This window comes from Amborella trichopoda, chromosome 5 (assembly GCF_054954075.1).
Source record: "Amborella trichopoda isolate Santa Cruz 75 chromosome 5, AtrichopodaSantaCruz75HAP2 v2.0, whole genome shotgun sequence".
In the NCBI taxonomy this organism is placed as follows: domain Eukaryota; kingdom Viridiplantae; phylum Streptophyta; class Magnoliopsida; order Amborellales; family Amborellaceae; genus Amborella; species Amborella trichopoda.
The window spans coordinates 22781440-22853528 of NC_142340.1; the positions used below are offsets into that span (position 1 = coordinate 22781440).

General features: G+C 37.6%; 1 protein-coding gene across 4 annotated transcripts; it reads right to left on the bottom strand.

Annotated features, from left to right (window-relative positions):
• Positions 1-5355: 5355 nt before the first annotated feature.
• Positions 5356-40246, bottom strand: VPS35B (VPS35 homolog B). Of its 4 annotated transcripts, none has more exons than XR_016056085.1 (22): positions 39926-40246; positions 39669-39765; positions 39426-39549; positions 36638-36823; positions 26649-26736; positions 23175-23231; positions 22982-23071; positions 22762-22884; positions 22114-22188; positions 21981-22040; positions 19000-19116; positions 18688-18927; positions 18548-18613; positions 18218-18307; positions 8321-8410; positions 7423-7512; positions 6953-7021; positions 6790-6870; positions 6477-6603; positions 6287-6390; positions 6006-6119; positions 5356-5761 (listed from the first exon to the last, which is right to left on the bottom strand). XR_016056085.1 is itself a non-coding variant. In XM_006854910.4 (22 exons), exons 1-22 carry the CDS (start codon positions 40016-40018, stop codon positions 5551-5553), a joined length of 2373 nt encoding a protein of 790 aa, XP_006854972.1. In that variant the 5' UTR covers positions 40019-40246; the 3' UTR covers positions 5356-5550. The 4 variants fall into 4 exon arrangements, 2 of the variants coding, with proteins under 2 accessions (XP_006854972.1, XP_020529557.1); XR_016056084.1 differs by having other exon boundaries at positions 39669-39843; XM_006854910.4 differs by having other exon boundaries at positions 6477-6584.
• Between the last annotated feature and the right edge of the window lie 31843 nt (positions 40247-72089).

The following is a 72089-nucleotide window of genomic DNA, read 5'->3' on the forward strand; positions in this document are numbered from 1 at the left end:
TTTTATAGCTTGTAACTTGGCATATTAAAAAACATAAAAATAATAATAATAAAATAAAGTCCATATATAATATGATATCTACTTTTATCGCTATTACTCGAATAGTATATTGGTAAAAGTATATGCCCTTGGGCTTTTTTCTTTTTGTTTTTTAATAAAATAAAAAACATTCAATTTTTATTGAAAAAATTAGATTGCATATGGGGGAATTCAGACCCCTGACGTGAAAGTGTAGAGGCATGCATAAAAACCAAAAGGCCACTTCAAGCCCAAGTTTTAATAATTGGGCATAGATAATATTGATAAAAATTTGATACATAGGCCGAGTCTGCAAACAGTGAAATTCGGCTTTTCAAAAACTAAAATTTAAAAAATTTTGGTTTTTACAAAACCAAAAATTAAAAAAAAAATTGTTTATTCAAAAACTGAAAATGGGTAGTTTTGTCTTTTTTAAAATAAAAAAAATGTTATAAAGTTGAAAAACCGGACATGTGGGTAATAACTTAAAGTTTCAGGTAGTTTCATAATAACGAATAATATAATAGATATTTTTGTAATTTTTCCTTTATTTTATAGGAATTTTAAAAGGTGGTTAGACTTGTGTATTTATTATTTTATAATTATTAGGGTTTAAATTGAGGGATTTATAATATGAGGGGCAAAAGGGAAGTTTGATGCAACGTGTTGGGTATGATGGAGACTTACGAGAGGGAACAAATATAGCGAGAGAAACATGGGGGGTAGAGAGTTTTTCTTTTAGGTCTTTTATTACTTAAAAGAGATTTCGTAAGAAAATAGACTTAGTATTTTTTCTAAGAGTTTTATTTTTTTTTCCTGAGAAAGAAAGAAGAGAGTGCTTCTTCTCATCCTTGATTTGATTTACAGTCTTACGTTTCCTCTATTGTTGTTGAGTTCTTGTTTATTCTGATATCAAAAGGTCGAATTTAATTTCTTGGACTCCTTTCGTATCATTTGGTATCAGAGTTGGTTGAAGACGATTACTGACTACAATGGCCAATTCCGAAGGTCGCCACCATAGCCATGCCGATATGGATCAAGTATATGAAAAAATCGACAACTTGATGGAATGGTTAAAATGTTGTGGCAAAAGAAAGATTGCAAAACGACACATCGAAAAAAGATGAGATCTATGGTATTAGATCTATATTGTGTGAGTTTTTGTAGAGATCAATATCAATCAGAGCATGTGTTTGAGTGGGTACGGCTTGATGTTATGCTTAATCACACTTATAGGTGCGATGTACGACGGCATTGACGGAAGCATGAATGCAAATAATAGTTGGGTAACCGACTACCCCAAAACCGATGTGATTGGCGTAGGAGTACCAAAATAAATATAGACATAAGCAAATAAGGAGTTTACTTGGAGAACCGAAGTAAGTTTAGATATGAGCAAAGAAGGATTTTACTACATACAGATCCACCCTTAGAGAAGGATCATCTCAAGCTAGAAGACCGACACCTCCAACCTGAGGAGTTGTCGTTCCTACAAAAATTGTGGCATGAGCAACACACAGCTATATAGACAAAGGTAGGTGATTCTTGATAAGAAAAAAAATCCTAAGTTTGTCACTATAAAGGTTGATGCATTGAAAGATACGAAAAACCCTAAATCTAATAAGAAAGAAATAGACATATTTATTGATCAACCTACTAAAAAAAGGAGACATAATTGGAGATATATGTGATATTTTTACTGATCGAAAGATATATAATTCTAAAACTAATATTGAATAAATTCAGCATTGTATCAAACAAATGGAAAATTTAACTTTTTGAGTTTATTTTTGTTGAAGACAATATTGAATTTACAAGTATTCATTCTTGGTGAACAAGGAAGAACAACCAACAATCAGATTGGACGATAAAATAGAGGTAGTTGTTTCTGATTAAAAGCAAAGTAATACTGGTCAAACATCAACTATCTTTGTTGCCATTGAGTGAGGAGACTCCACTTGAATCTTTCAATGAGGAGGTGTGGCTCAATTCTCCATCCGAGTGCTTATAAAGAAAAAGTTGTTGACATTCAAAATGTAGATGATGATGTTAATGTTGGTGCAGATGGTAATAATTGTGTATGCGCAATGGATTTGTCTAATAGAGGTGATGAGAATGATGGTATGAGTATGGAGAGTTGTGGTTGGTTGTCTGTTTCAAAAAAAGCCTAATCATGACATGTGAAATGGTTATGATGAATTTGAATGGTTTGGTTATTTATTGGAATCATCCCATAATTAATATAGCAACTTTGAAGTGTGGATCCAGCAACATCATAGTGTGTGGAACTAAGGGTTACTAAAATATGCTAAGACAATAATTTGTTGGATGAATGTATTGATGATTGGCACTATTGTCTCCTCGTTAAAGGAAGGCAATCCATTTACATTAGCAATACTTGAAATCAACCTGCCTTCCTCACCCGACCTTTAGTTGTCGACACGTTCCTTTCTTCTTTGCAATAAAGACGTTCACTCAAATCGATGTTGAAGTTGTATTTTCCTGCCTATTGGGAATGGCTTAATTTGGTCATTGGTGTCCCTCATTCCAATCCATATGCTTGCAGTTTTAGTGCTGGATGACAATCAATTTTGTTCAACCCTATGTTGCAGCATTACTAGCTAGGCTCGATTAATGCTCTCTACAGGAGGGTACACATGCGAGAGAAGAAACAAATCTCTGGATAAAATTGAGGAGGCCCTGTATTATGAGAATACCCTTGTTGATTTTTTTGAGAATACCCTTGTTGATTTTTTTTACAAGAATACGTAGTTGCTCTACTTGATGACTTTGTTTTTATTCATGCAGGTGACCATTGTTCTTGGTGCTGGTTTGAAACCATAGTACTTCTTTGGGAAGGTTGCCTAACGGTCATTGCTATTAGCCAAATTTGTTTTAGAGTAGGTCCCTTTAGTGCAAACAACGTTACAAGCCTTTCATGGTCTGTTAAGGCTCTTCTTGTTTCTCTCGAAAGTCTTAGAGAAGTTGAAGTTTTTCGTTTGGCTAAAGCTTCAACAAAAATGTGCAAAACCGGGTTTGATTCCAATAAGCAAACACTTGCAGTTCTAATTACCTCAATGGGCTTATTTATGGGAAGCAATTTATGCAGGGATGCTAAAGTTGGAACATGATTTTGGCCTAATTTCGGTGACTTCCCTTCTTATTGTGCATTCTAACGGTGATATAAAAAGTAATGACTTAATGGGTTTTAAGAGAACTGGCCACAGAGGTTCAATTACATGTAAGCAAGTGGTATCATATTTAGAGCAAAAGGACCTTATGAAAGTGGTGCTCTTCTACGGTGGATTGGGGTTTCACTTGGGAGAATACTACCCTAATGCAAAGTAAAACTCCTTCGCCACGAAGTGATGCTTTTTGTTTAGCGAGTCATTCGACTTCGAACTCTCAGTTAGCAATGTTCTACCCACAGTATATGCCAAATGGATGACCAATGAAGGTGCATCCCAATTGTTCAGCCTCATGCCCTACAAAGAACAATTGTGTGGAGATGTAGGGCTTCACCATCAACTAAAGGAAGATAATGATGCAATAGCAAAAACTCGATGGCGAGTTCTTTTCCAACCTGTGAAGTATGATGCAAACCACGTCCAGGACATAAGGAATAAGGCTAAATTGAATTTTATTTCATTTTATTTGTTATACTTTATTTTATAGGAATTTTAAGGGTGTGGTTGGACTTGTTTATTTATTTTTTAAATGATTGTTAAGGTTAAAATTGAGGAATTTATAATGTGAGGGCAAAAGAGAAATTTGATGTAATGTGTTGGATAAGATGGAGGTCAACATGGCTCTTTACCTTTAGGTGGCTAGGAGTTTATTTATGGTAAAAAGAGATATACTCCTTTTTCTAAAATTATTATCTCAAATAACCGCCTAGCCCAATAGAAAGCCCATGAAACCCACCAAGTTAAATCAAAAAGGACGTTTTAACCCACCTCCTTATCTTTTTTATCATCCAAGTTACAGAATTACTATTCTTCTTCTTTCTAATAACCACACAAGTTTAAGATGCCTCTTTTGATTTATTCGTGAGGTTCACAAGATGAGAGAGAGATAAGTATTCAAAGAAGGTTGCTAGAGACAGAGGGAGAAAGAAGTTCACAGGTAAGAAGAAAGAGAACTAGGAGAACTTTGCTGAGATTTAAAAAACATGGTGATTAAGAAACAAAAAGAAAGGTAAATTCTGTAATTTAGATAATAGAAAAAGCTAAGGAGATGATTAAAGGCTTGATTCATTTAACTTGAGGGTTCCATAAGGTATTTATAGGATCAAGGGCTTATTTGAGATTATAGTTTTAGAGAAGGGGATTTATATCTTTTTCCCTTCATGTATTTGGTTTTAGTTTTTTAGTTGTTAAGAAAGAGGAATCCCATGCTTTAGATGACCATCTATTAGTGATAAGTCTCTTTTTTTTAGGTAGTTATTGGTGATAAGCCTTAATGGAAGGGGATTGATGAGGTTAACGTGAGTTGAAGGACGATTCCGTTTGGGTTTTTTTTGCTTAAGAGGATCTTACTTTGAAAGGAAAATTGATTTCGTATTTTTTGGAAAGAGCTTTTTTCCTGAGAAATGAAGAAGAGTGTTTTTTCTCGCCCTTTGCTTGATTTACAACCGCCCGCATTTTAAAATCAAAATAATATGGTTTAATTTCCTAAACTCCTTTCACATCAACGGCCCAGCCTTTTTTTTTTTTTTCATGTCTTTGGCCGGGCCTGACCCTAACACGGACAAGGCGAGAGCCAAGGCTGGCCTAGCCCAAACCCAGCCCATTGGCAAAGGGCTTTGCAACTAATCAATACATTTTGTTTTACGTACCCAATACCGTGCCTGTCTCATAAATACTTGGCAGTTAAAAAGGTCACAAAAGGTCGTTAAGCACGTTTTGCATCGTTTTGTATCAAGCGCAACTAACCAGGGTTATATACTTGGGAACCATGTAATGGGCCAGGCAGCCCAGCCCTAAAACGCTTAGGTGCAAAGTGTGGCCCGAGGATAAGGCCAGGACCACAGCAGAGTCGGCACAGCCCCACTCCATTTTTATTTTTTTTTTATTAATTTTATTTGGCCGAGCCCAGCACAGCCCTAACAGGTCTAAGGCCAGGCTTGTACCAGCCCTATGGGAACAAGGGCTGGGCTAGGGCCAAGGCTGACCCAGCCTGTTGCCAGCCCTGTGTACTTAGAAGAAACTAATAACGAGGTCCAGAAAATCATTCACCTTGAATATGAAATTGGAATTCTTTCCTGGGCAAGTACTTAAATCTCCCACCGTTCCCCAATGAAGAGCAAACGATGGAAACCAAATTGGCAACAGCCACTTGAAAACAATGCTTGCATTCTTTTTGGAACTCAACTTGAAGCCAAAGAAGCTTCACACATTCCTATAATTACAATGTTCAGAAGATCTATGGCAAGCAATGACATGTACATATCAGATGAAGAACCACTTCACTTCTGAACAGCGAGCAAAGGTGGCAAACAGGCTCAAGCAAAAATAAATGATCAGAGACCTCTCACACTTTGATGGGCTCGTATTTTTCACCCATTAGACCGCCTTTTTGCTTTTGGAACTGGATATATCGCATTGTGCTTGCAAGAAATGCATCGGCCAGAGGATCGTGGGTCGAGCTATCACTTTGCATCTCCGTTGCGATCAACTCAATCAGCCCCTGGATTATATTGCTGGTGATATGGGGGTTTCCCTTTTCGAAGAAATAGAGGTACCTGTACTCATGCCACAAACTACAATGACTAACGGGATCCGCAGCAATTATCTAAAGCTCTGTTTCTAAATCTGAGTGTGTGTGTGTGTGAGAGAGAGAGAGAGAGAGTGACCCCATGCGTTCTTCATGCATGTAGAGAGAGATGCAGAGAACAGAAAGAGAGACCCCATGCATTCCATGCATTTAGTGTAAGGCAGAGAACAGAAAGAGAGACCTCACGCATTCTTCATGCATAACATGCTTACTTGTTCAGTATCTCAACAAACAGTGTGACAGGCCCACCACTCCCTCGCATTACATTGGCCATTTGTTGAGCAGCATTTGCAATCCGCAGTGCACGCTTCAGGCAGAGCAAAACCCTAGATAATAGATAGTAGGATGCTTGAGAAGCAGGAAAGTAATGGTAAAAGAATAAAAACTTTCCAAACCGATTCATCTTTTCTCCTAATGTCATTCAAAATTTCAAATGCATGTATGGGCACACAAATACAACAGTTTTGGAGTGTGCATGCACATCACAACAAACCTTTCCCCATCTTTGATGCCATCCTGCTCATCAACCCAAAATAGATGTGAACATGCATAAACAGCCCTGCACTGGTCTGGCTTCTTCAATAGCTTTGCTGAATACTTCACATGGAAATGTAAAATGATAAGGAAGAATGGTTATATGGATATGAAAAAAGAAAATTTGCAGTATAGAAGTTGTCCAGTACCCCAGTAGCCTTATGTGTCAATGTGTCCCTGTTCTCCACACCGAAAACAGTCATCCTCTGAAGTGTGCCAATAATTAGGTGAATTGCAGTCACCTGTGCCTTTGAATCCTGACCAAATTATAATGTTCTGCGTGAGAATACATCACACTTTAATTTGCGAGAGAAAGGACCACTAAAAACTTCCCAAGGCACAAAACACTTGTAGTATAAATGAATATTAAGGCAGCCTATAGCAACGAGTTCCATAGGTGGCAAAGGGTAAAACCCAAAGTTTTGTACATTAAAGAACAAATTAGGCCATGTGGTCAATTACCGCAACTTCTTCCTCATAAAGAATAAAAGCTTGAGTGAAAAATTCATAAGCCACTGGTTCAAGATCACAATCATTGGCAGCCTGAAAATTCAAGAAGTTAGGAATCCAAAGTGAAGTCAAAATTGTGATAAAAGTGCATTATTTAGTCTAAAACGATGTATACCTCAGCACATTGCAGGAACAACCTCAATGCCAGTTCTGGGGAAGAAACTGAAGATAATGTCTCTATAGTCTGAAAACAGAAGAAATATATTATTGCTGCAATACATTAACTACTCATTTTTATAATAACACAGAATGGGTGGGGAGCCAAAACCCTGAGCTAACTTAGCCCCTGAGAGGGGGGGAATAAAAACTATTTTGTTCCAAAAGTATATGAAAGATGTAGGTCATGAGACTAGATAAATGGGACATTCTTCTTCCACAGCACAAAGACAACAATAATAATTGATATTGCTTGAGACAAAATGAACATGTCAGTATGAACACTTAAACTACTCTGTAATGCATTCCATGTGTCAATACGTACAAGAAGTATCAGTTCAAAGCAAACAGATTGTGAAACATCATGGCTTTATAATGGTCAAACATTTTGCACGACTCTGACTTCACAAGCACAACACAAAGTTGTACCTGATGCAAAAGCTGGAAAATTTTCTTAGATGTCACAGGCCCTTCTTCTCCAACTCCATCTCCTTCCTGGCCTTGCAATCCTCGAACCAGCTGCACGGTATACAAGGATTATTATGTCTTTCCAGTTTCTTTTGTAACATACAGCAGCATTTAATTCAAGGCATAGAAGAACTTATACAATTTGCATGACAGCCAAGCCATGGGCTTTATGGGGATTTAGTTTGCATCAAACAAATCTACTCAAGTTCACCAAGTCATGCTGATTTGCCATGAAAAATTTCTAAAAAGCAACTTTACAATTCATCTTGTCAATCGGATGACACAAAGGTGGAACGCAACAAAACAACTCACCTTTTGAAAAGCAGTTTGTATGAAATCAACTATTGTTCACTAAATACAATAAAGTAAAGCATCAACTAGTCCAAAGGAAGAAAGGTGGTACAATGGTTACCATAACAAACAGAAAATCAAAACCTGTGTGCTATGAATTGTACGATCCTACTGTATGAAAAAACAGCTTAGGACCTATTGGAGCTCCAATTTGGCAAAAAGGTGACATTTGCATTAGGACTGGCTTTGCTCATCTTTCACAACCAGAAGACAACCGTAACGAGAGCCACAAAAGAACTTTGTTCAGTTTACCGATACTCTCAATATGCATCATGCCATCAGAAATGCACCATGTAATACATTTATAGGATGTAATAGGATGTACAAAATACATCACGTCTTCATTTGATTTACACTATTAGGGCTTTGACGCTGAACTCCTCTAAGCATATTTTTGAAATTTGCTAGCAAATAGAGGCACCAGTTGTTGCCGTAAGGTTGACATGAACATTTTTATATAGACTAGCATACTAAAACACTGTAGGAGCGAAAAGGTGAAGGATCATACCTTTAGGGCTGAAAATATGAGAGGGGGGATAGTAAAAGGAAGACGTTTTGGACCCCCTTGAAGAATATGTCGTCTCACAGTGGTTATGATCTGAAAACAATTATAGTATATGATTATTTTATGAGACTAGCAGGAAAATCGCAAGGACCTCAAGGACCATAAAGTTGCAAAAAGAAAAGTGCTATAAAAAGAACATGACATGAAAGTCTATGGGAAATGTGAGAATTTATTACAACAGAAATCTCCAAAAGCAAATGTGTTTACTACACATGAAAAAGCAGGCGAAAACAACTATTTAGGAAGCATCTGGTCATCTAACACGGAATGAACTTCAGATATACTGTGACTGAAGCATAAATCCAGAAAAATCCTTTGTAGAATTCTAAAGCATTATACAGGTTATGGACACCAATATCAAATGTCAAATATTTGTGTATAAGTATAAATGCATATATCATAGGTTGGATCATTATATAGGTGATAGCATAAATACTGAGCACATTAGTGCTGCAATGGAACTCAATGAACATCGAATTAAACATGACAAATTGTATTGTTTTAGTGAATAGTTTTGCATAAAAGAGAACCACACCTTACTGGAATAGAAGTAATGATATTCCTTCCAACATATGGAAGATGTCATGCCAATTGAGTATTTGAGAATCATGACTAGACTTACAAAATCTAGGTATACACTATAGCACTTAAGAAGCCTAAAATTAGTTTCAAACCTAGATGGTGGGGTACCAAACTGATGTGAGGTTCCCCAATACTAAAACAATAATCTAAGAACTAAATAACTAGAGATGCATGTCTAGTAGTGGATAATACGCATAAAGAAAAATATCTATATCTATGGCATTCTCTTTCAACAAGATTGCATGAAAGTAGGATATGATGATGATATAAATTGAACCATTGACTTGTTGATTGCCAGCATGTTGAGCAGGATGGTAACATTTAACAGTCATGGATATGCGTGAAGCTTGGTTGTTTTTGCCGCTTGAGAAAGGGAACATATACTTGATGAAGTGGACTATCATATTATACGCATTATTTAAATGTGGTTCCCTGACTCCATCTTTAAGGGGAGGATCTAGATGTACCCATAAGCACATTCGTTTCAAAACACGATACATATGAGCTTATGATGTTTATGGTAACCACGATATGGCATGCTTGACAACTACTTTGCCATCCAATGGTTTTACCATTGGTGAGTGTGTTTGAAATGCATATTGTCAAGCTGATGCTGGTATTATTGAATTTTCATGCCTTGTGCAATGTATGAGTGACATGATATAAATGTGGTTAACGTAGACAATGTTGCCACTTGCATTTAATATGAAGGCCATAGGGATGTTGATGTGATTCATAGAATCATGGCTATGATAAGCCAATGCAAAACATTACACTGAACTATGTGAAATCAATGCAGCCTTTTGCATTGATGAAAAACTTATTGATGTGAGCTCGCAAGAGGTTAACTCCTCTCGCATACAGATGATAGAAATACAAAATTAATGCTGACATTGGTAATAACTTATCTATGTTGAGTATATATGTTGATTGCTTGATAGCCATACAAGTGATACGATCTACAGATATTTTGCGCGTAGGCAAACTTCATCAATTTACCGATAATCTACATCATGAAAACACATATACTTTGGTAAACCAAATCCTATTTGATGAGGTATCATATAGGTACCATGGATTATGGAACCCACAATATGGGTGATCCTTGTATATTAAAAAGTATATTGATGCGAATTGGATTTTGGATTCTGATGAATCCAAGAGTACTGGTGATTATACTTTCATGCAAGTTGAGACAGCAAAAGGATGGGGAACCTAGTCTGGTAGGATATCCATGGTAGTTGGGGGTGAAAAGGCATGAGGATCTAGATTACTAGTGGTTGGGGATCCTAGTCAGGTAGGATATTCGTGCTAGTAGGGGGTGCAAAGGCATGAGGATCCTAGATTACTAGTGGTTGCATTTTGATGTTTGGTAGGGTTACAATAGCATAAAATCTAAGATGCAAATGTATATATCTTGATCCATGATGTATTCAGGGTCAATAGCCTTCAAGGCCACTAGCAAAGAAGATAGCCAAGGAACAAGGTGGTAGACATACCACTAGTTTAAGAGGATATTCGTGCTAGTTGGGAGTGAATAGCCACGAGGATCCTAGATTACTAGTGGCTGTATTTTGACATTGGGTGGGGTTGCAACAGCATAAGATCCAAGAAGCAAATGTTATTTCTTGACCCATGATGGATTTAGCGTCAATAGCCTTGAAAGCCACTAGCAAAGAAGATAGCCAAGGAACAAGGTGGTAGATGTACCACTAGTTTAAGAGGCCTACACGTGAAATTCTGACTTTTGAAACTATATTGCCACTCTCAATAGCGATGCTTGTGATTGATGTGGATGAACCAAGATAATATCACAATTACGGTCTTATTGATAGATTAGAAGTACTAAACAAAGTTTAAGTACACTGCTTGGGCTTCGGACATGGCCCATGCCCTTGCCAAGTAACTTGTGCAAGTCTGAGTGCACACCTGCCGGAGCCCCAAAAGGGGCCAAAACAAAGAAAAATTTAACAAAAATGTGAAAATCCAAAAAATAGAAAAATCATATAAAACCAAAAATATACTAAACCACAAAATATTTATAAGACGTGAATAAGAAAACGGAATTTTATCAAAATACCCATAAGAGATGAACCACTTAACATTTTGCCCATTTGCAACTATTTCAACTCAAGACCATGTGTTTTTTTGCAGGTATTTCAAAATTACAGCAGAAGATATGGGTAAAGTGTTAAATTGTTCATCTCTTAATGGTTTCAATTTGATATCCCAACAAGAAATTTATTATGTTATTGGCATGTAAAAAAATGAAAATAAAAAAAAAAAGAGAAAAGAGAACAAATCATAAAAACTATAAAAAACCATAAATTTATATATAAAGAAAATTATATATCATTTATTTATAATTGAATTTGTAAAAAAACCACTTTTATTTATTCAAATAAAAAATAAAATTTGAGGCCGATTTTATGATCTTCGTGCTATGTGTGAATCGAGGCATTCTAATCCTTACCAAAGTTTCATGGAGCCCCAATCAAAACCCCCAAAATCGGGTTCCCATTTTGGGCCTAGGAGATCCAAGCCTTTGAAAAATTCAAATAATAGTAAATCTGAAATTCGAAACCACTATTTCAAAAAGCGGACCGCTCTGCGCCTGGGCGGCCGTCGAGGCGGATATCCCTGGGTGCCTGCCTGAACCCGCCTAGGCAGCCGCCCAGGGGCGGAAATGTGGCTCCCTGAGGGTAATTTTTGGTCATTTTTTTAATACAAAAGGGGTAAAATTGTGGGTTTTAGGTTCATTTGAAACCTAAAACCCATTAAGGCTATTTTAGAGAGAGAAAACACAAAAAAAAAAATTTCTACTGGGCTGCCCAGGTTCTGGGTGCCCACCTAGGCACTGGGCAGCCTGGACTCCCCCAACCGCCTAGGTGCTGCATAGCGCTTTTTGAAACACTTCGAAACTATAAAATCGTAATCTTTTTTCGTATAATAAATAGCCTAAGTTGGATAAAAAACATAAGGTCAGTCCTAATGTTCGATTATCATCAAAGATTGAGCATCAAATTCAAAGAAATCAAAGTTTTTTAAAACATGGAACAAATTATCCAAATTTTTTATCTACAAAATGTGAGAAATCTAAGGGTTTTCTCTTGAATTTAAGGCATCAAATAGGTCATCTAGTGATATTCTAACTAATACTAAAAATTTGAAAGGAATAATGGGGTTTTGGGGCCCTATGCTCAAGAAAAATGAAAAACAGGGAATGGATTTCCACCCCCGTGATATGTTCGGTTGCAGTATAGTACTGAGGTGAGTACTTTAGCGACTCATCTAAGTACTGCAGAACTCGGGCGAGTCTGCCCTAGTTCTACAATATCCAAGCAATTTTGTATAGTATTTACCCAAGTAATGTATAGGCTCCCGCATCCCCGATCTTGTACACTACTATCTTGCCTCAGAACCCTGTCACTGCCAAGTAACTTGGCCAAGCTCGAGTCAACTCCACCGAGCTATTAAATACTAACATTAACTGATGTCATACTAGACAGTCTAAAGGACATTATGATGCAGTTGTGCAATATGAAGCAATTAAACAATATGAAGCAACTGACGAAGAGTTGAGCGTGTACCATATATTGACAGATCCATCACATAAATCATCTATATATACCAAGTTTGAAGAACATCTCTATGGATTGAGAGGCCTGCCAAAGACCCAGCCACAAAGTGATGGGAACCCCTACTGGGTAGATGAGGAGATCCTAAACGCTAGGTTCAAAGGAAGAACCAGTCACTTGTGTGGCACTCAGGAGCACCACAATCATGTCAGAAGAAATTAAACCTTCCTAACTCACCCTGCATATGTGGTGCATTGACCTGCAACCAATAAACGAGTGTGATCTTTGTCCTTAATAAGTCTGTCTAGGTTAGGGTGTAGTTGCAAGGGTACATAATAACTCATCTACATAGTCTGGAGGTGACGTCAATTCCTCTGAGAAATTGGCCTTCTCTAGAGAGCCAGTGAAACCAGGATATTAAGTGTGGCCCTAAACATGATATGTTTTAGTGGAGACATAACATTTTAAAGATTGTGGCACGTGAGAGGGATAATGATATACAAACAAGTTCAAGGTTCATTCACTCAAGGTCCTAATAAGCATTCTGTAAAATACTACATGAAAATATATGTAGGGCACCTTCATCTATGCACCATGACTACTGATTACCCATGCATTCAAAATAGACAAAACTAAACAATTGTTGCCATTTTTGAAGCTTGCTAAGGTGTCTTAGGACAAAAGAAGGCATATGTCTTTTGTTAACTTTTTTGGGGCATTTATTTGAACCTTCCTCTCAGTGAGCCAATGGATAGCCACTTGTAGATGCGCTAACAGTCACCCACCTCCATGAGAACCAATAAGAGAGAGCCCACGTCCTTAAGGCCGATAAATGTACTCTATACATCACTGCCTTTTGGAGGTACTATATAAACCTCAAAACTTAGAGAGAGAGAGAGAGAAGGGTTTTCTTCATTTATCTCTTTTTACTGGAGTTTCAATCTACTAGTTCATCTGTCATCTTTGAAGGTCAAACAGTCATTAAAGCTTTCTTTGGTCCAAATCTGATTTGTTGTTTTTGTAGAAGGAAAATCAGTTAGTTGTTCACAAATCTTGCCATATTTGTGCCGTACAAGGCAAAGAGAGCTTTACAATGCTTCACCAGGCTAGGCCATATATTGGGGGTATTCTCACCATAATTTGATTGATCTTGACAAATAGACACACCACGTCACAGGGGCATCAGTTTTCACCCAGATGTCAGTTCAGGATGACCCAAGCTTAAATTGAAGAACTTTTTGAGGTCTGCGGACCTGGGTTTTCAGGCATTTGGACACTTTGTGCTTAAAATTATGGTTGAAATCCTACTGGAAATGGGTGACTTATTTTATTTTCTCAAGTGTGGTAGATTTCTCAAGGTTTCGAAAAATAGTATGTATACATATATTTGTGTCAATTTAGAATTTATTAAATTTGAAATTATTGTAACATATATTTTTATGTACAAAAATATGACATATCGCATGTTGAGAATAAATTTGTTTAAAATTTTAAAATTCAAACCATACAAAATTTAAAAGTTTAATAGGATATGTATTAGTAATAGTTTCCAACTCATATTTCATAATAAGTGAAAAGGTTTAAGAAGGTTCTTCAAACCACAAAAAATAGAGATTGAGGGTTTTTCTTTTAACTTTGGGGGTTGAAAATAACCCCTATAACATATTTAAACCTCAAAATTACCCCATTTTCCTTTTGGGTATTTAAAAAAAATAAAAAATAAAAAAGCCATGTCCTTGGGCACCCACCTGGGTGCCCGCCCAAGTACATCCGCCCGTGTAGGGCTACCTCGGTCTGGAAGTGGGATGTTTTACTCTAGGCCACCTAGGAGGGCGCCTAGGCGCCGGGCGGATCATTTCTTAAAACATTGAGGTTTCGTTTTTTTCAATATTGAGATCTTTAATTGGGTTTCAAATGTTAGTTCCTTAACTTATTAGGTTTCTCAAAAGTAAGGTTTTTATCCTGATTGGTTCGAATACTGGAGTAGCATAGTTTCCAAGAATCTTTAAAAGCTTGATTCCTTTCTTTCAACCGCCAAGTATAGAACAAATAACCTTGGACCTCCCTATAACTACCCATGTAGGCCTATAGCCAATATATATATTTCAAGTTGACTAACAATGTTTGGGTTTTAGTAGTAATGAAAAGCCACTATGGAGGAGAGATTCCTCAACTCTTTTTGTAGAAAAAGTGATTCTACAACTCTACCCTAGGTTTGGGAGAGTCTCCCCCATTTTCTTCTTTTGGTTGAGATATTTTCCAAAACCCTAGCTTTTGAATTGGAAGTTCTCCTTATGTAAGCTCGGGCCCCATTTTTATACCCTTCTTGTGCGATACATCCCCTCTAAGATTCCACAAGACCAAATTCGTCACCTATTCAAACCCTTCCACAAGAACCTGGTCATAACTCTCAACCACCTAAGTAAATTAGCTCAATAGTTGCCCTGACTAATATCTACCTCCCTTAGCCTTCAATCCCAAGTTTACAACCTAGATTTTCTTTTGCAACCATTACCTTATCTTGTCGGACTATTAATTTACAGCAAGGGACTCCTACCCTTAAATCAATCTTAATTATTGACCTAATCACACAAACCTTCTCCATCACATTATCCTCAATCCTAATCCATTAAGATTTTATACACCTTAATCCTATTGGAATTACGAGATCTCCATACCCCGAAACCTTGTTGTCTTAAGCCTTGGAGGAAACATCAAGGTACTAGGGATTCCCATTTCCCCATAACCCTAACCCTACTAGGACTCATAACTCACTAGTAAACCCAAAAGTTTAGAATTCCTAAATTCCAACCTAAACGTCAACCCACTTGGATAGAATTTGATGTCTTGAGGACCATCTTTCGTCAAAAGGGGTTCGACAACTGCTACTTGATGCTTCATCAAATCATATCAGAGTGAGGCCTCATATGCCTTTCATCCAAGAATTATACACATTGGACACCATTCGACACATCTCCCAATTCACGAGTCGCCGGGATATACCTTGACCATTAGTCTAGCCCCCCATGATACATGGGGATTGATCTGGAATCCATGGGAAAATTCTATTTGAGGTGTGATAACCCTCCTCCCAGAGTTTTAGCACAGTTGGAGATGATTTGACCCCTCAACGATAGCCAAGGCCCATACCCATCTCTGGTCACTAAAATCAAGATATCTCGCAATATATAAGAAGTTTTATCATGGGACCTGGACCACTAGAATCCTGACTCAATGGCCTATCCACCATGGGAGGCCGGCACTCTATGGACCTCTAATGTGGAAGCAGTTGGACTTACAACAATAGTCATAAAATTGTCCAAAAGTTTGGCCGCAGGTCTGTGATATTTCCTAAGTTATTAAGGAGTCTCAGAACCAAATTTTGTGAAGGCATGAGCCCCTCTACAAGATTATCCAATCCCAAGGTCTATAATCCCCTAAGGTGAAAAAGGTTAAACACCTAGCGGTCTGATTTTCTGTCGAAATCTGCAGCAGAAATGGATCGACTCTAACGAGGCATATCTCCCTCGCAATTTATCGATTTGAGTGAGAATGATTTCTTTTTGAGTCCTCAATCAGCATGCAAAATCCCAAATCCCAGGTCAAAAACATTCACCATCAGAAAGAGGCATCCGTTGGAGGCAAATATGTTCAAACTGTGGTTTGACTTGACCACAGGTGACTGCGGATAACCGCTTGGATCAGTGCAAATTGAGGTTGTTTGATGTTCAAATTCAAATATTGAGGTGGTTTAGCAACAAAATGGATTGAAACCTATCACTAAAGCCACTTGAGCACATTTAAATTTAAATTAAAAAGTAAAGTTTATACCATGCTACTAATCCATGAGTAGTTTTAACTATTCGATTTGGATAAATCCCAAAGATATTCAAACTTATCATCTACAAACCTCTATATACTCCATTACTGAAATGGTGTGGGGAATGATCATAGACAGATGGTTAGGGACTTATAACAAAGTGGCATAAAGAGCATAACGTCCTATCTTATTTTGAGATTCTTACACGTCATAAGTAAGGAAGAGACACACGATATTGTCCCAGCCTTTGCTGCAGCATGTTAAAATCATCTGTAGAGAGAACACTTGACATTTTCAGACTCAATTGACAAGAGTAGAACGTAGTAACATCCCCAATATAGTCAGGTCTACAGGGCTTCATATATCCCCTTGGTGTTGATATTTTTCCATTCTCTTTGTGTATTTCTTTCTAAGGTCAGTAATATGCTGCAAGTCTCGAATCAAGGGTGTTCAAATCTGTATACTGTTTTGATGCAAAATGCAAACAGAAACCGAGTATTTGGACCTCATCACGAACCCAATTCATATATAAAAAACCCTTTTTTCCATTATATGGAAATGAAAGCGAATTTGTCCTCTTGATGTGTTAGTTCTCTTATTATTTCAGAAATCTAGGGTCATAATTATAATTTGCACTAGCACATCTGGAGTGAGACACAGATTGTGCATTATCACTTTGTTACTAAGCAACTTAACATTACTTACTCCAATTGAATTATCCTAGTTGCTAGGATCGCCCAACTTAGGTAGGGATCTTGCTATGGATCTAGATCCTTACTATTAGGGATCGCATACCCACTATTAGTCCTATACTATACATGCTCAAGGATAGGAACAAGATCCCCAAATGTTTGGGATTGAGATCCCAAAACATCGGGATGGAGATCCCGGAAGGTTGGGATCGAGAACCTAATACAATCTACAAAGAACGGTCCCAACCATAAGGATCTTCTGGCCTTTCACGGTTCCCCTGCTCCTGATCCCTATCATGCTCCAGATTCACTCCCGATCCCAACAACTATGGCCCATAAAGGGGGTATTGGCATTATTCTCATTATGGACGACAATAAATTATCACAAAAACATTTTCTGGATAAAAATCGACAACATATACCTATAGTGTTATTCCAGATCTTATTGAATTGCGTAAACATCAAAGTAGAAGGCCACGACACTCAAACTATGACTAAGGAACAATAGACTTTAAATGTTCAGCAAGTATGTTACACAAAATTATCCAAATGAAGAAGGATGAACTTGTCAGTGCAAGGTTGTCACATTGTTTATAAGAAACAGACTCAATTAAGACCAGAATTATTATAGTTTTTATTGCTTCTTCAAAATTATTAGAGGCCCCAACAATGGAATCCAGTAAGCTGAGGATAAATAAATGAATCCAGCGAGGGAAAACTATAATACTACTTAGGAGTTTTGTAGCGATACAAAGGCTCAACAAAACACCCCACTGATGGACATTCAAATGGCACCAGCACATCTATAAGCATGTTGTTTTATCTTGCTCAACCAGAAATCTTGCCTGACCTGACCTTTCTAGTGAAGCTCATGCACAGAATAATATGCAAGCAGAACGGCGACAGGGTATCATAGGGCTATTGCCCATAGTAAGTGGAGTAAGATAGCACTAATTCATAGATGTCAACTTTTAAGAGTAAAGTGGAGTAAGATAACACTAATTTAAGAGTAAAGACATAACAACAACATGTCAACTTTTACAAGGATAAGCGAATTTTATAATTTAGAATTTCATTTGGCATCACTAGGAAAACTTTTGGGGTAGGCATAAGGGACATGCATTAGCCTAGACATGCACACTCATAGTAAGCATACCCACATTCGTACCTTCATCATCTCCTCATGATCTTCATTTACTAGCATGTGAATGAGGCGAGCAACAGAATTCTGCTCCTCCTTGAAGTCTTCTTCATCAAGCTATGTAAAAAACAATAAAACAAAAAAGGCCAAACATTTTAAATTTTCATAGCAAATATAATATTGAGAAAGCGCAAACATTCCATCTTATGATAAAAAAGGATGATAATGGAACTTTTCTAATCAGAAAGCATAGGATGAAAAATATTATGAGCTAGATTTTCAAGTTAAAACTTCATTGATCTAGTAGTTATTCATCCAGGACAAAAAAAAAAAAAAAAAAATTATTCTAAGCTCCACCTCTTCAATAGGAGTTCCATCCATATCCTTAATAAGCCCCTTTATTAATTCAAATAGTGCCTCCACCTGAAATGAAAGAGAACTTCATCAATGCCCAGGACACAATCCAAGAGGTAGAATAACAGGGGAAGGAAATATACTCTGTTTGCAGTCGTTATGTAGGTATTATTCTTCATAATGCTTTGAATAATAACCACTGCCATGACTTTATTGGTCACATGGTCAAGATGATCCATGACACGAGGATAATTTGTCAGTTTCAGTGCCGTCACAATATCATTGTACTTCTCCAGGGGAGCACTCAGAAGTGCAACAACTTGTTTTGTTGCTTTGCTATCTTCAGCCTTTGCTTTTCCTGAAAGTTTCTTCACGCAAGCACCCTGTAGACATTATCTGTCAGGGAACATTTCTGATCTAAAAGTAGACTGCATCAATAGACAAACAGCACGTACCAGCACTTGGTCCACATAATCTAGTCGATCAGGATGAACTCGTAGAGTGAAGGTAAGAAGTGAAACATATAGACTTATAGCTCCAACAACAGGCATCTCTGGCTGTGCTTCTATAACCTGGCAACATGAATGTAAAACATGCATTCAATAAGAACATTGTCAAAGGGTATGATATTACCTCATTTGTTCATGATAATAAAAACCCAAGAAGTTGGCACTACAATAAGAAAATAGCACATTGACCCGCTTTGCAATGTAACTTTGAAAAGCACCGAGTAATCTTGAATTAAAAAGACGCAAAACGGTGCATGGGATTTTAACTAATATATCATGTGATAATTGAGGGATTGTATACAGGAAAGAAAGCATGCAACTAAGGTCATTCAGCAGTGTAAATCTAGCAGGTCAAACAATTTTCTGATAGAGTCCCTTGTATAAGTGAAAGTGATGCACACAATGCAACTCAGATGTGCTCAAATGGTGTAATTCTTGCTAGTGTACAGCATTTGTCAGGAACTGGGCCCAAGAAAAGACATACTCTATCTTCTCGCTGAAGTGTTGAACATACAAAGAGGTCTTGAAAAAAAAACTAATGGGAAGTGCAACCTCATTCTCTTAGGAAATCATATGCCTTACGTCCTTATTCTATAATTTTAATGAAGCAGTTTCATTTGTTAGTCATCAAGCACTATATATGAAACACCCATATGAAGGAAAACTGCACCCATATGCATGACAGAATCGAAATTTGAGAGCATGACTACCTCAGAACAGATCTTTGTACATCCGTCAGCTCTCAAAACTATGCAAGCCAAATACCACAACTAGCATATGGTTTCACAAGCGAGTTGCTGATCCACAACCTAATGTGCAAACTTGTTCACCTATATTCATCATATTCAACCAACTCATAGTCCAAGAGAAAATGATCCACAAAGAGCTTAAATTTGGCCTTTATACAGAATCCCAGGCACATGAGATAGAATTCCATTTGGGGAGCTTATAAATGAACACCAAAGCCGCATGCCAATTTAGTGGTAAAGGAAATGGTACCAGAGCAGCAAAAGCAACACCATCAACCACGAAAGCTGTATCTACTTAGCTACATTGGCCAACATCATATAGAGCACTTACCAATTATAAGGGTAGTTCTGCATTAAAAGCAAAATACACAAAAACAAAAAAAATAATTTAAATATGGGGAATCAGATAAGGAGAGCTCTATAGTCATCTTAGTACATCAATATTTCGGTTGGATTAAAAGAGGAAGACCATTAGCTACAAAGTTCCTAAGGATGTTCTAATTTATCTTTGTAGGTGTTTTATGTTTAACACAATCTACTAGTATGGAGGAAGATTTTCAACGGGTGACGTTATGGAATGTAAGCTATAAGCAACCTGCAAATTTTTCCCTTGCAGATGTATAATGTCAATTACAATGTCAGAGGGCAAAGTGATCTTTAAGGATAGAAGATATTTATAGATGTGCGCTTGAGCATAACATGTCCTTCCATGAAAATGCAGATGAAAGCAAATCTGACTATTTTGGGGAGGGATGGAACTACCAGGCCACGATCTCTGGGTAGAGACTAGAATTCAGCAACATTTCCAAATTTGATCATGTATAGCATTATGTTTTGTGGAAGTAACAAAGCGATGGTGTAGTCGGCTGCTATGAAGTGCCACTCCATCTCCAGGATGTTACTAGTGTGGGCTAGTTGTAAACTTTTACATTTTACAGTCACTGGTACTAGTACAATGGAATAACAGTTATAATGTCGAGGATGCATTTAATTTTTTTGAGTGGGGAAAGAAAAGTCATTACTCCATGCAGCAATTCATCTCTTTGTACATGAATCAAAACTTAGAGATGGACATAAGAAAGCAGAAATCAAGGCGCTGAAGTTGCAGATAAGTTGACATATGTTGGGCAACTCTTCCGAAGGATAGATTTTTTATCCTTAAAGAGCATTGTAGTGTATAAGTTCAGTCTTTTCACCTCTTGTGGATATCTCTAGTCTGGCTCCTCAAGTAATTATCAGGAGATGATGCAACAGGGCAGAGATCATTTCCAACATTCAATAAATAGTGAGGGAGAGTTTCATAGATTAAGAAACCTTTTGAAATCAATAATATGAGAATTAACCTTTCAGGCCCGCGGGTATTTATGATGCTAGGATAGCATAGAATTTGGTCCTTATTTCAAGTAATTCCTTTTCTTAGGCGATTAAGTAGGCAAAGGGTGAAAATCAATTCGCATGGAGGATGGCAGACCATTTTGAAGAGAGCATGCTTTTAGCGAGCACAAAAGATATATCTTTCCCACATACAATAATGAAGCAGAACTAGAAAAAGATCGTGATGTTAACGAGTTTAGCAGGAGCTCCCTTTCCAGCCAGATATTATTTCAGCTGTCTATCTTTATGATCTCACTTTTCTCCCCCACCATGTATACACCTCGTTTTGTACTTCTATCAAAACTTCATGCGTCACATCTTCACAACATCAATAAGACAGTTAATTATCGATAGAAAGAACCAATAATATGAGATTTAATGCTGCAACAGCCGAATGAAATGCAGTATAGTAATTGGCATAATTCTTTGATGCAAGATGGCCACCTACAAATGCACATAATAATATTTTAATGACTGAATTGAAAGATTAGCTCCCCAAGCAATTCTCTTTTTTCTATCAATTTCGTCAAGGTATACTCATGAATCATGATCATAAAACTACAAAAGAATACAAAATCCACTGAGGAATAAATGGAGCAGGAGTGAGTCCAGTTAGTTACCCCAGAAAAATTGAGTAGAATGCATCCAAACAATTATCTCTTGCAAAAAATTAAAAGCAAGAAAACACAATGCTCTGAAAATCAATTGAACATATATCAAAAGACAAATATTACTCACATGGTCACACTACGAAACTAAAGTCAAATCTAAAGGAAATTCTGGACCCTCACAATTTGAGTTTACCTTCCCAATGGCACCACTTAATTTAGAGAATGCCTCCACTTGCAAGAACTCTGGTAAAACCTGAAAGGAAATTGCAATAAGAAAAATAAAGGCAATTAATGCCAAATAAGGCAATGGAAAGGGAATGTCTCACTTCTGAACTCGAAGAAGCATAATTTGATAATCTCTCCATCAGTTGAGATAAGACTGTTTTGATATCCACAGACGACTGCAGATCAAACAAGTAAAAAACAATAAATACATGTCAAATGAATCCATTAAGAAGGGAACCAAAAATCCCATCAAGTGATGACAATTCAGCGACTTCCAGGAAGCCCCTGCTCATATTTAGTAAAAAGGAGTCAAATGTCCTGTTTTTCTTAATTTCCTGAACTACGGTTCAATTCAAAGAGTTAGTCCAAGAGGATAGCTCAAAGTTTCATAGGACAAAACTATTATGTAATCTTTGGAACTAATGTGTGCTTATTATGAAGTGAAAAATGTAGGCAACATCTACAAAATCCAAAACTCAGAGTGGTCTACTGGATTCTTTGAGGGAAGAGATGAAGAGAACATCATGCATGTCCTAAGTAATATTTCATTTACCCAGAAGACTATATGGTTGTCAACAATGACTGTAATCCCTTGAATTATATATGATATCATCAGCAGATAGAAAAAGTCACGAACATGTTTCATTGAGAAGGTTAGCACAACAATCATGGAACCAATATCGCCAAAATTGACACCAAAAAGATTTACAGTCTTTCAATAAAATATACAGGCTAAATGTATTGCCCACCTGAAGCTGTGGACAAGCACCCAACAAAGTCTCTAGAGTTTGCAAATGATATTCATCAGGAAAGACTTGTATTATGCAATCCATCAGGTAGTATTGTGCAAGCTCATCCTTGCAATTGACAACCTGCACAGCCAAATATAAAATTATCCTCATCACATGAAACACACAACACCAAAGATGCAGAGGCCAGTAAGCACATTGCAGGAAAAGATCTTACTACCTGTTCTAAAACTCTTGGCAGCACAGTTTCTTTGTACATCTCAAGATCTACACCTTCTACTTGACTGAGAACATGAAGGTTCTTTCCCACCTGAACAACAAGTGCCAAGAGTTACCCTCAAGGAACATGAAAGAATTCAATAATATCCAAGTCACACTGAAACAGCTTGACGTATTCCAAGTTCCAATCTCACAAGGTCACGAAGTTCACTTCTTTCTTTCTCCCGCTTCTCTTTCTCTCGAGCAGGTCCCTGCAGACCAAAAACATCACTTTTCAAATCCACAATTGGCATCACATCAACAGTATAAAAAACCTGATAAAACAGCATTGTAAAAAACCAGAACAGATGTTCGACTAGGACACCAGGAAAACTGAGTCAGACGTGATTCTGTGTCCAATTGCCGACTGGGGGCAACCCGGATCAAATTGATCAAAAAGAAGGAAAAATAAAAAATAGGAAAGAAGCAGAAGAAGAACTGGGACTTGACTTAGTCCAAACATAGGTTCATTTAGGTCTTTGAAAAAGATGCATTACTATAGTATGCATAAAAACAGAGATAAAATTTGAGTGATCCTATCGAAATTAGAATTTGAGTCCAATTTAGGACATATTTACATTTAAAATGTATTGAAACCCATCCTAAAATTTGTCGGTAAATTTTGAATTAGAATCCCCTCCGATTATGGTAAAATTTTGGGGAATCTTTTGCACATATTTTTCCAATTTTTTGGGCACATAATCAGAACAACATCAAATCACCAGCTAACATCAAAACTTAATAGGGTTTCCATGCCTCACCAAATGCAAAACCAGAGCACCTCACACAACATCATCCATGACCAAGCCCTAGAATCCAGGGCTTTAAAAATCAAAATGGACCAGCCGTTTTGACAGGTTGGCCAGCAAACCAGTGTCCAAATCAGTCAATACCAGTCCCCTGGACCGACCAGCCTAGTAAAACGGCACCAGACCAGTGGAAAAACTCATATCAATTGTTTTTTTCTTTCTTTGTTTTTCTGCGTTTGGGGGGAGGGGGTGAGGGTTTGGAAATTCCTGACCAGCCGCCTTTTCTCCAAAAAATATACACTTTTTTGGGTTTTTTTGTCCTTTTGATAAAGTAAGGGGGCTTTTTGTTCATTTATAAGATTTGGGAGAGCTTTGAGGGTTAAAAGAGATGCTTTTTAGAGAGAAACAGAATAACTTTGGCAGCTCTCTCTCTCTCTCTCGATATATATATATATATATATATATATAATACCCCCGAAACTTTATAAGGGTATTTTGATCAATTTTTTCATATAAAATATTTTTTTGATATTTTTCATCAATTCACCTATTTTTTACGAACGCACGCCTAAAATTTCAAGTGAATTGGATTTGTCGAAAACAAATTAAAATTAAAACACTACTAGGCATCTGTGATCGTCAGATCGGCCCAGATTCAATCTAAGCCGTGAGGCTCATTTTAACTTGTGAACCCACTGGCTCACAGAATCATTTTCCATACATATATATATAACACACACACACACACACACAAACACACACACACACACAAACACACACACACACACACACACACACACACACACACACACACAAACATATATATAAATATATATATACACACACATATATATATAGGTACATATAAATCAAACTCCAAGTAAGTCTTTTACCCCCCCCCCCTTTCCATTTATTGCTTGTTTATATTTGGAGAAAATAGAAAAAAGATTGGCCTTTTAGAGTTTGGGTAAAAATTTATTTTTTAACCCTTCTTTTTCCAAAACAACGTGTTGGATCTTATCTTCCAATCATTTTAATAGTTGTTTTTTATTGACTTAGTGTCTTCTTCTTAATTTGTGTAAAAACTTTAGGTTTTTCTTATTGTTTAGAGTTTCATTGTTTTTTATTTTATTGTTTATTGTAATTATACAAGACATCAATGGAAATAAACCATAGTGTTTTCAAAAATTGACATCTATGGATAAGGTGAATTGGGTGCTTAAATATCCTCCGGCTTTTTTATTTTTAATGTATATTTTCTTTTTTGTGAAACAATAACTTTTTTATATGTGTTGTTTTTTATTTGGTGTTAAAATGAAATCATAGAAAATTTTGAACTATTGAAACATTTTAAAAATAGGATTTGTTCTTTTTTCTCTTATTTTCAGTTTTATTATCAGTCATAATATTGCTAAATTTATTCCTAGTATTTTCCTTAAATTTTTTGAGTTTCCTATATTTTATGGATTTTTTACTTAAATTTTTTGAGTTTCCTATATTTTATGGATTTTTTATACTTTATATATTTGTTCATTTTTTATTTTTCTTAATATTTTTTAAAATTATTTGACAAGAATTAACAAGGGGAAACCAGTCTGGTCTGACCGGATAGTTGCCCTTACTAGTTCGGTCACCAGTCCAATCCTAAAAACAATGCTAGAAACCGCACCAAAGCTCCATGGATCTCAGGGTTTTTTCCCACACAATTATTTTCTAGGAGTTCCAAAGAAGCTCCGCTTCCCAAAATGGCAGTCCTTTGGGGTAGAAGCTGCATGCTACAAACAATGGGAATCGAAATTTTCTAAACTAAAATGAGAGGGAAATGAATTAAAAGGCAGAAAAAGGGCTTTCCAATTAAGAAAGTGTCATTATTCGTTCAAACAATGGACCACAGGAAAATCAGCAATTTTTTAAAATTCGCCATTTTTATCAAAAAATCACTCAGTTTGTTATAGTGAACTGAGCGATTTTGGGCAAACCGGAATGATTACTCAGTTTGGAGCCATTCGAAACCATCCCCATGGTACCAAGTCAGATCGAGCAATACAGATCTAACTTGCTATTTTTTATCACCAAATCATAAGCCCTATTAGATCCTGCAATATGGCCGAATTATAGGATAATGATAACTTGACTGACGTTCAAGAAAACAGAAAATGGCACCCAGGCCCAGGCCAGCCTAGGCAACCCCCTAGTGACCCGAGTGGGCACTGCAAAGAAGAAGGGGGAGAGTGGGGTGTACGAATTTATGATTTTGCATCATGTATGCATTATAAATTTAGCCACATATATATTATAAATTCATTATTTTGCATTATAAATTACAGATGTAGCCATACATAAACTAGTATTTTCAAACATAGCCATAAATATAGCCAAACATAGGTATAAATGTATTATAATCACACAAAATTAGCAAAATAAGGGAAATGGAAAAAAAGTGACTCATGAAGTTTCATCATAAATGTAAAGACAAACTTCAAAAATAGACACATGAAAATGAAAAACTCGCATATCATAACCAATACTTGCAATAAATACAAAACCCTAAACATAGACAATTGAATTTACTAAAATTTCAAAACACAAATAGAAGTAGGCTTGAATCAGTCACTTTCAGTTGCCAAAGCTCTATTTTGCTACCTCTTTAATCCTAAAAACGTTTCCAGTAGAATGCCTATCGATTCTGCAAGAACAAATTTGGTTGCCATCCTTAAAAGGATTTCATTTTTGAACCCCAAACAACACTGCCCCCCCACCCCAAATAGAATCCCCCCTTTTCAGGGGGAAAGGACATTTTGGTCCTCCATATATTTAAGTGGCATATGATGTAAGCCCCAATACTTAAACAAAAATATATTAATGCAGATTTCTACAAACCTGGTGCTGCATGCGGACCCAGAGTTTATTCATCTCAGTGAAATTTTGGAGCACAAACTCCACAGCATCCATGACAGTGCCAACATCCCTACAAAGAGATTACAAGGGTCAAACTGAGCAACATGATTTATGGTTTATTTTTCCCAGTTTAGATTCATAAAATTTTTGTAGTGGGAAAATTTTGGAAGTCCACAGAAATCTTTGAAATGGAAGGCGATCTTTGACATTATATATTGAAAGAGAATTTTCTTTTTTTCTTTTTTTTCTGTTTTCCTTTTTTTCCCATCTACACCCCCTAAATGGTTTCATGCCTCAATCTATGTCCACATTCAAATGTTTTCCTTTTTTTACTGCTGGTAGTTCACAAACCATTTTCATGTTAACAAGCAATGAACAATCAAGAACACAAGGAAAATATCACTTAAAATGGTCAAACTGCTCAAGAAAATGCCCAAGGTGGTCAAATCAATGAATTTGGCAATGAAGCGGTTTTATAAGGTTTGTTTTGCTAAAGAACCTCCTCAAAAATTATTATTTAGAAAAGCCCAAATTGCCTACGTTCTGGATGCATAACCCCGAAAGCAAGGCCATTTTGGTAATTTAGCCTCACTGAAATGGCTCAAGCTAAAGGATGTAAATATCCCAACTTTTTCAGGGTTAAGAACCCAAAAAAAGGATTTCCAATAAACAATAAAGCAAGTTTTGGGTTCCTAACTCCGAATAAGTGGGGGTGGGACCATCATTTTACACAGGCCACTTAATTCAAATGACAATTTTATCCCTCCTTGTTAACTAGGAACCTCCTTCGTTTATTGCAAATCCTTGTTCCGCGTTCCTAAAACCGAACAAAGAGGAACAGTTTGGTAATTTGGCCCACTTAATGACCTAACTCAAATGACATAAATACCCAAACTCACGATTAGGAGCCTGGAGCAAGGATCTCCAATTGAATAGAAAAAGTGAGTCCCAAATTCCTAACATAGAATATGGAGGTGTAATATTGTCATTTTGCTTGGATTAGATGGCATGAGCACAATGACAGTTCAACCCCCGCTTATTTAGGGTGAGGAACCCAAGACTCTTTCATTGGAAATCCCTATCTCGGGTCCTAATCCTAAATAGGATGGGTATTTACACCATTTGGCTCAAGCTACTTAAGTGAGCCAGATTACCAAAATGCCCCCACTTGTTTATGGTTAGGGACCTGAAACAGAGGCAATTTGGGCATTTTTAATTTTAAATAAAACTTTTGGGATAATTTAGTGAAAGGAATGGTATAAAGTACATCTAATGCTAAATAGGTTAATTTGACCACCTTAATATTTTTAAAGGTGGTTTGAACATTTTAGTGATATTTTCTCCAGAAGTTAATATGAAACTTTCAACGTAGGAAGGAGAATGAGATCATTCTTTTAAATCAATAGTTCAGTCATACGTGAAACGGGGAATTTCATGAAATGGTTCATGAAGTTCTTACAAAGATTTTACACAATTTTTGAAGGACAGTAGCTAGGATCCCCAAAATCTTAGAACATGGATTCATACCTCATGTAACAATAGAACTTTTTCATGCTATAGTCATATTAATACTATAATAAATGCCAGCAATTCTAAGCAATGTATGAAGGTCATGTTGTAGCATCTCAATGGAGAACTAGTGGGAAACAATCAATAGACAAAAAGTAGCTATCCTGAGTTATCCATCAAGTAGGATCCTATTATAACTCTCTTTAACCATCAACCTTATGGGGTTGGAAATTAGCATAAAAGTTTAGAAAGCAAATCCTAATCTCATAGCTAGTTAAAAACTGGGGATTCTTCACACCTTTGTATAAATTGCTAGAGTGTAGGATGGAATAATTTGAAGGCTCTAATTGTTGGTTATAGTGACGGCAATGGGATACTCAAGGCATCCCTCTAGATAAATGGCAACCAAACATACCAATTTTGGTAATATGGGGCTGTTTTAAAGCTACATGAAATAGAAGCACTAAAAAAAATAAAAAAGTTAAAAGAAGACTCATACTATGGGACTACGAATATCATTGTATTTAATCAATGGACTGCAAACCAGACATAAAACTAGAGCAGTCTGTTAAAACCGATCCATAACCGGTCAAATTGGTTAAACTGGCTAGTTCAGTTAAATGAACCACTTGAATCAGCTCATGGAACCAGTTGAACCGGTTTTTTTTTTTTTAATGCATCATTTTATTCCGAACCAATGAACTAGTTGGTCTAAACATTTCGTAAACGACTAGCATGCTCACCCGTTCTATGCATTGATAACATTGGGTTTAACTGGGTAGAATTGGACCGCCTGGCATACTAAAAATTTGTATGCGTTTGTCATTTGGCATAGTGGTGGCAAGCGGAATTGCCATTAGCCAATATTAGTATCAACACGAGATGTCGATGTAGGGTCCCATAATAAAAGAAGAAATGGAACAATAGATCAGGGAAAGAAGCACCACATAAAAAGCAGATAATGGATCAAGGAAAACACCACACAAGAACCAGAGTTGAACAAGCTAAGATTACAATCTCAAGAGGAGACGCAACCTCTTCAAAAACATTTGATAGCCTGTGCACTGATCTAAGATTGACATAGCAAATGCTTTTCATATACAACCAGTGAAGGGACATATTGAGTCATCTCAAAATTTTAGGACTACACAAGGACCCAAAGAAACAAAATTCCCAATTGGCTTGAGAAGTTTGAGATACTCCATATGATGTAGGGACAATATTGTAATTGGTTCATTCTATTGCATAATTCTTGGGATCGAAAGCAAATCGAAAGCGGGATATAGATCGGGAGCCGGGGAAAGGAACGGGAGGGGGAGATTCGTGAAAGGCTAGAAAATTCCTATGATTGGGAGCATTGTCTGTATAATGCATATGTTAGGGATCCAGATCACTAAAATTTAGGGATCAAGATCCCTAAATTTTAGTGATCTCAATCCCAACCTTATGGGGATCTCAATCTCGACCTCTTGGGATCTAGATACCAAACTTTTGGGGATACTACTACTAATCTTTTGTTTTTTGTTTTTTTTTTGAAATGTTGACAATTGTAATACCATAAAAGAGGAGTTACAATGCTGAGATAGAACAAGAGCACCCTGGAGAACGGGGCTCTCAACCAAAAGGAATGGGCCCTCAAGCCCTATACGAAATGGGGATATAAGTTCGCCCCTTTACAAAATATATAAAGATGGGGTTATAAATAAGTCCCCTTACAAGGTCTGCTATAAAATTGCAGAGAGAGCAAACGTTATGCTAAACTGCGTGTGGCCCACACGATGCAAGAGAGGTGTTGCGAGCCTAGTCTTCCTCATGGCCTTTGGCTTCGTTCTTCGCCAAGAGGTCCACGAAGGCGTTTGAGGCATCCATGAGATGGTTGTATCCCTGCATATAAGTTCAATCTCGTCATACAAAGGCATAAGATACCATGGAGGGGAAGCTTGCCTGGAGGCTCAGGTGATGATGTTTTGGGCGTCTCCCTCCACTATCAGATGTTGTCCCTAAGATCTATCGAAACTTTGCCAGCCTTTGAGGAGCACGAGAGATTCAGCATGCTGTGAATCTTGCACACCTAATAGAGTGATAGAGCTAAGGCAGGGCGAGAAAAGGAAAGGAAAGCGAGCAGCAACAGAAGAGATAAGTGAGCTGAACTCCATGCAGGGTATTCGAAAAAGGTAAAAAGGACATTGTGTTGATGATCTCGAAAGACTCCTCCCATCCCTGCATCGCCTGGATTGCCCAAAGAGCATCCATCAAAGTTCAGTTTGATAGATCCTTGGGGGGGAGGTTTCCAGGTGGCGGATATTTTCTTTCTCTTTGGTCTGTGTAAGAGAATATTCTTCCATTGAGGTAGGAAGTAGTTCACTGGGATACCCTTGAAGTGATGATTATTTGACACCTAAAAGGTTACTAAGGCTGTAACCTTTTGATAAAAAGCTGGGACCAGGGTAATTTGTCCCCTAAAGGTCCTGACATTTCTTTCTTTCCAGAGCGTCTAAAGGATCGCAGCCACAGCAGCCTTCCATAATATTTTCTCATCCTTTGGCCATTGTGAGGCGAGGTTCAAGGCAAGTAAGTCATTGATCGTTGGTGGTATCACCCACTTCATACCGAAAAGTTGCAGAAGGTAACTCCAAAGGTCATATGCTACATTACAGAGGAGGAAGAGGTGGAGGTTGGACTCCTCCTCGCAGAGACACATGCAGCACCTATTAGGGATGGGGATCCCTTTTCTTTGCGATTGATCAATTGTTAGTGCCTTATGGGAGGCAGCTATCCAATTGAAAGTTTGCACCTTGGGAGGTGCTACAGTTTGCCATACCTGAGAAAGTACCGAGGTGGGGTTGAGCGGGAGAGTAGGAGGTTGGGTGAGTTTCTTGTAAAAAGAGGCCATTGTGAATTCTCTTGAAGGGACCAGGGACCACACCAACTTAACTGGAATAAAAGTTCATGCAAGAGTGCTGAAAGAGAGATGAAGTTATTTGTTTCCTCCTCAATAGATTCCTCTTAAACGAAGGCATCCATCATCTTCTACCTCCCTGTGGTATCAATTCCTCTTCTATTGGGGAGTCTCTCTTGGTTGCTATTGCATAAAGAGAAGGGTAGCTTTCCCTCAATGGTGTGTGACCTATCCAAAGGTTAGACCAAAAGCGAACTCTTGTGCCTTCTTTGGGGTGAAGCTTGATGAATTTCTTGAACATATCGATAGAGGAGACCAAGGATCTCCACGCTCCAGATGCATTGGACCAAGGTTCTGGAATATTGTATTTATTTTGAAGAACCTTCACCCAAAGACTATCCGTTTGGGTGGCCAAACGCCACCACCATTTTTCGAGCAGGGCGAGGTTTTGCTTTCTCATATTTCCGATACCCAGACCTCCCTTGTTCTTGGGTAAGCATACTTTGTCCCAAGAAATGAGATGAAACTTTGTCTTGTCTGCCTGTCCTGACCAGAGAAAGTTCCTCATGAGCTGATCAAGGCGGTTTGCCACTGAAGCGGGCATTCGGAAAAGAGACATAAGATATACAGGTGCATTGGCAAGGGTTGCCTTGATAAGAATGGTTCTTCTTGCTTGGGAAAGAAATCTCCCTTTCCATCCAGCCAACCTTCTGTCTACCTTGTCGATGACATGGGACCAGAGCCTCTTCTTCAGTTTTCCCAGCCCGAGAGGTAGACCAAGATAGGTTGTTGGGAGGTCATCGACTTACATTCCCAGGATGGAATTAGCTCTCCGATTTGGTTGTAGTCAATTGCTACTCCCATCATTTTGGACTTATCCATATTGACATTGAACCCCATGGCCAATTGGAAGCACTTGAGAAAGAGTCTCAGGTTTCCACTTCAATCGGGGAGGCATCAAGGAAGACTAGTGTATCATCAGCATATTGCAGATGTGACACTATTGGGCCCCGACGTGAAGTTCGAAATACCATAAGCAACCCAGCTTGGTAAAGGCGGGTGAGAGACCAGCTAAAGACCTCCGCCGAAATAGCGAAGAGGAATGGAGAAAGAGGATCCCCTTGGCGAAGGCCCCTCGAAGAAGGGAAGAAGCCCTTGGGTTCAATTGATGAGGATTGAAAAGAAAGGGCGGGAGTAGCTGCCTCTCACCCACATTCTCCACCTATCTCCAAAGCCCATTCGTAGCATAGTTTCGTCCAAAACTAACCAATTAACTTGGTCGTAAGCTTTCTCCCAGTCAATCTTGAAGATTAGATCAGGCGTTTCAGGCAAGTTCCGTGAATGGATACATTCATGGGCAACCAGAGCCCCATCGAGGATTTGATGATTTTTTATAAAAGCCGACTGTGAGGATGAGATGACAGTAGGGAGGACCTGCTGTTGTCTAGAGGCCAGTACCTTGGATAAAATTTTGTAAGTGGAGTTGAACAGACTGATTGGACGGAAGTCCTTAAGTTCCTCGGCCCCTTCAACTTTGGGTACAAGAGCAATGAAGGTGGCATTAATGGATTTACCGAGTGTACCCCGGAGAAAGAATTCTGAGAAGAAGTTTAAGAAATCCTGGCGAAAGGTATCCCAAAAGATTTTAAAGGGGGCTACGTGAAACCCATCCGGACCTGGAGCTTTGCCCTTCGCTAGATTATCGAGAGCTTTAAGGATTTCATCTTCTTGGAAAGGACGTTCCAGCCAAATAGCTTGATCTTCCGTAAGGGTGAAGAACTTTAAATCAGCCATGGCAGGTCTCGATACATTTGGGGTAGAGTAAAGGTTCTGGAAAAAAGCAAGGATGGCTGACTCAATCTCTTTAGGCTGATCTAGGTACTGGTTATTTACTTTAATGTAGGAGGTTGAGTTGTCCCTCCTTCAGACAGTTAGCTATTTTGTGAAAGAAAGGGGTGTTGTGGTCCCCTACTTTTAGCCAATTAACTCTTGATCTTTGGAACCAATAAAGCTCTTCCTTTTTGAGGGTGGAGAGATATTCAAATTTAGATTGGGTTCTGAGATCAGCTTCACTGGTAGTCAAAGGGCAGGATTCTTCTAGGCTGTCAAGGTCTTGTAGGGTCTTTAGGAGGTTGGACTTAATAAGGGAGTAGTTGCCAGGAATAGAACGACTCCAAGATTTGAGGGAGGCCTTAGCAATTGGATTTTAGATTGCAGTCTATAACCAGCTCTTCCGGTCACCTGGCCATCGAAGGAGTTCCACCAGTTTGGGATCAAGGAAGAAAGAGACTTTTCTTCAAGCCAAGCCAATTCAAACCTGGATGGTTTGGGTCCTATATTCAAGGGTACGGTGGAAAGGAGGATGGGACAGTGGTCCGAGACAGGTTCTGGCAGGGTGATGGTGTGTGAGCCCGGGAAAGCTTCATCCCAGTCAATGGCTAAAAGAAACCTGTCTAGTTTAGAAAGAGAGGGTTAGGCCCAATGGCTACTAATCTTAAAGACATATATGTATTATACATACTCTTTAACATAGGGTTCTCTTTGTTTATAGCCAACAAGCAATACAACTATACAAAAAGTATAGTTGTGTTGCTAGATAACCAGAAAATAATCATTTTCAAGTCTTCAAGGTGGAGATCAAGATCCCTAATAGTGGGGATTGAAATCCTTTACAAGTGAGATCAAGATCCCGAAATTCAAAAATTGATCTCCTTGGAGGATCCCTTTTCTAAAATGCAAAAGTGAGATTCTAGAGTGGGATTGCCACAGATCCCATCAACTACATCATATTGTTTCTGCATCACCTCGCACCAAACTTAGAATATTAGTATCAAAGTGGAAACCAAACCCTAAGTAGATGCATGTGTTGTTACAATACTAGGAAGGTTCTTTTCACACAAACCTAAGGATGAGGGCATTTGTATGGACTACCAATGCCACCCGTACGAACACACTAGAACATGAACTTTTTTTTTAGGCCTCAACCCATTGAGCTGAATCTATCAATACCAATACTGAAGGATTTTGGACTTTGTTGATGATTTTTGGGGCAAAATGTGTTTAATCAGCCTGAGTTTTTTAATCTCACATGTGTGGGACCCAATAGGGTGAAACCCTTGCATAGAATAGGTTGCACTAACCATGTGGTATGGTCCTGAAGTTTAATAGACATTAGATAACAAATATGTGAATTCTATCGATTTAAGCAATTAGATTACAACAAACCTAGTAAATTGGAAACCAATTGATGCATGTGTGTGAACGAACTCCTTTGTTGTAGGTTAAGATGCACTGGCTAGGATGAACTATACTCCTAGATGTTCGATATAATCCATCGATAAAGATGTTCTAGGAGCAAGAACTAGATTCACCTCATATCTACATAGAAAGGGCTTTCGCACAGGCAACTCGAGCAAGTTTAGATTGGCTGGGCTTGGGCACATCCAATCTCAAAAATCAATAAAACTCATACACCCATCATCCAAATGGATTTCAAACATTAGAAGCAGATCAAATGGCCAAGGAAAACCAATCTATGCAAGGGTTTCACCCTATTGGCTCCCACACACATGAGATAGTCTATGTTTGGGGGCATTGTGATGCAGGAACAATAGAGAATATGACATTAATTGAGAAAACTGGATACTAAGAGTCCATGTTGTAGCACATTACGTTATACGTACATACATACATATATATAGAGAGAGGAAGATACTAAAAACGCCTATAGGCGAAAATGAACAGTGATTTCGCCTACTCTCATCATCATCCAAACATCATCACACGGTCACAGTCCGGTAGTGTTTTAATTTTCTTTTTGTTTGTAATAATCGGAATTATCTGAAGTTTGGAGCGTGTGTATATCGTAGAGAGGCGCACCGAATAAAAATATGAAAAACATAATTCGTAAAATATAAAGTTACCAAAATACCCCCATAAATTTGCGGGGGTATTTTGGTCAATTTATATTTTATGAATTATTTTTTCATAGTTTTATTAGGTGCGCCTCACTAAGATGTACACATGTTCCAAATTTCAAGTAATTTGGATTTGTAGAAAAAAAATGAAAATTGAAACACTATCGGACAACTGTGATCGTGCGATGAAGTTCGGATAGTGATGAGGGTAGGCGAAATCGCTGTTCATTTTCGCCTATAGGTATTGGGAAGAGTTTTTCATATATATATATATATATATATATATTGAAAATCATCATTTGTAGGTGCATCTTCCAAACTGCTTTGGTAAAATACTGTCCTGACCCTCAATTTTCACGAAGTAGGGATCATCTTGGAAGCCACCTTCAATCTTAATATGATAATTTGATAGAATGATTACATTGGATCATTAATGGCTCAGTTTGTCCCAGATGTTCCATAGAAGTCTGAAATACTCAAAATGGGTTTTGTCACCTTGTTGAAAGCAGTCAGAATACCTTGGCACAATAATCATTTCAAAAGCACTCTTCCAAAACATCCCATATAGATTTTGCTTCTATTCATTGTTAGCATCCCATGTAATTTTTTGTTGTAAGGAACAAAAAGCCTGTCCTGAGACTTGACTCCATCAATGACAACAAATGTGTGCCAATTGATATGCGTAGAATCAATGGCACAAGGTGGTGGGTTGGAGTCATCGACATGCACGAACATGTACCATCTAAGTTTCCAAGAAGAGAAATACCTAGATAATCACTCCTATCCCAGTTTACAGTAAGTTAAATGAATGCTTAGGTTGTCAAGGTGCACATTACAAGGATCCTTGTGCTCGGTTCAAGATGAAAAAGATGTTTTAGATCCTTCCATGGCCTCAGAAAGTCCCAAATAATACTGATCACAGGAGTGGGAGAAAAGACCCACTAAGAGATCAAATACCTAAAAAATCATGAACATATCTTGAAAAATATGTCACTAAGAGAGACAAAATAGCAAACCAGAATGTCCGAGAAATCTACTGTCCATGATCAAATCCCTAGAAAATCTGAGAGATCTATTCTTCCGGCATCACCATGCACCAAACCCTAGAATATATGAGAAATCTATAGTTCCAACATCACAATACACAAAAGCATAGAATACATGATAAAGCTCTAAGGCATAAAATTTGGCGAGTCGAGCGATTGAAAATATGATATCTAATGAATGCCACATCTAGAACCACGAGAAAGAACTTCAGTTGCCACTGCTCACATTCTAAATGTAATCTCTCTAGGCTACGGCAAATTTTCTGACCACAGCACAAACCCAAACTAGATTAAATAATATGCTATCATAAAAGAAAATCGAACTGAAAAACTTATTGTAATATTTTTTTTTTGGTGGAAACATAGTGGTTACATAAATGACCAATGATGACATCGTACCCAACCTTCAAATAAAAGAACTAGTTTCAACAGATGTTTGCATTTGCCCAGATTTAAGCAAAGCTAAGTAAATAGGAACTTAGTGAGACAGAGCAAGACAGAAAGATGAAGTAGCATATGACTGAGCTTTCACAGGAACAAGCTGTATTTTCAGAACTCAAAATGTTGAAATAATGTGATATTATCAAGTGAATTTCTCACCCTTCATACTCAGAGCCAATGTCAGGTAATTTGTCCCTGCTGATTTGAGAAAGATAACTCCGAAGAAAAAGACCGCGCACAGGATGCTGGACACCACGGCACATTTCCACGAGATCCTTTAGCACATCCTTAGCAGGAGCTTCCTTGGATTTAATGTACACGGATCCCACTGTGCAAAGGAGATACCTGACAAAACACGGATAGGGACATCATTAATGAAATACCACAGAGTGTGAAACAATGGAATATCAAATTAGTTCTCCTTGACAACAGAAGAAGGAAACACAGAATATCAGATCATATTTTCCATCCATTTTTTGAAGCTGTCATATCTTACATCAATGAAATTTGTAACAGAAAATGACAAACTATCATTACAAATTATAGAATTATCAAAACTACCTTCTCTGTGTATGATGTCCAATATTCCATCACTGTAAAACAGCATTGTCTACTGATCACCACAAGATAAGTATGTGAGTCTAAATCGCCATTCAACACAACAGCACACTTCTGGTCTGTGCTTCTGAAAAGAGAGCAGCAGGATGATATATAGATCATTTTTGTGCTATTTTTTGGACGTTTTCTCAATAGATAGACATGCTGCTCCTCCAGCGGCCAATATAAAATGAAGACCACATAAAACAGGAATTTCTGATGAATGAAATGATCAACTTATATGTTCTTGCAGTTGATGACATTATTGGCTGACAAGTATGTGAAAATCTTGGTCTTCAGAATAAGGCACTGCCATAGTGGAGAATGAAAGAGCAAGCTACCTAATTGAAGAGATAGTGGCAGTTGCGGCCATCAATTTACTGAATTCTGCCCCATCATATGAAGTGGGCCTACTTCTGCTTGAAATTGGACCACAATACTCTAAATCATCTTGGAGTTCTTGGACCACAATACTCTAAATCATCTTGCAGTTCTCAAACTTCATCCCATCCCAAAGCAGCTAGATGGAAATTAGGCACAAGCACCTTGTTATGTCAAGATCAAACATTGCCTTTTTAATATCCTCGACAGAGAATTGCCTCTACAGCCATTAACAAATCCCCAAAGAGAAATCTGGTAAAGTAGACAAAAAAAAAAAAAATTTGGTTGATTAGTAATATCCCCACTATCCATATTTGAAAAACCCTTCTAGCCCCGCAGAGGTTCTTAGCAAATTTATGATCATTTCTTTCGTATCATTGTCCTTACCATCCTCCAATGATACTCGGATACTACAAGTTTTTGTCTCCTATCATGTAAAAATGCGGACACATGTACAAAACAAGTTTCGACATGGATGCACAGTATGTCATCACCATGAATATGAAGTATGCGATTACTAGATAGGGAGAGTCTGTGTTGGACACTGCATGTCAAGTGCCTTTTTTTATTGGGGGGGGGTTCAATTCAAAGTCCTTTTCTTTTTCAAGTCTAAGTATTTTTAAAATTTTCTTAGCAATAAGTGGGGCATCAGTAAAAGAATCTAATAAAAGACATTTTGATGGGGAAACAGTTGCATGCCTCACCCAAAGGTGTAGATTGAGCACAACACTAGTTCTAGGGCAGTCGTTAAAAACAATTTTGGGACATCTCGAACACCAATATCCACTACAACTAGGCAAAGAATCACATGGAGTTGGATAGCCTGCATTTTGGCACAATGACCCCTTCCTCATCAACCTCAACTTTGAGGACTGCTCAATTGGGAACTTGGGTCTCACTAGGGTGGAAGGGAACTCTAGGACCACTTGGGATATGGTCCACATGAACATTAACACTAGCCTACGAAAAGAGCCCGGGCTTAATTGGTTAGCGCTTGGTGATTTGCAACGCTGCATCCTATGCTCAATTCCCCACTGATTCACCCAAAATCAATAAATAAATAAAATAACACTAGCCAAAATATAGGTAACATTGCCTACAACTCTTCCAGTAGCGTATGCATCATGGAGTTTTTCCTTCTCCTAGAGTTGTCCACTTTACAACCTCACTTCTATACCTGAAGCATTCGATATTTCTGTGCCCAGCATATAATTCATGTATGAGTTTGACACTCCTACCTTGCTTCCTTTTTGTGCGGAAATTTCTCTGCTTCTCTAAAACCCATATTTCCAAAAGGGCTACTTCAATACGTTCCTCATTTTGATTTAACAAGATAGAATTTCCAAAAAAAAACACACATCCGTCACTCCTACAACCAGAACTCAAACCACGAACCAGAATATTTGAGTTGAGCATAAGTTGAGCATGAGCACACCATTTAAAAGAACAGTCAAATGATTAACCTTCCCCCAGATGGGTTTGATACATACATAGCTAGTTTTCTGCTGGGCACATGGATTCAGGTAGTCACTATAAGAGAACCATTCCCTGATGATATAAAAACCACAACTTACAAATAACAACTACATGCTCTGCCTAAATGGCTATGGTCCTCTTAATTGATTTGATTGTTGTTGTGTGATTGAAAAGTACACAATTTGATCACAAAAAGAAATACATGCCAAAAAAAGAAGTATCCCTTTCTTCGATAAATTCAACAGTAACCTTAGAGAGAGAAAAAAAACCATGAATGTGATTGTGACTCATCTCTACAAGAAGTCAGTATTGATAGCACAAAAGCAATACAGGCTAAATAACGAATGAATTCCATAGGGTTGATGGAAAATTACCAGGTAACAGAGAATATATAGCATGTCAGGGATTCATTACTCTCAAAAGTTCAATAAATGTAAATGAAAATTGAGCAAAAAACCAAATAATTCAGTTCAATTTGAACAGGGAAACTCACAATCTGGGTAAGATGTTTCCAGCGTGCTGTACAAGCTCATACAAATCAACAATCGAGCATCCACGCTTGGTCTCTTCCTTGAAAAACATCTCCAATCTCCTCAATTCGTCAAATGATCTCATATCTTTGCGCAAATCAAGGATCTCAACTCACGCAATGAAAAGGGGAAAATGAAATATAGCTGCTACAGTTGGCCCTAAAAGGACTAATTTCTGCATTTGTGAATATTGCAATGAAGGATACAGAGCTCATAGTACTTGTGCGGAGAAAGCCTCGATGTTCTTAACTCTGAAAGCATTTGTGCTGAGTACTTGAGGGCGTCTCTCAAGTTATTTGAATCCTGGGGTTTTTGTTGCAGAGGAATTGAAAGCACATTGATCAGGAGAGGAGATCCAGGAAGAATCAGCAACGGAAGAAGCTGTTATGCTAAGTCTTAAGAAGGGAACAAGAAAACTGGAAGAATTTGGAGAGAGAGACAGAGAGAGGGGAAGGAGGGATACCAGAGCTCGATGCATGCAAAATGCGTTTTGTTGAAAGCCGGCAATTCCTTCTGCGAGCCATTTCTCCTCGTCCTCGACCCCGTCTGAAAGCATCTCTCTCTCTCGATCGAGCGCGCGCGTTGTGTCTGTGTTCTCAGCTTCGAGCCCAACCCCTCGCTCCTCTCTCTCTCTATATCTCCCTCTGCTTAACTCTCTCCCTCTCTATGCAGGAGAGGACCCTTTGGGTTAAGCCCCTTCACGTCAACGGCTCGGGACTTGGATCGGTAGTTGGACTCTCCCCAACCTCCTCTCTCTCCCTCTCTCTCTCTCTCACCCTCACTTTTCAAGCGCTGCTATGTAGATTTAAGAAGGGGTGGCAATCGGGCCCGAGTGACCCGCCAGGCTCCTACCCATATTTGAACCAGGTTCAGCTCCATATTTTGGACATGGCAGGTCGAGTCTGCCTCCATATCCATATTTTGGACTTGGCTAGTCGGTCTAGGTCCAAATGACTTGGACAAGATCGATGTTGGGTCTGAAACGGACCTTGCTGGGGCGTGGTCAACCTGGCTTGGTATAAAATATAAAACAAATAAATTTATTTTTATTTTAAAAGTTTTAGACCCAAGCCAGTGTGGTCTGGGGAAACCCAGCCGGTCGGGTCCACTACCCATTGCCGCCCTTAAGACTACTTTATGGAGGTGGCAGGGACGTGATCCTGTCATTGCCAATTGTACTTTTCTACTGCAGGAGAGCTTGTTTGATCGATTTCCCACTTTGGAGAACTTTTTTATACGAGTTTTTGAGAATCATTTTAGAATATCTGAAGGAGTAATTTCAATTAACAAAAAAAAACAATAGAACAATGATTTCCAGACCATCTCGATCCTTTAAAAATTGGAAACCCATATATTTCTTATTTAGGTGTTGGACGTGTATTCAACTAAATTTTTCCATCAAACGTATGGTGGCTTGGTTAATTACATCTCAAAATTTTGGACTCCAAAAATATTCTAGTAAGGTTTTTTACATTTTCCATTGATTAATAGAAAATTATTTATATTCTATGATCAAATAAAGAAGGAATGCATATGAATGAGGGAGGGACACATGGCAGGTTTGGGAGATAATTTCCAATAACTTGAGATGCCATATGTTAGGCGTGCGAGATAAGGGTTTAAAAAAGAAAAAGAAAAAATAACAAAACAGATGAGAGAAAGCCTCTCTCTCTCTCTTTATTTTCATCCAAGAAGTCAATCTGGCTTTGCCTCTCTCATTTATTTCTCCTTATACCTCTTTCTTTCATATTACAAGAAAAAACAAAAAAGCCATCTTCGTGCCTCTTTTTCTCTCTAAATTTCCTTGTTTTTATTCTTGTTGAGCAAGTCACAGGCTCGGCCTCTGTGTGCCTCTATATTCTCTCTATTTGTAATCTCCTCTCTCTCTATTTGTAATCTCCTATACCACTTTTTCTCTAATTTTTTCTCTTTTTGACTCGTGTCCCTCTTCTTTTCTCTTAGGGCATGTTTGTTTTTCTAAAAGATTTCTTTTTAAAAGAAATCTTTCTAATTTTCTAAAAGTTCTATGTTTGGCACACGCTTTCATCTAAAAGTACATAAACTCAAAAAGTAATATTCGAACTTTCTTTGTTAAAACATGAAAGATTAAGTTCTTCAAGTAGGAACTTAATCTTTCAAAACGTTTGTGTGGATCACTATCCACTATGCATAATATAAATACATAATATAAGTATTAGTAATATGATATAATATAATATAATATAACTATACCTCAATATTATTTTATATTGCATCATATATTTCTATTTATTTTTATATGTAATATATAATATTAATATATATTTATATTACGTTTATATATAATATTATATATATTACATTATATTTATATTTATGTTATTAATGTAACATAAAATATTAAAATATATTTATAATATATAGTCAATATATATTATATATTATATGTAATATATAGCCAATATATATTATATATTATATATATAATATATAATATATTTCTTATATGACATATAATATTTATATCAGTATTTATATAATTGTATATAATATTTATCTTATTATATTATAAATAGTATATTTATTATATATTTTCATCTAATAAAATTATTCTTTATGTATAATATTTATATTTTTATATTGTAAATAATATATTTATTATATTAAATATATATTTCTATTATTATTTATTATATTATATATAATATTTAGCATATTATATTATTCATAATATATAAATATATTATATTAATGTATATTTGTATTATATAACATATAATATAATATAATATAATATATTATAATATAATATAATATATATATATATATATATATTTATTATATTAAATACATATTATATATATTTCTATTATTCATAATATATAAATATCTTATATTATATTATAGTAAATACTATAATATATATTATATAATATATTTATTAGATTATACATAATATGATATATATCTATTATATTATATAATATATAAATATCTTATATTATATGATAATAAATATTATAGTATATGTTATATATAATACAAATATGCATTAATATGATATATATGCATATAATATAAATTTATGAAATTATATATGATATATATTTATTATATGATATATAATATTTATATCAGTATTTATTATATTATACATAATATTTATCTTATTATGTTATAAATAATACAATATCATAATATTTATATCAGTATTTATTATATTATATGTAATATTTATATCAGTATTTATTGTATTATATATAATATTTATTTTATTATGTTATAAATAATACACTTATTATATATTTTTATATAATAAGCATATTATTATTAATGTATAATGTTTATATTGTAATATTGTAAATAATATATTTATTATATTAAATATTATATATATATATAATATTTATATTATTATATTATTCATAATATATGAACATCTTATATTATACTATGTATTATATAATATATATTAATTATATAACACATAATATGATATATATCTATTATATTATATAATATATAAATATCTTATATTATATTATAATAAATATTATATTATATGTTATATATAATACAATTATACATTGATATAATATATCTATATAATATAAATTTATGAAATTATATATAATATTTATTTATTATATGATATATAATATTTATATCAGTATTTATTATATTATATCTAATATTTATCTTTTTATGTTATATAATAAATATATTATTATTAATGTATAGTATTTATATTATTATATTGTAAATAATATATTTATTATATTAAGTACATATTTATATTATTATTTATTATGTTATATATATTATTTATAGCATTATATTATTCATAAGATATTTATATATGATATATATTTATTATATTATAAAATATATAAATACCTTATATTATACTTTAATAAATATTATATTATATGTTATATATAATACAAATATACATAAATGTACTATATAAAATACATTATATATAATATAATATACAAATATACATTAATAAAATATATAAAATAAGTTATATATTATATTATATTATGTTATATATAGTATATATTTCAAACACAATATCCATAATTTTCTTAACATTCCAGCTCTTATCAAACTCAATACCAATAACTTATTAACCTTCAAGAACCAAACATTCAACTTTCTAGAAGATATAAAAACATTCAACTTTTCAGAAGATATCTTTCAGAAAAACAAATGTGCCCTTAGTATTCTAGTCCAGAAGTTCCATATTTTGGCTCCCTTGTTTCTATAACCCTCACTATTGTTACCTCTCATGCTTTCTCTCGTCTTTGAGGTGAGCAATGAAAGTAAAATTTTGGAGCGAGGATGGGCTCCCAGCTCAGATCTGAGATGGAGGATGTCTTGAGACTGGTGATTGCAAAGTTTATAATTTGATTAAAAAACCCTCTTTCTCTAGAGAGAGAGAGAGTATTTTCTAAAATCATAGCCGCTTTGTAATTTTTATCGTGTTTTTTTTTCTCCTTAAACTACCTTATATATGAAAGAAGAGGGAACCCAATATTCATTTTTTACAACGGGCCTCTGAGAAGCAACCTCTCAGATATCAAGGATATGTATTATTATCTCATATAACCTTTTAAAAAAGAAACTCTTTAAAAAAAAATGAGTTATTTATGCATACTATATTTAATAAAATATTTTAACAAAGGATAAGCATAAAACAAAATAAACTGTGTGATTCCTCTCATGAAAATTGTTATGCAACATGAGCCGTATGGCCACACAAATCAACAATCTTTCCCTAAAAATCAAAAACATTGTTAGCCAATACCCACATAACAGCTACTATGAGCATGGTAGGATATGAAAGTTTTATTTGGTGAATAAATGGCCTCTTAATTTAAACAACTTTCTTTAGATGAAGAACAATGTTTTATTTTTATGCAACATGAGCCCCATGGCCACACAAATCAACAATCCTTCCCTAAAAATCAAAAACATTGTTAGCCAATACCCACATAACAGCTACTATGAGCATGGTAGGATTTGAAAGTTTTATTTGGTGAATAAATGGCCTCTTAATTTAAACAATTTTCTTTAGATGGAGAACAATGTTTTATTTTTATTGTTCTTCATTAAATATAACAAAATTGTTACAGTTAAAGAAATGTGTTTTGCATAGGTTCCTTCCCCAAGAAACAATAGCTGGAAAAACAAACAACTAATGATTGGTGGTGATTCGCCACCTAAAATAGCCTATTCAACAATTGCACCCTCTTAGATAGAAGATTTCAATGATCCAACACTTCGAGCAGATAACAACCACCTCCTCATGCATTATATTCATTCAAAAAAATCTCAAAAAGATGAGATATGCCAATTAAATTACTTGATACACTGGATATCTTATGCTGAAAAGCATATTTAAGGAATTGAATAATAGATTCAATAAATAAATAAAAATTTAAAAATACTAGCTAAAAGCAAAATTGAAGAAAATAAAAAGAGAAAGAAAGAAAGATCACGAAAGTCATTAGAAATATGACAGCGAAGCCACAAAAAAGGAAAAGGAAGATGAAGTTTCTAAATTGTTTAAATTCAAGTCCTCAAATTTTCTTTATTTTGCTCAAAATAGTGAAGCAATAAAAGAATCCACTATTGAGCAATCCAAAATGATGAAAGTAGTTGTAGTTGAGAACACTATGATTGAAAATATTAGTGTAGACACTCCCATGTTAAATATCGATAATCTCGTATACCCTACTAAAACTAGGAAAATAAAATTTATTGGATTTACAAATGCCTACATTTGTGATACAAAATGTGGACAAATTCTAATGTTGTCAACCAAGAAGTAGGGATGTCACAAGGACGAACTAGATGGAGGTAGGAGTATTTGCCAGAATCAAAACAAAGAGCCATTGCTACCCCTTGGTCTAAAAGAATTTGACTCAAAATTTATTGTTGAATTTATTGCAGAATCCACAACCTAAAAAGCGATCGATGTATGCCCTTACCACCAAAAAGCAAAATAGGAGATATTGAAGATTTTGAAAAGTTTTCAAAAAGTTTTAATAGTAAATACTACAAGATACAAGTTCTACTTGCAATGCAATTTATCTTACCGCTATGATAGGTAATATATCTGACTTAGTCATTGAAACAATAATAGTGAAAATATTGTTGTTGAGTCTCTAGTATTAGCAAATGTAGTCGGGCACACGATCAAAAATCACAAAGCTTTGTTATAAATCTACTTCTAAAAAATCTTGTGCAACATTGGTCCTCAAGTCCGTGATACAATCAAAGGAGCTAAACATTCTAAAATTAAGAAGAATTTACCAAAAAAGAAGTTTCAAGCCCTATAAGTGTTTGAACACATTTTTCAGCACCTTGGTCCCCGATGCGGAATAAAGAGGAAGCCGGTCAATAAAGCCTGACAAGTAGTGGAAATTTTGACGATCCCAGAATGGCCCCAGAACTGGTCAAGATCTTCATAAGTACTTCAAAAGGGTACCTGTCAAGTTTCTTCGCAATCCGACATGTCTAAGGCTGTGAACACAAAGAAACAATTTAGGAAAAATTTGCTTCTAGCACCCTGAAATAGACCCCTATAACTGGAACGCTATTTTTGGTGTATCAAATTATTGTGGAACCACTTCCATTAGCTCTAGCATGGTTGAAAACCCCCAATGGGTCAAATTTCAGCTTAAACAGACACTCCAATAAGAAGTTATGGGTAAAAAATTGAAATAGGAGGAGTCGCACACTATTCCCATGTGGTCAGCCTGCAACTAAACTCCATTAAACCACAATCACGAATAGTGACTTGCGACGTCCATATCTCCCTCGTCTGGAATCGAAAATCGCTCAAACTTGTTGGAGCGTGTTCTTCTCGTCAAGATGAGCGTTTCGATATGTAGTACGCCCCATGACGACATCCGAACAGGGAGAAAAGCTATAAATTGTCGATTCGTGAAGAAAGTTGCAAAAAATTTAGCAGCGACATGCCTCGCTCGAGCGGCCAAATCATGATGCTCGTGCATCGGATCGACACGAGACCAATTCCATCGTATACGTAAGGTCCAGGGCTCCGAACCTCGTACATGATGAACGGTTAGATTTTACACACGAAAGCGTCAAAGTGACTGCAAATTCTAGGCGCCAGATTCTAAATTTCGGCCAAAACTCAAAAGTTGCAAAGTCTTTGTTAAATCAAGTTCTGTTTATTGCCACACGGTCGTGATTGCATGCTCAATGCACTACAGTGAAGAAATCACAGAAAAACATCAAGGAACAAGCGCACTATCGATTCGAAGTTTTCAAGCTTCAAGCAAATTTCAAGTCGCATAATCATGGATTAAAAACATGATCCGTGTCTCAAAATGGGTATCAAATCGATCGCCATGCCAAGCCCTATAAGAAAACAATCATCTTTTGATCAAACAGGCATCAGAGCAACCCCAGATCTGTCAAGAAAGATCATGCAAGTTCTAAGGCAGCAGCAAAGACTGTCATGAAATTCCATGAATTGTTAGGCAATGGCAAAATAATCATTTTGCACCCTATTTTCTTAATTTTTTTTAATTCAGAATAATTGTAAGTATCATCAATTAGGCTAGTTTTTGGGCTTACACCCATGTTTGGGCCCAATTCTATATAAACATGCTAAACATAATTGTAAAGGACGACCCGTTCATTCTACGGATTGATCATTAAAATTTCAATTTTTACCTTGAGTTTGTGGGTGCATCTTGAAGAGAGCGAGGAGAGAGGAGAGAGAAGAAAAGGGTCGGTATCTATCGGTAAGGTAATTTTCTCTTTCCTCCTCTTTTCTCTCTCATCTCTATCTTTTCTCTCTCATCTCTATTGTCTCTCTCTCTCTTTTTCCTCTTCTTGCTCATCTCTCTCTTTCTCCGTCCTTTCTCCTCCTCTCATCTCTCTCTTTCTTCCTCTTTCTCCTCAGGTCTGCCACTTCTTTCCTTCCCTGCTCTCCTCTCTTTCTTCTCCATTCATGCATGGTGGACCTATCATCTGGTGTGATGTCTTCCTGCTCCTGAGCCATAAACAGTGAGCCGGGCTCTAGCCTGGATGGCAGACTGGGCATCTCTCAAAATTCGCTCGTCTTTCTTCTGTCATAGACTGTGGAAGCAAGTCGCCGTCTATGTCTTCTCTCTTTTTTTGTCACAGACGGCGGAAGCTCATCGCTGCATGTGTGTTCCCTCTCTCTCTCTTATCTCTTCTATCACAGACGATGGAGGCTCATCGCTGCCTGTGTCTTCTCTCTCTTCTTCTTCTGTCACAAACGGTAGAGGCTCATAGCCGCCTGTATCTTCTCTCTCTTCTTCTTCTATCACAAATGGTGGAGGCTCATCGCAACCTGTGTCTTCTCTCTCTTCTTCTTCAGTCACAGACGGCGGAAGCCTATCACGGCATGTGTCTTTTCTCTCTTCTTCTTCTGTCACAGACGGCGGAAGCTCATTGCTGCCTGTGTTTTCTCTCTCTTCTTCTTCTGCCACAGACGGTGGAGGCTCATCGCCGCCTGTGTCTTCTCTCTCTTCTTCTTCTGTCACAGACGGATGAGGCTCATCACTGCCTATATCTTCTCTCTCTTCTTCTTTTGTCACAGATGGTACCTTGGCTTCACTCTCTCTTCTGTCACAGACGGTGGAAGTCTATCGCTGCCTGTGTCTTTTATCTCTTCTTCTTCCTGTCACAGATGGCGGAAGCCTATCGTCGATTGAGTTTTTCTCTCGCCTCGTCTCATTACCGCCCATGTCTTCCTTCTCCTTCTCCTTTGCCTTTTCTCTCTCTCCCTTTCTTCTTCTCCTTGCATCTCTCTCTCTTCTTTCTCTTCCTCTTTCTTTTCTCTCTATCCTTTCTCCCTTGTTCTTCTTCTCCTTTCTTTCTCTTTCCATTTTTCCTTCCATTCTTCTCTTCTTCTTCGCTTACTATTTTATCTTACTTCGCTCTCTCTTTCCTTTTCCTTTCCCATTTCTCTTCTCCATCTTCCTTTCTCCCTCTCTCTCTATTTTCTTTGATATCTTTCATTTGACCAAGAGAGGTCAAGACTAGCATTTCATGATGGTCCTGTCATCTAGCCGTAATATTGTTGTGCCGGTCAAAGTTACCGTGTCCACCTTACTGCCACGACAGACTAGTCATTGCGTAAAGCTGGTCGGTATTGGTACTGTCCTCTAGTAGTAATTCCGTTGTGCCGGTTTGAGTCGCTGAGCCCGTCTTACTACCACGCCAGGTCAATTGCCTACTAAGTTAAACACTTGTCGGTCTCCCTGCTTGATCAAATTCTTCGCACCTCAATCTTTCTTCACTCATTCTTCCCTTCTTCTATTTGGATGTGCACGCCTGTGTACGTTCGACCAAAGGTAAGGTGGGGTCCCTTGTCCCACTTTCTTATAACATTAGCCATATGTGTGATTGCATAAACAGAAGAATATATGCTAAGGAAGGCAATTTCAAGCCAATTCTAGGACTGCGGGGACTTTTTTCGTGATCTAAGAGGCTGCCCACGTGAGTTAGCCAGAGTAAGTCCCTAGCCCACCTTAAATTCCTCTCTCAACGGTTATTATACATGTCCTCGCTCCTGAGCGAGGTTCCCAAGAGAGCGATCTCAAGTCCCAGTATCCCCTGAAACCTGAGACATGTGCCGCTCGATCATCTAGATCCGGAGGGCAAGATCGAGACACCTAACCAGCTTGATTACTCTATTGGAGACTTACTACTCCTTCATCGAATCGTACTTGTTTGGCTAGGTTCTCCTTTTATTTTCTACTTTTCACAGTTATGGCTTCCGGGTCCTTTAAACCATTTATCCGAATAGGGGATTTACTAATCCCCGTGTTCACGAGTGTCCCTCAGGAACAAGTTACTCGAACTTCGCTCTACTTTCCTCGTGAGCAAAGACCCAGCGTCTAGCTTCCAGGTCCTAACTTGGATAGGCGTGAGGAGAGATTTAAAAGTCCTTAACTCCCCATCTCTCGCCTTTGGTGAAACTTCTGCTATGGCACTTTGCATTGGTGGCACATCTGCTACTACCCACAGCATGCACCCTGTCACCGGTAAGTCACTTGTCGGTCATATTGTCGAGGTACACCGAACGGCTGCCCAGTGCCTTTCTCCATCGCCACGAGTCTCTACCTTTAGAGGCCCAACACATCGAGGAGGAGACCCTAGGGCCTCCACCTCTCGCACACACACTAAAGCTCATGGGTCACCGACTCGAGCTCATGGGTCACCGACTCGAGCCACACCTCAGGGCAACCCTTGTATTGCCTCAAGTTAGTGTTCAGGATTGGGCCTCCTTAGGCTAGGTCCTCTACACATTATGCACGTGCATCCCACTACTCAGGGCAAAGCCATCACTGCGCCAACCTGAGCACACCTCCTCATTCTCCTACTCAGCACACATTAGCGCCCCTTGTAAGGGGTAGGCTTCCACTTGATTCCTTACAGTCACCTGCTCACGATTCTCGACCTCCTAAGGCCAGTCAATTTGCTCGAGCCCGGCCTGACCCCAAAGTCACTCGTGATCCTTCTTCAAAAGGTACACACATGTTGCCTCCCCAAGCTGTTGTTCCCCTCTCCCGACTCAGGTGTCATCTTGAGCCGAGCCTTCGCTCTTCTTTCGGGCAAGCACCTCTAACCTTGGTACTCGAAAGCTTTCCCCAAGAGTACCATCTTGACCCAGCCTCGTAATCTCGGTCATGTCTTCGGAGCCCATAAGAGAGCTCGGGGCAAGGACCTGATGGGAGACCCAGTCCTGCTTCTTCCTCGACCCAAGCTGACTTCAGTCCTGAACCCACATCCTTTGCCGCGCCTGATGGAGATAGCTCTCTCTTGTGCGAGAAAAGCTGGCTAGTCACAGTCCTGATCACAGTTCTGGCATGAGATTCATCAAAGTCTCAAAGTTAAATGCGACAGGGGTCTACGAGTCCTGACTAGGGAAGCTGCCAAGACAATCGGGCCATCAAGCTCTGACAACCCTCTTCACCAGAGACCCTTCTACCCTCTTCGGATGACAAAGCTTGAAAAAGAGGAGCGAGAATCCTGCACTGTGGTCAGCATCGTTGAAGATGTCCCGACCGCCCAGCAGCCACGGTCCCAAGATCGTTGAGAACCGATCGTTACGTGCTCACTATACAAGAGTTGGGTCCAATCTAAGCATGCTCAGCCCTTGCTGACCGATTTGCCACGTGCGACTTGTCGAGCACGAAAATCTTCGACTGCATCTAAGCTTGACCTCCCTGGAGAAACAGTCAGCATCATGGTTATAAATGAGCATGTTGACTCCTAGGAGGCACATATGGAAAGGTTCGAACAGATGGTCCAAGCAATGATGGAGAAGATTGGAAATCGCCCGACACGCAGCTAACCATGAGGTCAATTCCCATCATTCGGGTGATGCACCTCCTAGGCAGCCGCCTCCTCCTACCTCACAAGACAATTTGTCCCTCACCCCTTCTTGCAGACAGACATTGATTGTCACGTCCAAAGAATTTACAATACTGATATTCCTGAGATGTGACAGTCAAAACCTATATACATCTCTTGATAGGACAAATTTACAGTGGCGAATTCGTCGAAAGTATCAAAAGAAAATTTAAGCACAACTACAATATCTTTCAGAGTTGATCCTGACGAGCACTCAAAATGAAACCATAGTTATCTTGAAAAAATATTTACCATAATTTGATGAGTTTGGCTACTCAGTAGTGATCATCATAATCTTAAAAATAATCATGGTTGAAAGATATCAATACTTTAAAAAATGCATAATTAAGAAAAGGTAAAATATGATGTGATAGGACACCTTAGGAAGCTTCCAGCCCTTCTCACCCTTGCTTGCCACCTCACCCATGTTCTTGCCACCTCATTGCTACCTCACCCATGTGCTTGCCACCTCATTGCCGCCTGACTTCATGCATGTGTCCCACATCACCTTATGCATATGGCCACCTTCTCTCTCTCTCTCTTTGCATGCAAGCTACTTGACCTTGCATGCAGCTCTCTCTCTCTCCCCCTTAATTTACAAAATCTCCTTCCCTCAGCCCAATCTTACCCTCTCTCTCTCTCTCTCTCTCTCTCTCTCTCTCACCCACATCCCTCCTTCCTTGAAGCCATGGCTGAAACTTGAAGAGAAATCCTGTGCAAGAGAAGGATTAGGAGCACTCTTGGGTACAAGTAAGTAGATCAAACTTCCATTATTTCCATAGTATGTTGAAGCATGAAATTAAAGATGATTACAAGTGTGAATTTTTGAAGTAGAAAGTGGTTGCATGCTAGTGAAATTGTGCATAGTTTTTACATAATTGAGGTCCTTATTGCATGATGAATTTTAGTACTGAAAATAACTTTGTTAGTCATGAAAATCTGTGGAAGAGTACCTCTATATATTTAAATCAATATGAAAATTTTTTGGGTTAATTTCTATTTTAATTTGGAAATTATTGGTCATTCGTTAAGGGGTGTCAAAACTTACTGTGAAATTCCAGGAAAATTATATGTCTTTATAATGAACTTTTGACTGGCCAGATGTTGTCCAATTGCTTTCAAACCACTTTTATTTAAAAGATGTGTGTGTTTACTTAAATATTTATTTGAAATAATTTCGGAAATAGTTATAGATTGGGAGTTACGCCTCTGACAATCTGGACATGTTATTGTTATCTGTCATGAACTGCTGCAATTTCCAGAAATTGTTACTCCTGTTGTACTGAACTTTTAACTAGCCAAATGGCATCCAAATTATTTCAAACTACTTAATTTGAAATACATGTGTTCCTACTCAAACATTGGTTTTGAAACTATTCTGATATTCCCCATTATTTTGGAGTTATACTTCTGCTGGTGTGATTTGTCACTATCATGAACTGCTGTAATTTTCAGAAACTGTTACTCATGTTGTACTGAACTTTTAACTAGTCAAATGGTGTCCAAATTCTTTCAAACCACCTTAATTTGAAAGATATGTGCTTCTAATCAAACTTTGGTTTTGAAACCATCCTGAAATTCTTCATAATTTTGGAGTTATGCTTATGTTGGTATAATTTGTCACTATCATGAACTGCTGGAATTTCTAGAAACTGTTACTCCTGTTGTGCTGAATTTTTAACTAGTTAATTAGCATCCAAATTCTTTCAAACAACCTTAGTTTGAAATATATGTATTCTTACTCAAACTTTGGTTTTGAAACCATCCTGAAATTTCTCATAATTTTGGAGTTATGCTTTTGTTGGTGTGATTTGTCACTGTTATAAATTACTGCAATTTCCATAAACTGTTACTCCTGTTGTGCTGAACTTTTAATTGGTTAAATGGCATCCAAATTCTTTCAAACTACCTCAATTTGAAATATATATGTTCCTACTCAAACTTTGGTTTTGAAACCATCATGAAATTCCGCATAATTTTGGAGTTATGCTTATATTGGTGTGATTCGTCACTGTCATGAACTGCTGCAATTTCCAAAACCTGCTACTCCTGTTTTACTAAATGTTTAACTGGTCAAATGGTATCCAAATACTTTCAAACCATCTTAATTTGAAAGATAGGTGTGCCTACTTTGAAATTGGTTATGAAACCACATCAAAAAATTTTATAAATTGGAAGTTGCACCTCTGTTTATGAGGACATGTTATTGTAAGGAATTGCAGAAATTTCAGGACTGTAGTCCATTTTGCATTGAGCCCTTGACTGACCAAATGATGCTCGAATAACTTCAAGTTTCCATTGATTGAAAGATATATATGTCTATTTGAAGTTGATGTTGAAATTTCATACAAATTGGATACCATGCCTCCTTCCGCATATGTATATCACTTATGGAAATGGTAGTGAATCCCAAACTGTTGTATGATTCATGAAAAGTGGTGCACTGGTTTATACGTCTTTGAATAAAGCTTAGACCCTTCATAAAGAGATTGAAATTATCTGTCATGAGGCACTGAATATGCATACTTATGATACTGTGAATACCCCTGAATTCTTGCAAAATAACAAAGTATGAGTAAATGAATGCTGGAGTATGCATCTACACAGTTGCAATTAAGTGTGATATGGATATGGACCACTACGCAATGGGACACCCATTGATAGTGGAATATTGTTGTGATGTGACTGTGATATGGACCACTACACAATGGGACATCCATTGGTAGTAGAATCTGTTATGTTGTGAATGTGATATGAATCACTACGCAATGGAACACCCATTGGTAGTGGGACCTGATATGATAAGAAGTTTGGTATGCTCTGTTATGATGAGAATGCAATGTAGAAATACATGCTTTGTTATAAAATGAACGCTGCTCTGTTATGAAAGGAATACTGGCTCTGTTATGAAATAAATACGTGCTTTGTTATGAAATGAAAGCCCACTATGACATGACAAAATTATGATATGATAAGCAATGTGTAATGGGCCCTCCATTGGCAGTATGATGTGATATGTTATGATTATGACAAGTGTTATGAGATTCATGGGTATAAGCTATGTGATATGTCTGGGCACCTACTGTGTGAATAATGGTGATGGCAGCTGCCTGTCTGTGAAAAGCACCTACTGTGTGAATAATGGTGCCGACAGCTGCCTGATATGCCTTTGATATGATATATGCGCATAGCAATAGGCTGTTTATGTGATATGTGAACGAGCACCTATTGTGTGAATAATGGTGCCAGCAGCTGCCTGATATACTTCTAATGTGATTTGTGTGCATAGTAATATACGACTTATGTGATATATGTGAATGTGCACCTACTGTGTTAATGATGGTATGGGCAGCTACCTATTAGGTAGGGCACCTACTATGTGAATAATGGTGCCGGCAGCTGTCATATTTCCCTAATTCTCTATGATAGGAAAGGGAGTGAGGAAGAGTGTGTTTAGAGGGTTGCATCCCCTCAAAAAAGTTATGTGAAATGATAAAAAGAGAGAATACCACGTCTTGCAAGGCATAAGCCTATCAAAAGCCCCAAAGCGAGCTGGGACTGTGTGTGTGCGTGCGAAGGCATTATGAATGGGATTACTCATTGTCATTATTTTCCTTCCTGAGTGATGGTAGAAGTCCTAAGCAATGAGATTGGCTTGGCCTGATGAATAGAGCTTCTACTTCGGGAGTAGGTGATTTAGGGAGTGAGTTGGTTAGTATCTGCTAATTATGTTTATGCATATTGTACTTGCCTACTGGTAATTATGATGATCTGTTATGATGAAGGGACGTAGTAAATTAATAGTTCATATGAGATCCAATAGCTGATTGAGTTTGCTCCACCATAAAGGATTTCACTCTCAACACACACGGCCAATATGCTTCTGACATAATCAAGATATATGACTCAATGTTGATACTTATATAAATGTTGTGTATAGCCATAAGCCACAATATATAGGCAGGAACGCATGATACTGGATCTACTTATTGGGCTTTATAGCTCATTCTGTATACTCTCATCCATGTAGATTGACAGCCGTAGGTCGAGGACGGGCGAATGGTGATCGTGACTGGTAGATTGAAGGTCTGTGCTCGAGGAGAAAGCTTCCTTGTGATTGTAGGTGTTAGATGGCAGTTAGCCACATAATTGATTTTGTTGTGAAGTTTTGTATTTTTGTTGGTGGGCCTTTGATGCCTTGAACAAATTGTAATATTCTGGATTTTGTATATGACTTTTGGTTTTAATTTATCCAGCTTTTGTTATGGCTATAGTGGGAGTTTTTGTTTTCGTTTATGGTCTGCACTGATTTCCCTCCTTTCAAATGCATTGAGCTGAGTGGCATTCGCCACCTCTGGTCGCCATGCCACACTCAGTCGTCCTCCGGCATGTACGGTATAGTCAGGGGGTGGGGCCGTGACAATGGAAATGGGATAGGCCTATCTTGGCGCTAACCCAACACTTGTTTCCATAAGGCCAACCCATACATGGCTGGGCCGAACCATTTCGGCACTAGACCTAGCCTGGTCCTTGGGCCACAGTTTATGGCCCAAGTCCTACTTTTTTAGGGTCGGGCCCCTGGGTCATTGCTAGCCCTAATGGTTATGTGACCAATGGTTTTTACCCATGGTTTTGTAATAGTGTCCAGTTTTACTTTTATAATAATGTCAAATTTTGTTTTTATCACACGGTTTTGACTCGTGGTATTCGTAAACCACTAAGTGGTATTTAGACACCTTTTTTCTTTTTAAGTCTATAAATATGTAACACTTCATTCATGAATGCATGAGCAAAAGTAGCCTTATGCATAAAAGATTTGAGAAACTTGGTAATGTCCAACCATGTTCCCATACATTAATTAGGATGATTGTTGTCTCTTTAGTTTGTACATAATATAAGTGCAGACCTTGTTAAGGTGTAACTACAGTTCATAAAGCTGACCTCGATTGGGAGGGCTAGCAAGTTGCAGCCCTTAAAATGGATATCCTAATAAATGTGGATGGTTGTCCAAATTACTCACCTATTTCATTATAGAGGAGACAACTAGGGTATCGCCCAACACCCCCCCACCCCCCCCCCCCCCTCCGCGTAATTTTTTCCCAGCTGACTCTACATCCTCTCACCTCCTGCTTTTCTTCCCCCTCCCCTATAGTACAAACATCCACAGGTAACTAACCCCACCTCAAAAAAAAAAAGTGCAAAATGTGTTTGGAGATGTTAGTTGAACTTAAAAAAATTACCAAAATAACTTTTTATAAATTGAAGAGCATTTAAATCTATCCGTTCAACCATCATTACCATGGCTAAAGGATTATAGCCAAAGATTTAAAAATAGGAATATAGGGGTTGAGAGGGCACTCCACCTATTGTATTAATGTGGAAAATAAGTACATGGAGTAGTTTAAAAAATAAAAGTAGAAAACAAAAAGCTCATGGTAGCCCCTCTATGTATAACGGTCCTCCTTATATACATCCCAAATAGTACAAACTCCTCCTAATACACCCCAAATAGTACGAACTCTTCCATACATACACTCTAAATAGTGCACACTCCTTGAGAGCATAATTTCTCATCATGTTATTTGCCTTTCATCCTTAAGGTGGAACAAATATACTTTCAAGAATGCTATTCTTGATTTTCTTAATTACATCCATTAGAATCCTTTAGAAAGACGCGGTCTCTTTTTTATCTCTAGTTTCTTTCTTGCCATTACCCATATGGTGATGGAGAGTTCGATTTCCTATATCTTGCAAGTTATTGTTTGTGATTTTTTTTTTGAACCAATTTGTTAGGAGGGTAGGGATACTTGAAACCGCTATAGTGCCTTTATCAAACCTCTATAAGATTGTTTTGTATATGTCGCTTTTTGTTCTTAATATTTGTGAAATAAAAAGGCGGTCATGGATTTCATTATCATCTCTACACAAGTAGCATTTATTACTCAATTGGAGTCCCCATCTTTGTACTCCATCGGTTACGACTAGCTTTTTTTGGTATGCTAGCCTTGAAAACCATGAGGCCCTAAGGTGAGCCAGTTTTTCCATACGGTCATTAAGGTCTTGTTGTCCATACCCCTTTAATTCTTAGCATTACATAAGCTCTCTGGTATTTAAAGCCCCTGTTATTATTTGGAAACCAAATGAGTCTTTCACCACCAAAGGTCCGGCTGCTATCTCTCACTCAAGTGTGGGAGAATTCCGTGCATGCCTTTATAGATCGAAGAATATTTTCTAGTCACTTTAGAGATCCTTACTATTTTATTTTTTCTATTCATCGGATTAAAACTTAAATTTTGGGGGTCAACATTTCTCACTATCATGTACCTGTGACAATGTACAAAATAAATTTAATAAAAATAAAACAGTCATAATATGCACACACATTACAAACATTTTTTACTCATTTTATTTATTTTAAATTATTTGTTTTGCATGTGCATCATGATGAGAATTATGGATACTCAAAAGCTGAAGCTCAATTTGATGTAAATAAATAAACAAATTTAATATATAATATATGCTCTTAACCATCCGACCCGGATCGGATGGCTAAGATTTTTTAGTGGAAGACCGCTTCAAATATTGGATCCAAATTGGCTTTTCACTTTTAATAACAAGTGTTTGGGTCTAGATATCTATGCTTGTCTTTTCGTTTGGTGAAATACCGGTTCATATAAGTCCAAACTAGTCTTTCACTTAAAAAGTCGATTCAAATATCCAATATCTAATTCGATATTTCACTTAGAAAAATATGACCTTACGTCCAAATGGAGTTAATTTATGAAAACATGAAAAAGTGAGACTTAAGTATAAAACATAAATTAAGTCAATTACTTTTGAAAATTAAGATTTTTCTGTGAAATTTCCTAGATAGATAAATAGATGAATAGATGGATATATTTATATGACCGTTTCAATTTTTTCAGCAAATTTGAAATATTTTTAGACCTTAATTTACCTTTTTACCTAATTCTTACCATATAGTTGTGCTTAAATTTTATTTGCATACTTGTTCAACAAAAACTGTTTTGTTCAAGTTTTCCAATTGACCCAGAGTAAGCCTCGGAGTTGCTATGATTGCAAGTCCTTACTAGAAGGCTACTGTGGACTTTCTAAAATTGGACAATGTTATATATATATCTGTCTATTTTTTATACATTAAGCAAGAAGGGGCCCCATTTATTATTGTGACACGTCCCCTTTCCATTCCAATTTTGTACTCTTAACTATTAATATATGTCATTTTAATCATGGTATTATTCTTTTTGAACTTGTTATAAGATACACTGCTTTTAGGTAGTTTACATAACTTGTTACCAATCTACTAAATTTTGATGTGCACTTTACTTCCAAAGTTTAAGGTTGCAACTTTATATAAACTTTTTCCATATGTCTATCATAATAATTGTAAGGTTTAAATATATATTTATAGAACCTAAAATATTTAGAAGAAATGAATATGACATTCATTTACTCTCTCAACTATCCGGAAATCCTTCACCTATGTGCTAAAACCTTTAATTTCTGAAAGGACTCGTGTGATCAAGTCGGAGTATATGATTATTATTTTTTTGTCTTTTTAATTCTTTTTCTTTTCTTCACGGCCTAGATCACTCACAAGTTGTCCTTCAACAATAAAATCAACTTCAAACAAAATAAAAAAAAGAACATAATTAGATCTCAAGAAGTTGAAGCCATTCAAAAAGCTTTTTTTCAATAACAAATAAAAGACACAAGCTATTCTTGGGAATAAAAGACATAACAAATACATATGCAGGAAACAAAAGAGAGTACTAGAAATTACCTCAATCGAGCTTCTTACAATCAACACCGAGTCACCAACTTCCCATGGCGTGGGATCTAATAGTCAACCTTCAATCTCAATTAGGAAAGCAAGTTTGGACAAGTCACACCAATAGAACATGAACCCCTTAATCACAAATCTCAAACCCTTAAGTGAATCCCCTTAGCAACCTTGTTTGAGAGTGGTGCTTCTCTTTTCTACTATAACCGTATAGTCTAAATCCCAAAGAGAGATGAGATATCATGGGAGACACCATGAAAGAGAAACCATGAGATGAGAGAGGAGCGAGCTTGGCCCCCTTTGATGGCATAACAGAGAGATTTTCTAAGATGTGCCCCCTACTTTGGTCAAGAGAGAGAGAGAGAGAGAAAGAGAGAGAGAGACACTCAAGAGATGGGGTGTGCCCCTTCCTTTTTCTATGGGAGAGAGAAGAGAGAAATTTTAGGTATAAGGCTATGGTGTAGAGAATATTGGGTAGGGCTCATCCCTTTTTATAGTGCTTGACTAGTTTTAGGTTTCTTAGGGTTTTCTGTGGCTTGCCACTCATGTGAGATTGAATATGCCCCATTGATCTTGGGTGACTTATGGGGTGAGAGATATGAGCTCTCAATTCCATAGATAGGTCATCAAAATCCTATGGAAAGTGTTAAACTATTATCTCCCACTTCCTAAACCACTTTCTTATCAATTAATTCAAATAAGAAATTAATATATTATAATATTATCCTTTCTTATTTTATGCATAAGCCTTCTCATGCATTACAAATTTATCTCTCAAGCTTTAAAGCTTGACCACAAAAATAGAAAGTTTCTCTAGGTGAGGCGTGCCACCTATTTGGGCACATAATCAGACCTACCCAATAAGCAATGGTGGGCCCAAAAGACCTATTCGGCATCCCATGCAATTTAAGTTATTTCGATATTTTTAAAAATACACAAAAATATTATTTAAATATTTAAATTATTATAAAATCAATATATCTGTTTTTATAAATCCAAATTTGATAAATAAAATATCTAGAGATTTAGAAAAATTAAAATAACAATCCTAAAAACCATATATTGTGAAAATAAACAAAATTAAATACTTTGATGGGAAAATGATCCATATGGTCTAGGAATAAATATATATTGACACACTTCATGTCCAACTGCGAGCTACGAACCACACATGCTTTCTCAAACCAACCTGGCATTGCCCATGACCCACCGGCCATTCAGAGGATCACTAGTGGGTCACTAAAGTCTAGCCAATAGGCAAGGAGTCGTAGTCTTAGTATATGGATTTCAGGTTGCCCTAGAGACGAAACCAAGGTTTTCCTGACCTGATGCAATCCATAGCTCGATAGTGCACAAGGGGTATCTCTCGCACATGCACACGCTTTACCTTAAAAGGTGGTATACTTTTCCAAAAATGGCTATCGATGTGCATGTCGTATGATGGTACAATGATGAGGCTTTGGCCCCATCTCTGAAAGCCTCCATCATACACAAGGCTCACATAGTCCCTCGGCTCACTCATCTGGACATCTCATCAGGTCATCTTGACTTGATGCAATCCATAGCTCGTTGGTGCACAAGGGTTATCTCTCGCACATGCACACACTTTACCCTAAAAGGTTGTACACTTTCCAAAAAATGGCTGTCGATGTGCACGTCATGTGATGGTACAATGATGAGGCTTTGGCCCCATCTCTGAAGGTCTCCATCACACACAAGGGTCACACAATTTCTCGGCTCACTCATCCGGGCATACTCTTACCTCATCAATGAATAACACATATAACCCTCATCGGTTTGTTTCTTTTAGCCCAGGTAACATGAGATTTTCCCACCCAGACCGACCTAGCACGCCAAGCACAATTCAGTATCAACAAACATCTTTTATTTAGTATGGTCTAGACGGGACCACACTCTTACTGAGTTCATGTTGCACTATATAATTTCATTTTATAAGCACTCATAAAGCCTTTAATGGCCACACTCACCTAATATTTTTGTCTATTTGAATTATGATAAACTATCCTTCCCTAATTTTCTCTTTATATCATATCTACCTCACCTCTTTCTTCTCTATTCACACCTCTGTCTCTCTCTCTCTCTCTGGATTGCATCTCTTTCCCCCATCCTGGCCCCCAATTCTCTATTCTTTTATTTGAATTATGACATACTATTTTCCTCTTCTTTACAGATGTCTTATATCTTAAAATTTAACTTTTTTAAAAGTGTTATACCCTAAATTTCATTTAAATGCAAAACTCCTCTTCATTATTTGTACATGCATCCGCCCCTTGATCCGTTAATTATGACCTGACATAATACTATTTGATAAATTTTCTATATAATATAATAACATGAAAAACACTTATAAATACTCATGGGTGAACTTCTATAGTATTTCACTTGTGGCTCATTATCATCCAAAGTTCATCAAACGACCTCTCAATAAACCACATTTAAATAACATATAAAAATATTAATTAAAAAAGGCCAAATTACCCTTATGAATATTTTAGTGATATTTTTTATTTTATTTTAATAAATGTTTTTTTATTTTTCTGTGAGTATTGTTTAGATGTACTAAGAAAGGACTAAATTTCCATATGAATATTTTAGGGGTATTTTTCATTTTATTTTTAATAATTTTTTTTTCAGTGAGAGTTGTTTAGATGTACACATGCCCCAAATTTCAAATAAATTGATTTGTAGGAGAAATATTTAAATTCAAATGTTATTGGATGATCATGATTGTCTTATATACGGATAATATGAACCATGAGTGAAGTACTCTAGAAATACACTCATTGGCATTCATAAGTTTTACCCTAGTAATATAGATACAGAAAGTATTTTGATAGGTTTGTAGTCCTATCAAAATAAGTAAAGCCTCATCTCATACCTCATAAAAAATTATAGTTATGGCATTGAAAAACTTTCAAATCGACCATCTCAACCTTGACCATTGTAAAAAAAAAGAAAAGGATTTTGAGCCCTAAAAATAATGTATATTGTAATACATTAATTGGACTATATATTTTCAAGTGTTTCTAGATTCGCAAGATCTGTATCCTTTTTTGAGCTATAATTTTTTATATAATCAACAGTGGAAATTAGTTCTAAAGCCATCATAGAGACTTTTTATGCTCGTAATAACTTCTAAAAGGGGTTCACAGTAAAACCTTACTTCTTTTCTTTTCCATAAGACCGAGGCCTTAGACAAATTGATGAGGTTTGCTGATACTCTGAAGGCATGTGGGTTAGCTGCTAGGGGCCAGTGCTCAGTTGGCTATTACAACCGATGTTCCAACACCATTAAACCTTTGTTGGAGACATGGTGTTACAAAACCAACAACTGGCATTTCAATGGTGGTGAGGCAAGGATCACCCTCCTTGACATGTACTTCGTCGGTGGCTTCCCCATGCTGGGGGGCATGTACGAAGAGTTTGTGTCAAGCAATGAGGTCATTTTTGGAAACCTGCCCATCAATAGCGAGGCGCCCCCTCCCAGCCTTTGTGAGTTATTTGAAATTTATTAGTTTTTGCACTCAGAGACCAGGCTCACATCTGGCAGGGTGCATTTCGAGGCTTGGAGGTATTATTTCCATGGCGACCGCCAGGATATAGGGGATGCTAGTTGTAGCGCCATGTTGGAAGGTGTAGGGGAAAGGGTAGCAGCGATGAAGGCTGCAAGGAAGCCAATCACTTCACCTAGGAGGTTTGAGAGGGACCATGTGTACTTGGATGCCTATCTGGTCTTCTTGAGTAACCACTATGTGGCAAGTGCTATAAGAAGGTGAAATCATGTTTTCATTGTGGTAAGCTCAGCCACCTGATCAAGGACTGTCCAGTAAAGGGGTCAGAGAACCGACCAAGGACTCAAGGTCGGGTATTTGCGCTCACGAAACAGGAAGCCAAGGCGCCTACCTCAGTGATCCAAGGTAAGCTCTCTGTCTGTGGTATGGAAGCTAGAATCTTGATTGACCCTGGATCTTCTCATTCTTTTGTTGCACCTCAGTTTGCATGCCACATAAATGTTTGACCTTCACTTCTTGATTGAACATTGGTAGTATGCACACCTATGGGGGATTTTATGGAATCTGACGCGGTACATAAACAATATGTGGTTTTGCTTGAAGGGTGTCCTGCCTATACACTTTATACTTTTAAATATTCAGGATTTTGGTATTATTTTGGACATGGATTGGTTGTCCACATATCATGCTACAGTTAATTGTTATGATAAAATGGTGATTTTTAGATTCCGAATCAGCTTGAGTTGCACTTTGTTGGTATTAAAGATGCTCCCCATCTACACCTTATCTTTGCCCTTCGGTTTTCTTGTCTTCTGGCTAAGAGATGTATTAGATACTTAGCCTATGTGGTAGAGAATTGGGACATCCAATCCAACTTAGAGGAGATACCAGTGGTAAAAGAATACCTAGAAATTTTTCTTGAGGAGTTGACCTCCTTGCCTCCAGTTAGGGAGATAGACTTTGAAATAGATATGGTCCTTGGTACCACTCCCATCTCCAAAGCCCCATATAGGATGGCCTCAGCAGAATTGAAGGAAATTAAAGTGCTATTACAGGAATTATTGGAGAAGGGGTTCATCCGACCCAGCGTGTCACCTTGCGGTGCACCAGTTCTGGTTGAAAAAAGAAAGATGGGTCCATGAGACTTTGTATAGACTATAGGCAGTTGAATTAGGTCACAGTAAAGAACAAATACCCCCTACCTAGAATTGACGACCTATTTGACCAGCTTCAAGGGGCCTAAGTATTCTCTAAGATTGATCTCCAGTCGGCCTATCACCAACTGCGGGTTAAGGAGGTAGATGTAGATGTTTCCAAGACCGCATTCAAAGGCCGATATGGCCAATATGAGTTTTTGGTAATGCCATTTGGATTGACCAATGCCCCAGCTATTTTCATGGGCTTGATGAATATAATTTTCAGATCTTTTTGGATACTTTTGTTGTGGTCTTTATAGATGATATTTTGATGAATTCGAAGAATATTGAAGAGCATGAGTAACATCTAAGAATGGTCGTTCAGACTCTAAAGTCTGAAAATCTGTATGCTAAGTTGAGCAGGAGTGAGTTTTGGTTTCCTAACGTGGCCTTCCTTAGGCACATTGTTTCTAAGGACGGGGTTGTTGTTGACTCTTGTAAGATTAAAGCCGTACTTAAGTGGGGATGACCGACAAGCGTGATGGAGGTCCGCAGTTTGCTAGGATTAGCAAGTTACTATAGATGCTTTGTGAAATGATTTTCAAAGATTGCACTTCCCCTGACTCGCTTGACCCAGAAAGAAGTAAAATGTGTGTGGTCAGATGATTGTTAGAGAAGTTTTCAAGAACTAAAGAAGACTAACCATGGCTCCAATACTGACCTTACCCAAAGGACATGAGGACTTCGTGGTTTACACCGATGCTTCTCATAAAGGGCTTAGTTGTGTGCTTATGTAGTGAGGGAAGGTCATGACTTATGCCTCCAGACAGTTAAAGTCGTATGAACAAAACCCATGACTTAGAGCTTGCAGCTGCAGTATTCGCCTTGAAAATTTGGAGACATTACCTTTATGGAGCCCAATTCAAGGTATTTACATATTATAAGAGCCTCAAGTACTTGTTTTCTTAGAAGGAGTTGAACATGAGGCAAAGGAGATGGATGGATCTACTGAATGATTATGAATGTACCATCAATTACCACTGGGGCAAGACTAATGTCGTAGCAGATGCCTTAAGCAGAATCCCGTAGTATCAGTGGCACATCTCATGGTTCGAGAGATGGGACTATTAGAGGATGTAGTGGATTGGCACCCAAGTCTGCCCCTTGGTGATGGGAGATGTATGACCGCTTGTATAAGGGTGGAGCCTCAACTCTTTCAACAAATTCGGATGGCACAAAAGAAGGACCCCCAGCTCATGATAATTATGGAAGAAATAAACTGGGAAGGCAAGAAGATTTCTTCGTAAGTGGTGATGACTTGTTAAGATTTAGGGATCGGGTATATGTTTTGAATGATGAGGAGATGATGAAAACTATACTAGAAGAAGCTCACCGCTCCCGTTATGCCATACACCCCGGGAGTACTAAGATGTATCAGGACCTGAAGAAAACTTTTTGGTGGATTGACATGAAAAGAGAAATAGCGTTATTTGTTTCTAAGTGCTTAACTTACCAGTAAGTGAAAGCTGAGCATCAAAAACCGGTTGGGTTGTTGTAGCCCTTGCCTGTGCCAAAATGGAAATGGGAACACATCACTATGGACTTTGTCTCTGGTTTACCTAGAACGGGTACTGAACCTGACAGTATTTGGGTTGTTGTGGACCGACTGACCAAAGTTATCCATTTCTTACCTACTCGCACAACCTATACCTTGGATAAACTGGCCCATTTATACATCAAAGAGATAGTGAGGTTTCATGGAATACCAGTCAGCATCATGTCTGACAGAGACACCAGATTTACCTCGAGATTTTGGGTTAGTCTATAATCAACCTTGGGGACAAGACTTACTTTTAGCATTACTTTTCACCCTCAGACTGATGGACAATAAGAGTGAACCATTTAAGCCCTGAAAAATATGTTAAGGGCTTGTGTTACTGACTTTAAGGGAAGTTGAGACAACCATCTATCTCTGATAGAATTTTCCTATAACAACAGCTTCCAAGCTAGTATTTAGATGATGCCTTTTGGGGCCCTCTACGGGAGGAAGTGCAGATCACCCATCTGTTGGGATGAGGTTGGTGAAAGGAGAGGTTTTTAGGGTCAGAAATTGTTCAAGTGACCTCAAAAAAGATTACCTTGATTCGAGAGAGGCTCAAGATAGCTTAGAGTCGGCAAAAGAGTTACGTCGATAATCAAAAGAGAGACCTCGAATTTGAGGTGGGTGATCGAGTTATATTGAAAGTATCACCAACTAAGGGCATTATGAGGTTCGGTACGAAAGGAAAATTGAGCTCAAGATATATTGGACCTTTTGAAGTTCTGAAAAAAGTTGGAAGTGTGGCATATCAACTTGCTCTTGACTTGCCATGCCACTCGAGCTGGCAAACATCCACATTGTCTTCCATATATCTTTTTTAAGGAAGTACCAACCTATCCCGTCCCATGTTATGAGATATGAACCAGTACCGATCAGAGAGGACTTGACCTACATTGAGCAACCAGTTGAGATACTTGATAGAAGGGTGTAGGTATTGCGCAACAACAATATTCTTTTGGTTCGTGTTTTGTGGCAATACCATTCACAGGAAGAGTCAACTTGGGAACGAGAAGATAAGATTCGGAATAAGTACCCCCATTTATTCGATCAGTAGAATTATGATTTTGAGGGCAAATTCCTTTTTAAGAGGGGGATGATGAAAGGATCAAGATTTTCTGATATGGTGGAGCATGCGACATTGAAGAGACAAAGAGAGAGAATGATGAGCGTGGCAGTGAAGAGACACACATGGTAGTGAAGAGATGTGCGTGACAGTGAAGAGACGAAGAGAGAGAATGATGCGTGAGGTAGTGAAAAGACGAAGAGAGAGAATGATGTGTGCAACAGTGAAGAGACGTGCACGGTAGTGAAGAGACACAGAGAGAGAGAGCGACGTGCGAGGCAGTGAAGAGAACATGCCCAACAGTAAGAAAAAGAGAGAACATGCGCGAGAGTGAGAAGAAGAGCACCACCGTGCGTAATGGTCTTAGCCGCTGTGCACAACACTTTCGAGCCCATGCGTGCCCCTTGGATGTCATTTGTCTATTGCATGTTGCCTTGCATGCCATTTGTTCAATTGCATGATACTGTGAATGCCACTTGGCAATTTCGAGCTGCCACCTCCCCCTCTTAGCATACTTAAACCCCTTCTTTCCTCTCCCAAGCCTTTGTTCTTTCTCTCTCTTGAGAACCCGTTCTCAACACTTAGAGTTTTCACCCTTTAGAGCCATGGTTGAGGAGCTTGGCATTGACTGTGTGGGGGAATTTGGGACACATTTGAGCACATATAAGTGTATCTAATACTCATGTTTCCTTAATTTTGATTGAAGCATGAAATTAAGCATTGAATAGGTATGATTTTGAGGGGGTTGTGGCTGTATGCTAGTGACTTTATATTTGTTGGTGCCCTATTTTTACAGGATTGTAGTCCTCATTGACATGATGAATTGAGCATTGAAATTAATTATGTTGGTTATGAAAATCTATGGAAAAGTAACTCTGTGTATCTAATTTAATATTAAAGAGATTTTATGTTGATGTCCATTTTAGTTTGGAAGTTATTGATCATCCTATGATGTATGCCAAAGTTTTGCAATGAAATTCCAAGAACTCTATACTATTTTGCACTAAAATATTCAACGACTAAATAGTATCCAAATTATTTTAAACCACTTTTAAATTAAATATGGATGTATCTAATTCAAATTTGGTTTTTAAACCATGTCAAAATTCCTCGTAATTTGGAAGTTATGCATCTGTTTGTATGGACATGTCACAGTTTTCAGTTGCAGTAATTTCCAGAACTGTTAATCATTTTGCAATGCAAGTTTGACTGTACAAATAGTGTCAAAATTACTTTGAACTACTTTTAAATGAAAAATGGATGTGTTTACTTCAATCTTTTTTTGAAACTATGTCGGACTTCCTCGTAATTTGGAAGTTATGCTTCTGTTTGTATGGATATGTCATTGTTTTCAGTTGCAGTAATTTCCAGAGCTGTTGTGCATTTTGCAATGAATGTTTGACTAATCAAATGGTGTCCAAATGACTTTAAAATACTTTTAAATAAACTATGGATGTGTCTAATTAAATGTTTTTTTGAAATCATGTCGTTATTCCTTGCAATTTGGAAGCTATGCCTCTGTTAGTATGAACATGTCACTATTCTCAGTTGCAGTAATTTCCAGAACTGTTGTTCATTTTGCAATGAAATTTTGACTAGTCCAATACTTTTCAAATGACTTCAAACTACTTTTAAATGAAATATGGATGTGTCTACTTAAAATTTTGTTTTGAAACTACTATCGAAATTCCTTGTAATTTGAAAGTTATGCCTCTGTTTGTATGGACATGTCATTGTTCTCAATTGCTCATTTTACAATGAACTTTTGACTAATCAAATCATGTCCAAATGACTTCAAAACACTTTTAAATGAAAGATAAATGTGTCTATGTCAAATTTGGTTTCGTAACATGTTGAAATTATTAATGATGTGAGGATTATGGCCCTGTTTGTATGCATATATCACTGTTATGAGTGGCAGTGGAATTCTAGAATTTTAATGTGTTTTGTGAAAGACTGTTCACTGACCAATATGTCTCTGATTATGGCTAAACCACTTGTAAATGAAAAGTGGATGAATTATTTTCAAATTGGCTTTTGGAACCATGACTAAAATCCCTATGGAATGGAAGTTAGGCCAAATTTTCTAAGAGGCCTTCATATTGAAAATCCTGTTCTATTATGAATTATTAAATAATTATAATGATACATGCTTGGGCATGAGTGAATGCTTGGGCATGAGTGAATGCTTGGGCATGAGTGAATGCTTATGTTCTATTATGAATTATTGAATAATTATAATGATACATGCTTGGGCATGAGTGAATGCTTATGTGCAGTGCATAATTGTGATCTGATATGATAAGATTGTGATACGAACCACTACACAATGGGACATCCATTGGTAGTGGGGATATGATATGATAAGACTAAGATATGAAACACTATGCAATGGGACATCTATTGGTAGTGAGATATGAGCTAATGAGACTACTAAATGAGGCACTACACAACGGGTCATCCGTTGGTAGTGTAATATGTTGTGATATAATTTGATTGTTATGCCGGCAATTCAGATCTTCCCCTGACTCCTAATGATAAGAAAGAAGTTAGGATGTGAATGTAAATGTTCGGAAGGGTTGCGCCCCCCAAATCTTTATAGGAACAACGCATTAGATTACCCATTAGTAGTGTAACACCCTCTCACTAAAAAGGCATAGGGAGAGGGTCGTGTCTTGCAAGGCCACAGCCTATCAAAAGCCCCAAAGCGCGCTGAGGATTGTGTGTGTGTGAAGGCAGTATGAAATGGGTCATCCATTTGTCATTGTCTTCCCTCTTGAGTTTGGGTAGAAGTCCAAGTAATAGGATTGGCTTGACTTCTACTTCGGGAGTAGGCAACAATAGGATTTCCTATATGTCTTGTTTTGTTTGCATTATTAATCTATTATTTTGATCAAAAGATGTGATAGACTATTAGCTCATGCAATGTATAATATTCTAACATCTGATTTACACTCATGTCACCACTACCAAAGAATTTTGACACATGAGTCCTTGTTGTGACACTTGCACAAGTTTTGGGGAATGGTTACAAATGGCATTGCATAGGCCAGGGTACATGATGTTTGATCTGCTTACTGGGATTTATAGCTCACACCTTTGACTTTCTCTGTGTGGAGTGATAACCTACGGTTTCTGAGAGCGGGTGACTGGGTACTCGAGGGTTAGCAGTTGAAGTTCTTTCTGGGCTGGGCGAGAGAAGCTTTATCCAAATTGTAGGTGTTGGATGGCGGCAACCATGTAGTTGCTTTGCTTGAAGTCTTGTATATTTTTTATGTTGGGCCTGTAGTACCCTGGACATGATTGTAATTGAATTTTGGAGCCTGTATATATATATATATGTTGGTTTTTTTTTTGTAATGTTCTTGTACCTTAGTGTATGGTTTTTGTTTTCTTTCGTGGTTTACTTTGATTCTGCCTTCTAAAAAGCGTTGAGCGCACTCCCACCTAAGTGGCATTCGCTACCTCTGGTTGCGGTTCGACACTCTGTTGCCCTCCTGCAAGTACAATAGGGGTTAGGGGGTGGGGTCGTGACACTCTCTCGAATCAAAGCAATATTTTCTGAGGTCACCTGGACAATTTTTTGCCCTAAAACCTTACTTTCACCAATGTCGTCCCAACAAATGGGTGACCTGCACTTTCTTCCGTACAGGGCCCCAAAAAACACCATCCGAAAACTAGCTTGGAAGTTGTCGTTATATGCGAATTTAATTAGGGGTACCTAAAATCGGTGACACAAGCCCTTAACATATCTTCCAAAGTCTAAATGGTTCTCTCTAATTGTCTATCAATCTGAGGGTGAAGGGCAATGCTAAAAGTAAGTCGCGTCCCCAAGGCTGACTGTAGACTAGCCCAAAATCTAGAGATAAATATGGTGTCTCTGTCGAGCACGATGCTGACTGGTATTCCATGCAACCTCACTATCTCCTTGATATATAACTGAGTTTATCCAAGGTATAGGTCGTGCAGATCGACAAGAAGTCGACAGTTTTGGTCAGCCGGTCCACAACGACCCAAATGCTATCATGCCCAGAACTTGTTATAGGCAAACCAGAGACAAAGTCCATAGCAAGGTGCTCCCATTTCCATTACGGCGCGGGTAAGGGCTGCAACAACCTGGTGGGTTTTTTATGCTCACCTTTCACTTGCTTGCATGTCAAGCACTTAGCAACAAACAATGCTACTTCCCTTTTCATGTCATTCTACCAGAAAGTTTTCTTCAAGTCCTAATACATCTTAATACTCCCGGGATGTATAGTATAACGAGAGTGGTGAGCTTCCTCAAAGATAGCTCTCTTCACATCCTCACCATTCGGGATACAGACCCGATCCCTGAATCTCAATAAGTCATCACTGCTCAACTTAGTATACAACTTTTCTGACCTCAGAGTCTGAAGTACTGCTCTCAGGGGCTGCTCATGCTCCTCTAGGCTCTTCGAATACACAAAAATATTATCAATAAAGACCACAACAAAATCATCCAGAAAGGGTCTGAAAATTCTATTCATCATGTCCATTAAAATAGCTGGGGCATTAGTCAATCCGAATGGCATAACTAAAAACTCATAGCGGCCATATCGAGTTCTAAAAGAGGTCTTGGGAACATCTCCCTCCCTACCCCTCAGTTGATGATAACCCGTTTGGAGATCAATCTTAGAGAACACTTGGGCCCCTTGGAGCTGATCAAAGAGGTCAGCAATCCTAGGAAAGAGGTACTTGTTCTTCATTGTTACTTGATTCAACTACTTATAGCCTATGCAAAGCCTCATGGACCCATCTTTCTTCTTCACAAAAAGAACCGGTGCACCCCAAGGTGACACACAAGGTCAGATTAACAACTCCTGCAATTTCTCTTTCAGCTCCTTCAATTCTGTTGGGGCCATCTTATATGGGGCTTTAGAGATGGGAGCAGTATCAAGGACCACCACATCTTTCTTAAACTCTATCTCCCTTACTTGAGGCAAAGAGGACAACTCTTCGGGAAAAACTTATGGGTATTCTCTTACCACTGATATATCTTCTAACTTGGACTGGACATCCCGATTTTCTACCACATAGGCTAAGTATCTAACACATCCTTTCGTCAAATGACGGTAAGCCCAAAGGACCGAAAATAAAATGTAGAGGGGGAACATCCTTGATACTAACAAAGTGCAGCTTAGGTTGGGTAGGGGGACTAAAGATCACATTCTTATCTTGAAAGTCAACGGTGGCATGGTGTGTGGACAACCAGTCCATGCCCAAAATACCATCAAAATCCTGAATATCTGTAAGTATCAAGTTTATGGGCAGGACACACCCCTCAAGCAATGCCTCACACTGCTTGTATACTATATCTGTGTCCATAGGATCCCTTAATCTAACTTTGCTCATCAGAACAATGCAAAACTTCAAAGATCTTCTCTACTTGCCTTCTTCATCTTTCGGCCTTTTTTACTCCTCTATGTTCCGAGGATACCGGAGGTCCAAGTATCCTAAATTTTTCAATCAGCTCACTATCTACCCGATCTGGGGCAGGGGCAGCTGGGGCCGGCATGCAATCCTTCATAACTTGAGTCATGGCCTCAAGCATCCTAAAGAATTCCCCGAAAGCCTCCATATTCCCATTACTCTAACTAGAATTGTTGACATGAGTCCTCGACATCTCAACCTATAACAGGAACACTCAGACACTAGCTACTAACTGATCCAAAACCACTCTAAGGACACTTCTAAGACTCTCTAGGCCAAGAATCATATCTTGACTGCTTTGATACCATAAATTGTCATGACCCTACCCCCTGCCCCCTACTATCCTACCGTACTTGAGGGCAACAGGGTGTGGGACCGTGACCAAATGTAGTGAATGCCACTCAAGTGGGAGTGCGCTCAACGCTTTAAGAAAAAAGAATCAAAGCAAATCATGAAAGAAAAACAAAACTTCAAACACACAACCACACAAACACAAAAATAAAACTAGAAAACCAAGTTTCGGACTGCATATATATAAAAAGAGATCCAAAGGTATTACAAATATGTTAAAGGCTTCAAAGGCTCAATAACATTTACATGACTTTAATACAAACAAGAACTACATGGC

What these genes read in the sequence shown, in the direction of transcription:
- VPS35B (XM_020673898.2), bottom strand. Translation starts at nt 40,018, where the DNA reads ATGCTTTCAGACGGGGTCGAGGACGAGGAGAAATGGCTCGCAGAAGGA. An exon ending in ATGCTTCTTCGAGTTCAGAA is followed by an intron (nt 22,041 to 22,113) that starts GTGAGACATTCC and finishes ATTTCCTTTCAG; the next exon opens with GTTTTACCAGAGTTCTTGCA. An exon ending in TAAGTGGTGCCATTGGGAAG is followed by an intron (nt 19,117 to 21,980) that starts GTAAACTCAAAT and finishes TCATGTTGCCAG; the next exon opens with GTTATAGAAGCACAGCCAGA.